Source organism: Scomber japonicus, chromosome 24 (assembly GCF_027409825.1).
Source record: "Scomber japonicus isolate fScoJap1 chromosome 24, fScoJap1.pri, whole genome shotgun sequence".
NCBI classification, from domain to species: Eukaryota; Metazoa; Chordata; class Actinopteri; order Scombriformes; family Scombridae; genus Scomber; species Scomber japonicus.
Window position 1 is genome coordinate 2,033,779 of NC_070601.1, and position 72,089 is coordinate 2,105,867.

At 38.5% G+C, this 72,089-nt stretch overlaps 4 protein-coding genes and 2 long non-coding RNA genes across 6 annotated transcripts in view; 2 read left to right on the plus strand and 4 right to left on the minus strand.

The window, feature by feature from the left end:
- Positions 1–2,219: 2,219 nt before the first annotated feature.
- LOC128354614 (tyrosyl-DNA phosphodiesterase 2-like) lies at positions 2,220–8,084 on the minus strand. The gene is made up of 6 exons (XM_053314834.1): positions 8,029–8,084; positions 6,115–6,297; positions 5,111–5,205; positions 4,057–4,175; positions 3,321–3,491; positions 2,220–2,504 (listed from the first exon to the last, which is right to left on the minus strand). The coding sequence occupies exons 1-6, from the start codon at positions 8,082–8,084 to the stop codon at positions 2,220–2,222; spliced, it is 909 nt and encodes a 302-aa protein (XP_053170809.1).
- A 2,135-nt stretch (positions 8,085–10,219) lies between these two features.
- Positions 10,220–10,787, minus strand: LOC128354538 (uncharacterized). The gene is made up of 3 exons (XR_008321081.1): positions 10,771–10,787; positions 10,519–10,679; positions 10,220–10,267 (listed from the first exon to the last, which is right to left on the minus strand). It is a non-coding gene; the product is annotated as an uncharacterized LOC128354538 (long non-coding RNA).
- Positions 10,788–18,998: 8,211 nt separating this feature from the next.
- Positions 18,999–19,900, minus strand: LOC128354536 (uncharacterized). The gene is made up of 3 exons (XR_008321079.1): positions 19,848–19,900; positions 19,471–19,563; positions 18,999–19,132 (listed from the first exon to the last, which is right to left on the minus strand). It is a non-coding gene; the product is annotated as an uncharacterized LOC128354536 (long non-coding RNA).
- An 11,703-nt stretch (positions 19,901–31,603) lies between these two features.
- Positions 31,604–34,243, minus strand: LOC128354528 (growth/differentiation factor 8-like). The gene is made up of 3 exons (XM_053314751.1): positions 33,916–34,243; positions 32,788–33,158; positions 31,604–32,039 (listed from the first exon to the last, which is right to left on the minus strand). Exons 1-3 carry the CDS (start codon positions 34,241–34,243, stop codon positions 31,659–31,661), a joined length of 1,080 nt encoding a protein of 359 aa, XP_053170726.1. The 3' UTR covers positions 31,604–31,658.
- Positions 34,244–47,257: 13,014 nt separating this feature from the next.
- Positions 47,258–62,094, plus strand: LOC128354615 (uncharacterized). The gene is given in 19 exon segments (XM_053314835.1): positions 47,258–47,346; positions 47,440–47,562; positions 47,683–47,796; positions 48,054–48,129; positions 49,390–49,636; positions 49,789–51,559; positions 51,652–51,966; positions 52,016–52,189; positions 52,523–52,569; positions 52,879–53,425; positions 56,259–56,348; positions 56,442–56,564; positions 57,808–57,886; positions 58,046–58,274; positions 58,424–60,224; positions 60,317–60,490; positions 60,681–60,854; positions 61,188–61,234; positions 61,544–62,094. Coding segments are annotated over 19 exon segments (6,771 nt in total).
- A 1,817-nt stretch (positions 62,095–63,911) lies between these two features.
- The window catches only part of LOC128354618 (protein Shroom2-like), a 33,384-nt gene continuing 25,206 nt past the window's right edge, over positions 63,912–72,089 (plus strand). The window contains exons 1-2 of the mRNA XM_053314842.1: positions 63,912–64,106; positions 65,842–65,990. Of these exons, the coding sequence (XP_053170817.1) occupies positions 63,912–64,106; positions 65,842–65,990 (344 nt within the window). The remainder of the gene's footprint in view (positions 64,107–65,841; positions 65,991–72,089) is intronic.

Genomic DNA, 72,089 nt, shown 5'->3' on the forward strand with positions numbered 1-72,089 from the left:
CAACCCAAAATTATTTCGATCAATGAATCAGCATCGATAAATAGTTTTAAAACACTAATAAAGTAAGTGCCTGTGAATAGTGAAATGAAACCAATTACACCATTAACTAAGGCTGGATTATAAACTGGAAGCCCCAAACGGGAGGTAAATCAGACTTAGACTGCTGAAAACTATGTGATGGGAACAAGAAAGAAAGTCTGTTTTCTGTATTGTGAGTGAAGCAAAGTTGAAGAGACTTACAAGATTTATCAAAAGTTGAATATTTTTCGAAATGCAAAACTTCCACTCCCTGGCACGACCCCATGGTGATCGCCGCCTTCTTGACCTTTCGTTCTGTAAAAAAGGAGTCATAAAGGTTTACAATGGTGCTCTCTGTGAGCAATCACTGTCAAAGACATCAAGTCAGTTGTTAAACTCTGAAGACGCTGTGCCAGATCAATATCCAGTTTAACAACTTGCATTTTTAAAACCGTTGATTCGCTATCAATTGAAAGGGCCATGTGCTGTTCTTTTCTGGCGGTTTGCTGCTGTGTCATTGCGTCAGTCGATGACACGTGAGGGCATCCGCCATTTTGGGCAGCCACGTATGCACGTACGCAGAATACGTTGCAACGTACGTGCATGTGTTGCTGCCCAAAATGGCGGATGCTCTCACGTGTCATCGACTGAGGCAATGACACAGCAGAAAACCCCCAGAAAAATAACAGGATATCGGTCATTCAATTGATGAGTTAAAGGCACACTGAAATCTAAAATCTAAATCTCTTCCAATTAAGAATAAAAAAAACTGTGGTTGTTCCTCTGGAAGAGTCTTTGTTTAAAAACTTGCTCGACTGGAACATCGTCTTCAGTCAGCAACATGACTGGATGTGACTGGAATCTATATCTATAAATAACCCTGTTAACATTGTATTAAAGGGACTAAAAACCTAGGTAAGAACATCTCTGTTCTGCTTGAGCACCCAGCGGCAAAGACAAACTCTTATCACATTAACAGGAAGAAACTTTAAGCAGCATCGGGCTCTTCGGCCTAGTCATTGACCACGTGGCTGATGTGCTGAAGTAATCTAAGCTCTAATTTAAGTAAAACTAAGTTCACCCTCACTAAACATAAACAATTTAACAAATAACATAGTTTTAATAATTATGTAACAAATCCATAATTTACTACTCTGGGCTGAAGAAGAGCACCTACCTCGCATGATGTCCGAACGATCTGCTTCAGGAAGTCGCAACTTTTATACCTGCAGACTCCACCCTCTGCTTGCGTCATTGTGGTCAACAGGTAGTTTTCTCATACCATACTACCAACTATGTTTTGATTATAATGTAAATGTCTTCCTTTTGTCTCCTGGTTTAAACTTGCAGCTTTTCTGACACTTGTGTATTTCCTCATTTATGTATATATATGTATACTTGGGGAAAACTTGATCATCATTTTAATTCAAAATATTTCATGATCACAGCCAGACATGTTTTAATCATAAAATACTCATTTGTCATTTCTAAAACATCTACAGGTACATTTTTCATTATTTTAATTTCGGCATGCAGCAGTTAAATCATTGGATGTATACAAGACTAGAGCTCATTACATAGACTGTATAGAAGAAGTGGACGTTACATCTGTGACGTCACCCATTGGTTTGTGGACTGCTGCTCGGAAGCCAATAGCTTCGGATCTAGCCAGCACCATCTCGAAAATTCCAGGTGCATGCTGGGAAATTATGCAATCAACCTGTCAATCAGGACGTAGCCACGCCCTAATGCATACCCTGCTTTATCGTCACATATAAAATCAGGGAGGCCAAAATGTCCCAAATGAACATCATACTGCATTGAAGAAGTCTTTAAACTAGCGATTGAGACCATAAACACATTTTGAAAACGTTTACTGAGGTTAGAAATCAAGTGAGAAGTTGGTGAATTCTCCATTGACTTGTATAGAGACGGTCGCCCCCTGGTGGCCTTTTGATAGAACGCAGTTCTAAGTTACTTCCTGGTTGGCTTCATTTCAGAGGACAGGAGCTCCCCGCCTGGCTCTTTATCATGCAGGTATAAGATCATGACACAAAAATGCAAAAACAACTGGATGAAGTCAGCAGAGTCTATTTTACTGTGATTACTGCAGTGTGAACATGCAGCACATCAAAGCACACTTTGAACACACTCCGATTTCTCTCACAGCTTTACACAAATATATAAAAGAGAGAAACAGATCAGCAGACAGCAGAGAAGGTGCAGTATATCCCCCAGTGATCGCTGGTGTAACGGCCACAGTCGAGCATCTCCATCCCCGTTAAGGACATGTGGTCGGGGATCAGCTGCATGGCTCCGTCGCTGCTCGCCTGGCGCAGGTAGAGCCGGTCGAAACGGAGGCGACACTTGAACCGGATCCCTTTGTTGGTGTTGGTCTGGGTGTCCCATGTGTAGCGGCAGGCCTCCTGCTCGCCCAGCTGCTCCCACACATCACTCACACTGCTGGGAAGGCCCACTTTGGCCACCTGGGGCAAGAAAAGGCAGAAATGGGAGGAGAGGTCAGCTATGATGTATCGGTATATGAGTCAGTGATAAATAAATGTTAGCAAGATGATCAATTCAAAAATATGTTAGTAGTTTTAAAAGCAGCATCAGGTTTGTTAAAATGTACATTTAGTATTTTTGTTGGTTTTCTCCATTTTTTGCATGCATTGAAAATGTCAAATGGTGTAACCACAAAAGAATAATAAATGGTTCCTGATCTTCTCCATGGTTACCAGATGATGATGCCAAACTAGTTGATATGGTGTTAGGTAGGAAGGAAGGAAGGAAGGAAGGAAGAAAGGAAGGAAGGAAGGAAGGAAGGAAGGAAGGATGTAAGATCATGCCAAACTAGTTGATGTGGTGTTAGGTAGGAAGGAAGGAAGGAAGGACGGAAGGAAGATCATGCCAAACTAGTTGATATGGTGTTAGGTAGGAAGGAAGGAAGGAAGGAAGGAAGGAAGGCAGGAAGGAAGGAAGGAAGGAAGGATGTAAGATCATGCCAAACTAGTTGATATGGTGTTTTATTGATTATTGTTTACTGTTTTTATGGTTACACCACTTGGACACTGGGTTGCATCACATCATTGAACCATAATAAGCAACATTTTTACATGTTAACTTTATTATTTCTATGGTTTAATTAAGATAAGATATTTTTTTATTAGTCCCACAATCTGGAAATTTGCAATTAGATGAATACAAAGAAAGAAATGACAGTAAAATGACGGAGAGAGACTTCATGCATTCACACGGACAGCTACTTCCTGCTGAAGATTTGGGATGAAAAACAGACAAACCTCATAATCCCTCAGGTTGGTGTCTCCTCCAAACAACACAATGACATCATCAGGCGCGTCTCTCATCCTCTTCATCACCAGCCGCAGCTGTCTCATCCGCTCCACTGAGTTATCCTTACAGCTCTCCAGGTGAGACGTCATCAGGTGAAGCTTCTGGCCTTTGAACAGCACCTGGTTGGGAAAGAGACGCATGTGTGAGATGCTCCTTTTGTGTGTTTGTGTGTGTGTGTGTGTGTGTGTGTGTGTGTGTGTGTATGTGTGTGTGTGTGACCAACCTGAGTGATAAGCAGGTTACGCAGCATCCGAGAAGCCGGATATGAGACTATTTCACTGTCCAGGAGTGTGATTCATGACAAAACAAAATAAAATTAAATAATAAAATAAAATTTAAAAAAAATTAAATTAGATTAAAAAATAAAATTAAATAATAAAATTAAATAAAACAAAATAATAAAATTAAATAAAATAAAAAATAAATTAGATTTAAAATAAAACAAAATAAAAAAATTTAATAAAACAAAATAATAAAATAAAAAAAATAAAAATAAATTAGATTAAAAAATAAAACAAAATAATGAAATAAATAAAATAAAATACTATATACAGTATATACAAGTAAATCTGCAATATTTAAATGTGCAATATGCAGAAGTGTGTGTGTGTGTGTGTGTGTGTGTGTGTGTGTGTGTGTGTGTGTGTGTGTGTGTGTGTGTGTGTGTGTGTGTGTGTGACCAACCTGAGCGGTAAGCAGGTTACGCAGCATCCGAGAAGCCGGATATGAGACTATCTCAGTGTCCAGGAGTGTGATTCGTGACTTCTTCAGCATCATTCCAGTGAAGTAATGCTCCTTACCAGCTGATCAGGGACAGCAACCATTAATAAAGGCTTTTAATTAAATGTTTAAACCTTTTTATAAAGAGTGACTACTTTAAGATCCTGAGAGACACACTGTCAACCTTTCATTCATTTAGAATATTTTAGGATGATTTGGGTTCGCTGAAAACTTTACAGTCACATCTCTGCTCATACTGGGCACCTATTTAACCCTCCTGTTGTCCTCGAGTCAAGGGAGGAAGGGAGGGAGGAAGGAAGGAAAGGAGGGAGAGAGGAAGGAGGGAAAGGAGGGAGGAGGAAAGAAGGGAGGAAAGGAAAGGAAAGAAGGAAGGGAGGAAGAAGGAAGGAAAGGAGGGAGGGAGGAAGGAAGGAAAGGAGGGAGGGTGGAAGGAGGGAAAGGAGGAAGGAAAGAAGGAAGAAGGAAGGAAAGGAGGGAAGGAAGGAAGGAGGAGGAAAGAAGGAAGGAGGGACGGAGGAAGGAAGGAAGGAAGGAAGGAAGAAAGAGAGAAGGAAGGAGGAAGGAAGAAGGAAAGGAGGGAGGAAGGAGGGAGGGAGGAAAGAAAGAGAGATGGGGAATTAAGGAAAGGAGGGAAGGAAAGGAGGGAGGAAAGAAAGAGAGAAGGAGGGAAGGAAAGAAAGCAGGGAAGGAGGAAGGAAAGAAGGAAGAAGGAAGGAAAGGAGGGAGGAAGGAAGGAGGAAGGAAAGGAGGGAGGAAGGAGGGAAGGAAGAAGGAGAAAGAAGGAAGGAAAGGAGGCAGGAAGGAAGGAAGGAAGGAAGGAGGAAGGAAAAGAAGGAAGGAAAGGAGAGAAAGAGGAAGGAAGGAAGGAACAGTCAAAACACACGGGGTCAATTTGACCCGGTAGGACGACAGGAGGGTTAAAGGTTGACCTAAAGCTGATATCGGGGGTCTTTTAATCGTCAGTATGAACTTTGAGGAATGATTCTGTTTCACGAACCTTCGATGAACTCGTAGTCGACAGCGAAGCGTTTCTTTAGGAATCGAACGTACGGCTGGATGAGCTCCTGGAGAAGCACGACGTCAGGAGAGTGTCTGAAAACAGTCCAGAGAATAATGTGGGTGAGTTTAACTGAACCTCTACATTAACATCACAGTCATTACTGATTAATAATCTATAAGATATAAATGTGTCTTTTTTTATTCCACTTTGAGAGAAACTTCAAATTGATATGAAAAAAGCAGCGTAAAGGTGAAAGTGATAAAATATAATAAAATAAAATAAAAATGGAATTAGATTAAAAAATAAACTAAAATAATCAAATAAAATAGAAATTAAATTAGATCAAATAATAAAACAAAATAATAAAATAAAATAAAATTAGATAAAAAATAAAACAAAATAAAATAAAATAAAATGATAAAATAAAAATTAAATTAGGTTAAAAAATAAAACAAAATAAAATAAAATAATAAAATAAAATTAGATTAAAAAATTAAACAAAATAAAACAATAAAATAAAATAAAAATAAAAATAAAAATAAAAATAAAAATAAAAATAAAAATGAAATGAAACAAAATAAAAATTGAATTAGATTAAAAAATAAAACAAAATAATAAAATAAAATTAAAAATAAACTAGATTAAAAAATAAAACAAAATAAAATAAAATACTATATACAGTAAATTAAATCTCTCTGTAAATAAATCTGCAATATTTAAATGTGCAATATGCAGAAGTTCCTGAGATTGAGCTCTTATGAACACTAATAAAGCGATTACATCACCCTTGGTACCATAAAGCAGAGTCTCTCTTTCCTAAAATCAGTATCCTGTTATTTGGGTCACTCACAAATCAGAGGAAACGAAACTGAAACTTAATTCCCACGACCGCACAGCAGTGAGTGAGAGCTAAAGCATGAAGCACAGCTGCAGCACTGAGTTATAACAGAGACATTATAATAAGCCTTAGAAGGACTTTGGTTATAAGAGCAGACGTTTACGATGTTAAGCAGGAGCAGAGTCCTCTCGCTCTCTCTGGCTGCATCTCTCCATCCAGTCCGTCCACGTTAAAGCTGATCAGCTTCAGGTGGTCCACAACATCCTCCTCTGGCTGCTGATGTGTAGATTCTGCTGAGTCATCACTGACCTGAGAGGAAGCCCGACTTTCCCCTCCAACATGTGCACTAAAGAAATTCAGCAGTAGATATATTTGAAGGTAATCAGCTGTAGATTACAACATTAAAATGCACCATATGTGTCAGATAGGAGCATTTACCTGCTTACTGGACAGCTCTCCTCTCTTCCTCTTCCTGGTGATTCCTCTGCAGCACACACTCCCTCCATGTTAGTGTAAGTCAGTTTTCAAGCTTTAAGGACAACTAAGTAGACGGAAATATACCTATCACCCTTCCAAAGTTTGTGATATGATTCATAAGGAGGTGTGACCCTTCCAAAGTTTGTGATATGATTCATAAGGAGGTGTGACCCTTCAGTTTGGACACTCCTCCAGACCCAAACATCACATGACTGCACATGATTAAATATCATGCACAACCTCAATGATAAATAATCACTCTCACAATGTTTTCTGACTCATTTGAAGTACAGTAACCACATTTATTATTATTATTATTTTTAAGTAGGCTAATACCAGTGACTTAAACCTCTTTTTAATGCTGCATTCATCTCAATCATTGGCCTATTTTTACACTCACTGCAGTATAAAAGTAGAATTTGACACTATACTGTTTCTGTTTTGACATTTGACAGCTGTAAAAACTCCAAATGTAGTTTCTTTTACTCTGAAACTTTACCTAAAGTGGCCTAAATTTGAACCTGTATTGACATTTATTTTAGTTAAATGAATAGTTAATAGTTTTAATATGGTAATAGGTGGAGAGAGAGAAATAAAGAGATGTAACATACAGAATGAGTTTAACCCCTCACATACTGTTCTGATCTGGTCAATTTTGAGCCATTTTAACAGCTTGTAAAAACAATCCAAATGCCTTTTATTTTGAAATTTGATGACTTTTCCTAAAGTGGCCCAAAATGCACAAAAATTCAAATATTTTAAATATTATACGTTTGTATAATAGATGCTACAAATGTTTGTCCATTGAGGCTGTTTTGGGTTTAATGTGAGCCGTATTTATTGACATGTGTTTTAATGAAATGAATAGTTAATAGTTTTATTAAAGTCTGTGTAAAGTAAGAATAAATATGTGTTCTGAGTTTGACATACCACAGAAAAGTGTGTTAACCACCCTGCCAAATTTGAATGATTAAAAAAAACGCCACCTGAAATGTGAACTTTAACAGCTGTAGTCTCGGAAAGGCATCATTTCTGTTAAAAGTATTTAAAGCCATCTTTAAAACCTGTTTTTTATTCTTTCTCCTATACCAAAGTAGATGCTCTTCCTCTTTTCCGCATCTTTTGCTGCAGCGCTGCTTACTGTCAGACAGGAAGTGCAGGTGGAGAGTTTGTCCACCAGATGGCGCCAAAGACAAAAAACAACAGAGGAGAATATCTTTACAAGAGTGAATAAATCTGGGTGTAAATATGACTGGAAATGGTTAATATAGACAAAATCTTTTAGAGGAATCACCACAAATCTTAAAAGGCTTTTTTCCCACCGTTATTAATTTTTGTTTTACATTTTCCTTGTATGTGCTGCATGAGTGAGACTTTATTTTTGAAAGTTTCTTTTAATTCATTACTTTTTTACAAGGTCACAGCTTGTGGTCCTCTTTCAGTCTAATTGTTGTTGTTTTTTGTCCCATTCTTCTGCAAAATTACAGCAACCAAACCTAATAAATAAGTTTCATATTCTATGGAAATTAAAAACTGTTTCCAAGGGTGAAAAAGTACAGAAAGTGATCATGAATGAAGCAGCAGCAGCCGCTCCTCATACCTTAAACCCACGATAGCCACACCTTCATGACGTGCTGATGACTGAGCCACTGTCATTTTTATTCATATTTTATTACAAAAAATACAATATTTAAAAATACAAATAAGTCAATAAAAAGTATTCAAAACCACAAGTGTTGAGATGTGTAAAGATGATAAATAATACATGACAGAAACACATTTTAACTTTAAAATATGTCATTACATGTTTTAACTTTTGTAAAAAGGAGGTTCAATAAAAGGTGGACTATCAAAAGGAAGGCCATGAAACTTGACTTCACTCTTAACACAAGATTTATTTCAATAATCAGGATTGTATTGGTACAACAGTAAAATATAAGGGGGGGGGGGATAAAGATTATACATTGAATTTGCACTGTATACACCTTCATCTATTCACCACCTCCTTCAAATAATGTCCACAGAAACATTAAAGCTTGAATTTAAATCTTACTTTGGTCAATCATAACATTTAGCTCTTCTCCAAGCAGTGACCTCTGTTTACTGTGTTCAAATAAATCACAAAACAACCTGTTAACCATGTTGGTTAATGATAAAACACAAGATACAATTAAAATGATAATAAAATAAAGTAGTTTATATCGGCTCAAACTATGTAACTCAGGGCTAAAGTATTGGAACAAGGAAGGAAAGGCGAATTCAACTTCTCAAAAATAAAATACCCTTGGCAGGAACACAGAAAAAGAACAATACAGTACAAGACAAACGATTAGCAACATTTACAAGCAATTAATAAAACATCATACAACCACATACTCTTCTCAACTAAAGCAACACTTTTGTGATTAACCTAAACCTTCAGAAACATAACATTTCAATTATTCTAGTAATATGTGTTGAGGAGGTTCGAGGATTGAGGTGACACTCCATTTATGTATTGTACAGTTTGCCACAAGCTTGACCGCAAACCAGATAAAACAAATACATCATCAGGATTATTATTGTTGGTAGAATCACACTCCTGAAAGAACCTGATTATGTTTGATACATGACTGGATTATCAGAGAAATGTACAGAAATATTAATATTAATAAACCACACCTAAAGAAATATAAAGAATGTAAATTCAAGTCAAAGATTTGATTTATATCAGACCACAAAAATATAGAATATTTACTGCATCAGAATAAATACAACATTTTGTTACTTCTTAGTTGTATCTGAAATAGAAGAAGATGGCGATGGTGATGACGAACAAGATGCACCCAACCGGAACCACTACATATACTGCTAATATGATGTTGAGTATTGTCTGATCCCCTACAAAAAAAGAATGAATAAAACATTAAACAACAAATAGTTAATAAGGACACTGTATTGTATTCTAATGTCTTTAGCTGATCTTTGATAATGCACTCCGAGGAACCCCAATACACAAAAATAATGAACTCAAAGCTCATCATTTAGTCATTTAATGTCTGTTAGAACATGTTTTGTAACTCCTATGAGGACATTGAGTACATTGTCATGTTTAGGAAAAACATTCAACTTCATTTCACCGAATATTTCCATTATCTGGAACAGCTGTCAATCAAAGTCATGTAGTCGTTGTCGTCAGTCACATGTCTTCATTGGCTTTGGAGACATGTACTGCCTAATCCTAAGCACCGATTGGCTGGTGTGTGGTGTCGTCAGAAGCAGGAGAGGCTCACGGTCGTAAACATAGACATATATACGTAGACGCCGCATTGACTGCTGCTGCCGATTGGAGCAACGTGCCTACACGGCGGCCATCTTGGTACAGGGCCACTCGCTCCTGTAGCGCATTATGTCTATAGAGAAATGACGTCTTTGCACTATTAAAAAGTGATCAATTGTCATCATATATTCACACCGGTTGTTTGTTACAAATGTCAGATAGATAGACAGACAGACAGATACATACTTTAGCTGAGTGGCTAGCCGAGACAATTGCTAATACTATTCCGGCTGTGAGCAACTATATAATTCGTGAGTGGTCTTGACTGAATCAGGGCAATCTAAGCTTTCTAACAATGTACGGCATGAATATATATGTTTAAGGGTTGGTGTTTAAAACATTCAGAAGAACTTGTCGCTACCTCCCAACTTCCGACCCGTCCCGTAGGCGGAACAGCGTGCGTTACAGCAGATATTTGCTGATATAATAACTCACTTATGATGGGGTTTAAGACTTCTTCACTGCTGCTGGAGCTGACTGGGTTTTTAAGTTCACAGCTGAACCACCACTCCTTATCTTTCTAGAAAGGAGAAAAACAGTATTAGCTGAAAGCTCATGAACCAAACATACAGATTTTAAGGAGCTGATTTAATTTATAGTTAAAGCTAAACTGTCTAAATAAACTAAGCAGCACAGTCTGGATTCTGTCTCAGCTGATCACCAACTGATGTCTGAATATGTGAATCAATTTAAAGACTAGACTCTGGTTTATTGTTGCAACAGCATTTATCTGTTAGTGATGAGACTCAAACATCATTATCATGAGTATACCTTTGTTATTTTGTGCTCATTGGTTGAATTCCACCTCTTTTCACCTGCTGTCCACCAGTAGGTGACTGGTTCAGCATCTGTGGTGCTGCCATGACAGGTGAGGTTACAGTAGGTCATCTCAGGATCACATGATACAGAGAGGGAGGGTTTAGGGACAGGAGCTGATAGAAAATGAAACAAAAAGACACCTCCTTTAATTTACGGCTGTTTTAATAAATTAAACTAAACTTCAAACACATTTCCTCCACTTACAGATAACCAGGAGTTCAGTCTTGCTGGTTTCTTTGTTGTTGATCTCTGCTCTGTAAATGCCGCTGTCGTTTCGAGTCAGTCCTGTGATCGTCATCTCTCCAGTTGAAATGTCCAGTGAACCACGATCTGTGAAAATAAACAAGTTTATCTTCTAAATGAGGATTTATAGTCATTTTACAGTATGTTGTTAACTAGAGCCACTTATTACCAGTGTTGGTCACTTAAGAGTGGGCAGCTGGAGAAATATGCACTTTAAACACTAAAAATTGTTTGTAAAACAACTGATTTACATGCAGTTTTGATTTCCCACGAAAATATCAAGTGAATTTTAACCCCAATTCCATTAGTTTACTCACTGATAATTATGTAATTAAGTTATTTAAATAGGTTTTACAAAGATAATGAATGAATCTAAAGGCTTTTTATACCTAAACACATGAAAGTGATACCTTATTTTACAGTATTTTTTGATTAAGGTGAAAATTCTGAGTTAGCATTAATTTGTCAAATGTAATGGGTTATACTCCTTAAAAAACAGATTCTTGCAAAGAACACATTTAAAACCCCTGTATTGTAATTCAATCCATTATTTTAGCCACACTCTGTGATAAACCTATTAAATACTGTAAAATAACCCCTTCAAATAAAATTAATTTACAACTGCAAATATTTAGACCCCCTTGAGTTAAAATCTCTCTTTGAGCTCTGTCTACCAAACTCCTTGATTTAGATTAAATTTGTACCTTTGAATTGTCGGTAGGAGTAAGTCTTGCTTCCATTCCACTCCATGGCAACACCATTACCGTACATCCATATTATGCTGGTGATGGGATTCTCCACAGAGTCTGGTGTGAGAACAACTTTGTCACCTATTTTCTTGTAGAGTGATTCTTCTGCACAATAAAAATAAAACAAGTGAATACAAATTTCTGTTTAAAATTGAGATTAAATGAAAAATGCCTTTTGAATCCTTTGGGATCACATCCACATTCATACTGTGCACCTATTTCATTTAAAAAAAATGCAATTTCTTTGTATTGTTATGATCAGTATATTCGCTGCAACAAGTTACACAATGGATAGAGAAAAGCATATATACATAATAAATAGACAAATGTGTGAATGAATGAATAAGTTTAATAGATGATATATATAGGGCTAAATGAATAAACAATGTTGCTGTGGTTGTTTATTCCACTGGTTCCCAACCTGTAGAGGTCAGACCTTCAAAGGGAAAGAAAATAACTTTAAAAAATAAACCTTAATGTGGTGCTGTTGTGTTTGTTATAATATTCTCTGGCCTCATATGTGCTTTTCAGTTTAATATTGTATAAATGTATCTCTCTGAACTTCTAACACTTCTATAAATGAAACCATCTGAAAGGAAAAACCTCCTGTTGTCTTAAGACAGACTAGAAATGTGAACTCTTCTTTTAACATGTGCTTACCACTACATTACTGAGTGTTATGAAATTATATTAGATGTTTTTTTTTTAACTTTATTGCCTTAAATGCATATTAACAGGCAATCAATATCACAAAGGAATACAAAAAGAAAAAAGAAAGAAAACATCTTGAGGTTGGGTCTCATCTGTCACATAGAGGTAGCACTGTAAAGGGTATAGCACATATTTAGTTCCTTACTCCAAAAAGGTATATTTTAGCTAATAGCTAATAATAAATAAAATTAAAAAAAAATAATAATAGTAAGTGAATAGAGTACATGTGTATATGAGTCCTAAGCCAGATAGTCAGTAACTGGGGTCCACCTTCTCGTAAAAACAGGTACTTTTAGCTGTAATTGGGCAGTCATATATTCCATCATGTAGACATGTTTTACTTTCTGTAACCACTGTGTGATCATGGGAGGGTCAGGCTTCATCCAGTTGATAGTAATCAATTTTCTTGCAATCATCAACAAAATACGTAGTAAATAACATTGTTCTGTGGTAAACAGGTGATCAGGAAACACATCTAATAAAAATAACAAAGAGTCCATAGGAAGGTCCACTGTCAAGATTTTTTCCAGTTCTTCTTTAACATTTTTCCAAAATGTTTGTAATTTCGGGCAGTCCCAAAATATATGAGTATGATCGCCGACCATACCACAGTTCCTCCAGCATTTGTTGCTGGGGTTGTTCTTGGAAACAAAAGTTATTAGTGGTGTCCTGAAGAACCTAGTTTTGACCTTCCAGTCAAATTCTTTGTATAGTTGGCTTCCAATCCCCTTGTGGCATCTGGAACATATGTTTTCCCAAGAGTCATCATCTATTACTACATTCAGCTCCAGTTCCCATTGTTGCTTGATGTGTAGTGTACTGTCTGACATATCCATCATTAATTTTTTGTACATGTGGGATATTAGTTTTGTTTTTTTTAGAACGGTGTTCAGACAAATGTATCAAATAGCTTTCTATATTTGTAGGTTCCTTTCGTATATTTTCCCAATCTGTATTTTTTGTGACATAATGTCTGATTTGTAAATATCTATATAGTTCACTTGAGGGCAAGTCAAATTTGTCTCTAAGCTGTGAAAAGGATTTAAATATCTGTCCATCCAGAAGTTGATTTATTATTATCAGACCAGTCTCCGCCCATCTTTTATAAGCCCTGTCATACATAGATGGTAAAAACTCTATATTCTCTGCTATAGGCATAGCCCGTGACAGTGTTACAGCTCCCTTAAGTTGTTTTTGAATTAAATTCCAGACCTTCAATGTGTGTACAATCCATAAATTATTGATTTTAAGTTTTTTCTGAGATTGAAGGCTATATATTAGATGTTTAAATACACATTTTATTAATGGAGAACATAATGTGCCCCAAGCACCTCAAGTAATTTCCAACACTGACTTTAATCTAATTTTAGTGACAAATATCTCTTTAAAACCTCTTATGACTCCTCATCCCATCATAAATCCTTACATCGAGTTTATAAAACTGTTCAAGGCCAAATATTCACAGTTAAAGACTTCAAATGAACATTTCCGTTTATCACTGAAGCCTCTAAATGTGGTTATGTTGTAACGGAGACTAGACTTATCCTAAGGCGTAACTACAAAATTCAAATTGAAAGCTTAAAAAACAACAAAGCTTAGAGATATAGCATGATATTATATGTTTTCTCAACATATCAGTTTAAAAACAGTTTAAATTATTCAAAACTTACCGCTGGCTCTCACTGCGGTCCAAAAAAGAAAGTAAAATATCCACATTTTTTCTGTTCTCATTTAGTTTTCAATAGAAGTAAGACACGTAAATGTGATTCTGTTGATATTTTAAAATATTTTCGAGTATACAGATATTTATTAATGTTTTCACAGAGTGAAAAGTAGTAAAGTACGCTGCTGACCGCTTCTGCTGAGAGTAATGAAGGAAGTGAGTGTGAAGGTTAAAGCAGGGTCGCATCTAATCTGCGGTTACAGTCAAGACAGGAAGCGCTTCACCTAATGAGCTGTGGTCACATTTTAGTCTCATATTTTATTATAGCCTATATGCTTGTCTCTCTGTAAGTTACTGCCATAAAAGGACACGCTTCAATTCCTCATCACAGCGGTGTTTCTCAGATAGATTAAACAAACAACATGTATCATGTTAGTGAACTTTAGTTTGATGATAATTAGACAGAATCAGATTACTTCTGTTAAACTTCTCACAGAATAGACAATGAAATGTGAAATCAAAGAAAAGAAAAACTAAATGTATTGGTGTGTGTTTTTTTCTGGCCTCATATTTGCTTTTCAGTGTAATATTGTATAATTGTATCTCTCTGGACTTCTAAACACTTCTATAAATGAAACCATCTGAAAAGAAAAAACACCTGACTATTGTTTTAAGACAGACTATAAATGTGAATTCATCTTTTTAACATGTGCTTACCACTACATTACTGTGTTAATATGACATTCACATATTTTATTAATGTAACATAGGAGAACATAAAGTGACTAAACACCTCCGGTAATTTCCAACACTGACTTTAATCTAACTCTAGGGACAAATATCCCTTTAAAACCTGGTATGACTCCTCATCACATCACTATTCCTTAAACTGAATTAAAATAGAATAGAATAGAATAAAATTGTTCACAGTCAAATATTCACAGTTTATCACTGAAGCCTATAAATGTCATCATGTTGTAACGGAAACTAGACTTATCCTAAGGTGTAACTACAAAATTCAAATTGAAAGCTTAAAAAATAACAAAGCTTAGAGACAGGGGCGCCGCTAGGGATTTTGGGCCCCATGAAAAGAATCTTTACAGGGCCCCCTAACACAGCGGCGAAATTTTTTGATGCTATTTTACATTATGCATTTTAATGGTATTTCTGACAATCATTACCAGAAGAGGATCCTGGACCTGGCTCTGTAGAGTGTACATGACATACATTAATTAGTGCCATGGGTGCTCAGCTCCGAGGCACTCCATTCCAGTAATTAGTGCCACGGGTGCTCAGTCCCGAGGCAACTATTATTCTTCTCCGCCGTTTTTCGGCGCGTAACTCCTCCCACAGCTTTGAGAAAACCCCGACAATATATACATCAAAACGTGCGGCTCAATCGGGGGAGAGGTGCTATGACTTTTGGTGTTGAAATACCAGGAGATTTCTCCATTGGAAATGAATGAGAAATTTTTGAAAAACCCCCAAAATTTCAACTTTTTTCACCTTTTTTCAGAGTCACGTAGCTCGCTCATACGTGGACGTAGAAACGTGATTCAAACTTTAAAACGGAGGAAAACTTGTGCTCTCTGTAAAAATACCAAACTATTTTAACATAACATGTAAACTTTTCAAACTATGAGCAGTCAAACGAGGAGTGGAAATCACTTTTTCTTCAAAGTTAAAGTGGAAGCGGCAGTTAGTTAGAATGTGAGAAGCAGTAAAAAATAACCTTAATTTTTATTTTTAACTCGAGCTCACGGCCAAACCGTAAAAAGGAGACAAATAATTTTTTGTCAAAATGTAGACATAGGTGTTGGGATTCATAAAATGTGACTTTGACAGGCGGGGTCTGCACAAAATTTAAACAAGGGGGCCGAGACCGGCAGCAATACCTGTCTCACTCCCCACTGACTCTAATGTAATCGTCTTTATGTTTCAAAAGAATCTCACTCTGTCTTCACACTGAGCTTACTCGCTCATTTTAAGGAATATCTGAATAAAATACTCTTCTCCAAGCAGTGACCTCTGTTTACTGTGCTCAAATAAATCACAAAACAATCTGTTAAACATCTCGAGGATACATGATAAAGCAAAATCATTTTTAAAAGGCATTTAAATGATAACAAAGAAAATAGTTTTGGTTCAGACTGTGTAACTCAGGGCTAAAGTATTGGAACAAGGAAGGGAAAGCTAATTAAACTTCACTACTTTTAATTTTAACATTATTCAACATTAACCCTTGGTGTAACCTCTAACGATGTAACCTTCAAAAAGATATAAAAACAATAAAGTACAAAAGAAACAATTAAAAAGAAGTAAATTATCAACATTTATAAGCAATTAATCATATATAAAACAGCATCATACAAAAAATATATCAGTAATATTTCTCATGATGCCTACACATTCAGACCTCATTGATTCAACTTTCTCACACCAGCTATCCTCAATTTAAAACACAGTACAAACAAAACTTGAGGAACCTTCAGAAGCATCTCCATTATCCTGGTAAGAGAAGTTTAGCTGGGTGGCATCAGAGGATCAGTAGTATTGTACAGTTTGCCACAAGTTTAAAAGCAAGGCAGATAAAGCATGGTAGCATTTCAAAGGTTGAGCTGATCCATGTTCTCTCTTTATCTGCTGCTGCTTGTGAGCGTGACCTCAGTAACATGAATAACATTAAAGTGGACTGTCGGGTAGGGCTGGACGATTAATTGAATTTTAATCGCGATATCGATTTTGGCCTCCCCCGATTATAAAAACGTCATAATCGACATAAAACGATTATTGTTCCGCCCGGCGCAGCGCAAAATATTTTAAAGATGATCACATGTTTCATAAAATTAAAATCTGCAAGGTTCTCAGTCACTGTAGCAGTCAGATAAACATAGGAGTAAAAAGTTCAATACTTTTTAATACTAATGGAAACACCAATTTCTGTCGTGTTCTGATTTGAAGAAAGCAATGTAGTCGATAATTGAGAGTTCAAAAGACTATGTGTTTATTTGACAAAACAAAGGACTATACGCAGCTGCGGACTTGTTCTACTTCGCTCGAGAGTTCTGCAGAAGAACTCCTTACTTTGCAATTTTAGTTCCTTGCAGTTTAGGGTGATGCTATGTGCCATTATCTCATTGGTTCACACTTGTTGCTAGTGTCTTACTCGTGGGACTTTCCATATCATATGTGTAGGCTACGTGACATTTCTTTAATTTAGTTGATGACTATGGTCTGGAGCTGTCAAAATAGACAGTGTATTTAGTTTCAGCTTCTCCTTTGACCACCCACAGGAACTATAAATCCTACAGAGGAACAGAAGTGATGCATAAAAATACTGTCTCGCATTGTTTACTTACTTCCTCCATATCATCAGCAGATACATGTTCTCACTTCTCTATTTTTGGGTTGAACTAGAGGTCTTAAACTAATGGTGAACTTCTCGAGTTTTTATTTAAGTCCTGGTTGTTTTAGACACACAATACACTCCGTTTGACTTAGGGAAAGATCAAGGTTTGCATCTCTCTCGCGAGATCTTACGCAAATGTAGGGTTACCGCCCAGACACAAAAGCGCTTCACCACACCGACCACGGACTTTGGTCAAACCTGGCGCAGCGTGGACAATGAAATGTGAACTGTAACAACTTTACAAAGTCTCAGAAAGGCATCATTTCAGTATTTAAAGCCATCTTTAAAACCTGTTTTTTATTCTTTCTCCTATACCAAAGTAGATGCACTTCCTCTTTTCCGCATCTTTTGCTGCAGCGCTGCTTACTGTCAGACAGAAGGTGCAGGTGGAGAGTTTGTCCACCAGATGGCGCCAAAGACAAAAAACAACAGAGGAGAATATTTTTCCAAGAGTGAATAAATCTGGGTGTAAATATGACTGGAAATGGTTAAAATAGTCAAAATCTTTTAGAGGAATCACCACAAATCTTAAAAGGCTTTTTTCCCACCATTATGAATTTTAGTTTATTTACTTTTTCCTTGTATGTGCCGCATGAGTGAGACTTTATTTTGCCTGCAGGGTTGAAAGCTCAATTTCTTTTAATTCATCAATATTTTTTTACAAGATCATCGCTTGTGATCCTCTTTCAGTCTAATTGTTGTTGTTTTTTGTCCCGTTTCTTACAGCAACCCAACCTAATAAATAAGTTTCATATTCTCTGGAAATTAAAAACTGTTTCCAAGGGTGAAAAAGTACAGAAAGTGATCATGAATGAAGCAGCAGCAGCCGCTCCTCATACCTTAAACCCACGATAGCCACACCTTCATGACGTGCTGATGACTGAGCCACTGTCACTTTTATTCATATTTTATTACAAAAAATACAATATTTAAAAATACAAATAAGTCAATAAAAAGCATTCAAAACCACATTTATCATCCCCACTATAAGTTTTGAGATGTGTAAAGATGATAATACATGACAGAAACACATTTTAACTTTAAAATATCTCATTACATGTTTTAACTTCAATAAAAGGTGGACTATCAAAAGGAAGGCCATGAGACTTGACTTCACTCTTAACACAAGATTTTTCCAATAATCGGGATTGTATTGGTACAAGAGTAAATTATGGGGGGGGGGGGGGGGGGGGGGGTTATGTTGATGTTGAACATTATTCAACATTAACTGTTGGTGTAACCTCTAATGATGTAATCTTCAAAAATAAAATACCTTTGGCAGGAACACAGAAAAAGAACAATACAGTACAAGACAAACAAAGTTAAAATTCGATTAGCAAAATTTACAAGCAATTAATAAAACATCATACAACCACGTACTCTTCTCAACTAAAGCAACACTTTTGTGATTAACCTAAACCTTCAGAAACATAACATTTCAATTATCCTGATACTATGTGTTGAGGAGGTTCGAGGTTTGAGGTGAAACTCCATTTATGTATTGTACAGTTTGCCACAAGCTTGACAGCAAACCAGATAAAATAGGGACATTTTTCAAAGCCATCATATTTACATGAAACGTTGCTGGAGTGCCAACAGGATCTAGCTTGTATGGCAGCTAAAAAGGCTGCAGACACTACTTCTCCTGCTCCTCCTCCTCTTCCTCAGTGCATGAAGCGCATTAAAACAGACTGTCGAAGTAGCCTTTCAGTTGAAATACTTTGGAGACTGCTGGGTAGTACATTAGCATTTAGGATCCATCATCATATCTTCTCTTCTTTGACATAAATACTGTAAAAGTGTACAAACAAATTAAAGAATATCACTGCAACACACATATCTAACCTTAATATACGTTGCAGGAGCTCAGCAGCATCAACATAAACTAGGAATAGGTGTGTAACAAATATTAACTGAAACTTCCTGTCAGCATGAAAATACATCATCAGGATTATTATTGTTGGTAGAATCACACTCTTGATTATTAAATGTACAAAAATATTAATACACCACACCTAAAGAAAATACAAAGAATGTAAATTCAAGTTAAATATTTGATTTATATCAGACCACAAAAATAAAGAATATTTACTGCAACAACATAAATACAATATTTTGTCATTTCTTACCTTTCCTGCATTTGTATATGAAGTATCCAGTGATGCCCACAACCAGAATCCCTCCAACTACTACTTTTAAGATGAACATCCATGTCAACTTGCCTACAAAAAAAGAATGAATAAAAGATTAAAACAGCAAATAGTTAATAAGGACTCTGTATTGTATTGTAATATCTTTAGCTGATCTTTGATAATGCACTCTGAGGAAACCCAATACAGAAACATAATGAACTCAAAGCTCATCATTTAGTCATTTAATGTCTGTTAGAACATGTTTTGTAACTCCTATGAGGACATTGAGTACATTGTCATGTTTAGGAAAAACATTAAGATGCATTAATACATTAAATGTGTTACAGCAGATATTTGTTGGTGTCATAACTCACTTTTCATAGAGTTTCTTTCTATGAAGGGGTTGAGGACTTCACTGCTGTTGGAGCTGACTGGGTTTTCAAGTATACAGCTGAACCATTCCTCCTTATCATCCTAGAAAGGAGAAAACAATATTAGCTGAAAGCTCATAAACCAAACATACAAAGGGTTAGGGTCTGGTATGTCCAGATTAACAACAGTACTGTGGCTACTTAGTCAGTCAGTCATCAGCTTTTTCATATATATGTAATCTACTATTTAGCTTGACAGTAAGATTGAATTATCTGGTATAAATTATAGTATACTACTATAGTGTGCTTAACAGTTCAAGAAAATACCTACACAGTACGGAGACAATAACTCAAACGACATGCAGCTTTGTGGGTTCAGGTTGAAAGCCTGAAAAGACCCTCATAATAACTGACAAACTAAACATCATATGCATTCACTCAGATTAGGAAAAGAACATTTACATTTCTGACTAAAAATGTTATGAAATTGAGATGAAATTATCTAAACATCTTGTATTTTTCACAGAGAATAAAAGCAACGGCAGACACAAACCTTCTGTCTACAAGATGTAGGTATTTCACAATTCTACAGCTGTTTGCGAGACTGTTTTGCTCTGAGACGTGAGACTGGGTTGTTAATTGCAGCTAACTGCCTCATCAAGGTTTGAAAGTGGCACAAAAATAGTAATAATTTATATCCAATAAATACAGGCATTAATTTAATGTAGTGTTTTATTACTATTTCCATGACAACTGTGGAAATATTTAAAATTTTAGATTTCCATGAACTGAATTTTTCACTTCACCACTAGTGTAAAATGTTTTGGCCCTGTTCATCATTAACCAATCACATTGAAACTCATGTTAAATAGTAGTCAGAACACACCCTGATTCATCCCAAATAAAGTTCTGCTGTCCGAGTAGAATATTCTTGACATTTACTTAATTGCATCTTACAGCAAAAGCCATGGTCCAAAGCATCAAGGTGATCTTATTGTTTTCATTTTTTTCACATCACAAAAACCTGGTATCTTAACAGGAGTATGTAAACTTTTTATATCCACTGTAGTTAAAGCTCATTTCAGAAATATTCTGGATTCGGCCTCAGCTGGTCACCAACTGATGTCTGAATATGTGAATCAGTTTAAAGACTAGACTCTGGTTTATTGTTGCAACAGGATTTATCTGTTAGTGATGAGACTCACAAACATCATTATCATGAGTATACCGTTGTTATTTTGAGCTGCTTGGTTGAATTCCACCTCTTTTCATCTGCTGTCCACCAGTAGGTGACTGGTTCAGCATCTGTGGTGCTGCCATCACAGGAGTAGACACAGTAGGTTTTCTCACAGGATACAGAGATGGTGGGTTTAGGGACAGGAGCTGATAGAAAATGAAACAAGACACCTCCTTTGAATTTCAGTTTTAATAAATTAAACCAAACTTCAAACACATTTCCTCCACTTACAGATAACCAGGAGTTGAGTCTTGCTTGTGACTCTATTGTTGATCTCTGCTGTGTAGATGCCGCTGTCGTCTCGAGTCAGTCCTGTGATCGTCATCACTCCAGTTAAAATGTTCAGTGAACCACGATCTGTAAAAATATACAAGTTTATCTTCTAAATGAGGATTTATAGTCATCTTACAGTATGTTGTCAGCTAGAGCCACTTATTTCCAGTTGGTCACTTAAGAGTGGGCAGCTGGAGAAATATGCACTTTAAACACTAAACATGTTTGTAGAACAGCTGATTTTCATACAAAAGCCTTCTTTTCATTTCCCACTGAAAACTTAACTTTAAACCCATTTCCATAAATTACTGATTGATAATTATGTAATTAATGTTTTTAATTCAGGTTTTTCTGGAAGGGGGAATGAATACATCGTTGGATTGCAACATATTCTGATATTTGGGGACTATCTGTATAATTTAAGGGCTTTTTGATCAAAACACATGAAAGTGATATGTTATTTTACAGTATACCTTTGAAGGGCCTTAATATTTTAATTCAGGTGAAAATTCAGAGTTAGCATTAATTGTATTTGTCAAATGTAATGGATTATACTCCTTTAAAAAAATCAATCCATGCAGAAAACACAATTAAAACCTGATTTAAATGTATCAGAAACTTCAAATGAATGTGCAAAATCATTGATTTCCTGTTAACCAAACACCTTGAATTAATTCAATTTGTACCTTTGAATTGTTTGTAGGGTAAAGTCTCATCTCCATACCACTGCATGGCAATATTAAGTCCATGTTTCCACACTATTCTGTAGTTGGACCTCGCCACAGAGTCTGGTGTGAAAACAACATTCTCACCTATTTTCCTGTAGAGCGGTTCTTCTGCAAAATAAAATAAAAACAAGTGAATACAAATTTCTTCGAGATTAAATTAAAAATGCCCTCGAGATCATATCCCATGTCATACTGTGGGTATTTAACAATAATTGGAAAACCGTTGGTTTATTAAGAAAATCTTACCCAGTAATATTTTCTTACATAAAGTCCCAATGTCCTCAAATCAGTACTTCCTGATTAGTCGTGTCACAACTTGTTGCTGTTGTTAGTTGTAGTCATATTTTACAGCATATCAAACTACAAAGATTATTAAGAATATATAAACAAGTTTCAACCATAAAATCTGCTTTTGATTGATTTGGCCAAGATGCCTGACATCCCAGTTCTACCGTGATTAATGTATTGTGTTTTTAATACCACTAGGTGGCACAAAAAGCATGTATGAAAAAGGACAACAGGTCAAACAAACAGAATGAAGTATAAGGTCCAGCAAACCCAAAATGTAATATCCCCATATGAGGAATCGAGGTCGCAGGAAGTTAAGACAGACTAGAAATGTGAACTTGTCTTAACATATGCTAACCACTTACTGTGTGTTGTGACATTTTATTAAAGTAGATCCTAACTGATATCATAACTGACAGATTTTTAGAGTATACATTATTTAATTGTTCCAGTAATAATAATAATATACATTTGCATGTGTGTCCTCTCCCATGTTGTTAAGAGTATAAAAACTGAAAAAATGTGACAGCAAAATATCCCTTTAAGGCACAGAAAAAAAATGTTAAATGTGAAATTAATGTAACTCATTACAATCATGTGATTAATCTCAATTAGATATTTTAATGAATGGCAACCGTAGTTTAGATAGATAGATAGATAGATAGATAGATAGATAGATAGATAGATAGATAGTAACTTTATTGATCCCTTGGGGAGGTTCCCCTCAGGAAATTTAAGTTCCAGTGCAACACCACAATTTAAATATACAATTTATTAATGCAAATATAATGGACATAAAGTGACCAAGCGCCTCGAGTAATTTTCAACACTGACTTTAGTTCAATTTTAGGGACAAATATTCCTTTAAAACTTGCTATGATTTCTCATCACATCATTGTTCCTTAAACTGAGTTTATAAAACTGTTCACAGCCAAATATTCAAATGAACATGTCCTGTTGTCATTGACACCTCTAAATAATGGTCATGTTGTCATGGAAACTAGACTCATCCTACGTGATGGTGTGGCAGGGCCGGCCCGTGGCATAGGCAGCATAGGCAAATGCTAAGGGCGCCGTCCATCCAGGGGGCGCCACAAATGGGGGAAGAACAAAAATGTAACTTCCACTATTCTTAAAACTACTTGGTATCATGTCTTAATATGAAGATAATAAGCCCACATTAATTTAACTGCATAGCAAAGCCTGTTAAATAGGAATACTAATAATAATAATGATGACACGTTACTTTCCTAAGACGCCACCCCCCCCCCCCCCACTGACTGTACCTGCTACCTGGGGGAGGATGGTCGTTTTTTAACGTGACCCCAAGGCAAACTCGACAACAACATGTCAAAACGCCCTAAACTGTCTGGTGCCCAGGGGAGGAAAAAAAGAAAAGAAGAGGAGGAAAACGAGAGAAAGACAGAGGTAACGTTACAATAAAGATGATGTCATGACATCATTTGTGTGTTGCAGAACGACGATAACGACGTTAACCATTAGCATAACATGGTTTGTTGTTGTGTTATGTTATGTTATGTTATGGAAGAGCCTAAGTTGTTATGGAAAATAGTAATGTAACTACTCCCACCTTACTTCCCAGCAAGCACATTTTGGTTGTAAAGACGTCTAAAAGACGTGTATCTATGGTAACCGGTGAAAAGACGTGTATCTATGGTAACCGGTGAAAAGACGTTGAAAATTGGTTGAAAAGTGAACGTTTTTTTACCTGCTATATGGAGACGTTTATTCAACTTTCACATAGAAAACATATTCACCGGGAATTGCTGTATAGAAAATTCCCAGCTTATTTAGTTTGCAGACATAGCCTATATAGTTTCATATTTATGATATTTAAATCCTTTGAAATTATGTTTTGTTTAGACGTCATTTCACCTCCTCTCTCATTTATAGAAAACACGTCAAAACAATCAATACAATCTCTGTAGAGAGCTACAACTGAGCTAATTATCAACCGACATCAAACTAATATGTGTTTTGTGACACGTTGATGTTGTAACCGTTTTCAGACGGTTGAAAAGACGTTGAAAGACGTTCAGACCTCATATCAACCTGTTTTTAACCGGAAATCAAACGTTGAAATTAGGGTTTGTGCTCGCTGGGTTTCCTCAGGGAAATGTGTAAATATTAGATCTATTCAGCATTTTTATTAACATCTGGTTAGCTAAGGTTTTCTTAGCTTGTAATAGTCAATCAAAATGCTATTCCTTTTCCATCCTTTTATTATAGTTGTAAGCCGAGCTGTATGTTGTGTTACAGTTCATATTGTCTAAAGTGTGTTTATAGTGTTAAACTTTACATCAGTGTTAAAGTGCACATCATTCATGTTATAGCATAACTTATCATTCCCACATTCTATATTATACTGCAGTTTACTACTTCTTTGCATTCTGTTAATCAGCATTTTGTTGTAATTACAATAAAATTGAATCTTATATAGTTTGCATATCAGAAAAAGTACATTGTATATTATACATGTACAGTATAGTGAACATCATGCATGTATCTCTTAGTTTTTTCATTTATATTATTTCATTTCATTTTATTCTTGAAATCATATTATATATCATATCATATTTATTATTAGACTGGTGTCACATACTCCTCTTCTCTCTTCAGATGCACTGTTGAGGTTTCTCAGTCCCACTCCTGCTAATCTTGGGCCACCTACAGCATCAAGCGCTCCTCCTGTTGCCTCCACCTCAGCAGCACCACCCAGAAGTGATGCAGCAGCATGTCACTTGTTTACACTTTTTATTTTGTGGGTATTTAAATCTTATACTTTATGTAAGCTATTTATATTATATTTCATATATTCATTTCATATTTTTTTGTATTTCTTCCTAATTTGTTCTAAGTATTTTGATTGGGCAATTGCTTTCTTTAAATAAAAGAATGTCCAAGATAAAGCTATTCAGTTTCTTGTGAGTATGTACACCATCAGTGGAATTTACTTCGATGCAAGGGGGGCGCCACCTAAAATCTTGCCTAGGCCGCCACATTGGTTAGGGCCGGGTCTGTGGTGTGGTTACAAAATTCAAAGTGAAACCTAAAAAAGCATTCACAGAAATATATGACATTATAAAAATATATAACATAATATAATTTTTGTCAACATATCAGTTTAAAAACAGCTTAAATGATCCAAAACTTACTGCTGGCTCTCACTGCGGTCCAAAACAGAAAGCAAAATATCCACATTTTTGTCTCATTTAGTCTTCAATAGAATTAAAACACGTGAACTCACGATTATTCTGTTGATATTTCAAAATATTTTGAGTATACAGAGATTTATTAATGTATTCACTGAGTGAAAAGTAGTAAAGTACGCTGCTGACCGCTTCTGCTGAGAGTAAAGAGGGAAGTGAGTGTGAAGGTCAAAGCAGGGTCGCATATAATCTGCAGTTACAGTCAGGACAGGAAGCGCTTCACCTGATGAGCTGTGGTCACATTTTAGTCTCATATTTTATTATAGCCTATATGCTTGTCTCTCTGTAAGTTACTGCCATAAAAGGACACGCTTCATTTCCTCATCACAGCGGTGTTTCTCAGATAGATGAAACAAACGACATGTATCATGTTAGTGAACTTTAGTTTGATGATAATTAGACAGAATCAGATTACTTCTGTTAAACTTTCACAGCATAGACAATGAAATGGGAAATGAAAGAAAAGAAAAACTAAATGTATTGGTGTGTTGGTTATAATTTTCTCTGGACCCATACGTATGTGCTTTTCAGTTTAATATTGTATAATTTACCTCTGGAGGACCTGGCTCTAACACTTCTATAAATGAAACCATCTGAAAAGAAAAACCTCCTGAGTGTTTCAAGACAGACTAGAAATGTGAACTCTTCTTTTTAACACATACTTATCACTACATCACGGTGTGTTATGAAATTATATTACATGTTTAAATATACATTTTATAAAACTAGTGACCAAACGCCTCAAGTTATTTCCAACACTGACTTTAGTCTAATTTTAGGGACCAATATCTCTTTAAAACCTCTTATGACCTCTCATCACATCATTAATCCTTAAACTGAATTCATAAAACTGTTCACAGCCAAATATTCACAGTTAAAGACTTCAAATGTACATTTCCTGTTGTCATTAACACCCCCAAATGTGGTCATGTTATAACGGAGAATAGACTTATCCTACGTGACAGTGTGGTTACAAAATTCAAAGTGAAACCTAAAAAAAAACCCCAAGAGTCTTCAAGAGAAGTAAGACACGTAGGTACAACCCTAAATTCACGATGATTCTGATTATATTTTAATATATATATACATACATACATATATATACATATATATATATATATATATATATATATATATATATATATATATATATATATGATACACAGAAATCTTGAAACACAGTTTGTAAAATGCTTTTTACACCTTTTTTAGAAATACATTTGATGACCTATTTAATGTGTTTGGAAGAAAATGTCTGAATTGACTTCACACGGTCTTCAAGATAGTAGTTTAAAAACAAAATGTAGAATATGTTCACCCTTACATTTGATTTGGGGTCAAATTTAACTCTAACTTACATTTGACAGCTGTAAAATCACCCTAAACGTTCTTTTGCCCTGGAATTTGATGACTTAAAGTGATGTAAAGTGGCTCAAAATGCACACAAATGAAAATGTCTTAACCCTTACATAATGTGCAGGGTCTAATTTAACCCATTTTTACTTTTGTAGAGCTGTAAAATCACCCTAAATGTTCTTTTATTCTGAAATTTGACGACCTAAAGTGACCCAATATCCACTAAAAATTTAAAATATTATATTTACTTCTGGGTCAGATTATCTCCCTATCTATGTCCATGTGTTTTAGTGAAATGAATAGTTAATAGTTTTAATAAGATAGTAGTTATGAGGATTTCTTTTTATGATGTAGCAGTGAAGACTGAAGGCTCTAATGGTTATACAATAAACCCCACACTTCCATAAAGTTCTGCTCATTTTACCTTTACATATAAAATAACATTTCAATCATTATTGGTTTAATCACATTTATTGATCAGTCAGAACGACTATTAATGCAGCGGAACCTTTGAGGTGTGCTTTTGTTTCACGTCGGTGTTTAGAGGGTGAAACCACCAACAGGAAGCTAGCGGAGGAGCAGCGCCTCTTTTATCAAAACGTTTGTACTGTTTATGACATTAATTCACTTTTATTCGTGTTTTAAAGCATCTTTAAATGTGTCATAAACTGCTGTGGTGCAACAATGACTCAGACACGTTTAATTACGTCACAAAAAGGCGACAAATTAAACTTTAAGTGTCGATGGCAGCTTTATTTTGTTCACTAAAGCTGCGGCGGTGTGAAAGTAAAAGTGAATATTTTAACATTAAAGTCAATTATTATGTGAATTAAATTAAAGCCGAAGTGAAGAGTAGTTCCTAATGATGCAGTAAAACCTTTAACTAATAATCTATCTCTTAAATATATTTAGTGATACAGTCGCGAAGTTAAATTCATATAAAAGTGAATGGAGTTTGGTTAAATATCGGTCAAAGCAGCGCGTTTCTATGGAGCCATACTCCCTAAAAAGTGGGTGTTTGTGTAATAAATGAAGGTAATTTTATTAGTTAAATGCAGCCGAATTCAATAGTATAACCTACTTTTAAATATACATTTCAATTAATATCCTATACTTTTAGTCATTTTTATTTATAAGCAGGTAAATCATTAAATTGACGGATTTATAAATGAAGTTTGGTTTGATATGAATATCTTTGGTGTCTGGCTTCACAATAATCTCAGTTTTAAGCATCATATTAACACACTTTATTGGTCAACTGAGAGTAATACCTTATTTTATATATATATGTATATAGATATATATATAGATATATATATAAACACTAGATATCTCAGTATTAGAGTATAATTATCACCTTTCTGACAATACCAACAAAAACTGAAAACATATAAGCTTCATAAAAGCAGAATTTATGGCAGAGCTGTTCCTAATGAAGAGCACAGTGACATTTTCTAACCTCTAACAATAATTTCATCCTCACTTATGTAGAGACAAACTTAATAACTTTCTCTTGAGCCATCAGAAATGCAAATACAAAAGTCTATACATATCTATTTCTTTCACACATCGTCACATTTCTTACGGCAACATTTAACATTCATATCAGTTATTTGGTCGTTATTTTGAGACTTAAAGTCTTATGTCAGCGATGTCAAACTCATTTTCAATCAAGGGCCACATACAGCGCAATTTGATCTCATGTGGGCCGGATCATTAAAAAGGTGGAAGGAAGGAATGAGAAGAAGACAGGAAGGAAGGGAGGGAGGGAGGGAGGGAGGGAGGGAGGAAGGAAGGACAGAATGAAGGAAGGAAGGAAGGATGGAAGAAAGGGAGGAAGGACAGAAGGATGGAAGAAAGGGAGGAAGGACAGAAGGAAGAAAGGGAGGAAGGAGGGAAGAAAAGAGGGAAAGAATGAAGAAAGGAAGGAAGGAAGGACAGAATGAAGGAAGGAAGGATGGAAGAAAGGGAGGAAGGAAAGATGGAAGGAAGGAGGGAAGAAAAGAGGGAAAGAATGAAGAAAGGAAGGAAGGACAGAATGAAGGAAGGAAGGATGGAAGAAAGGGAGGAAGGACAGAAGGATGGAAGAAAGGGAGGAAGGACAGAATGAAGGAAGGGAGGAAGGACAGAAGGAAGGAAAGTCAGAAGGAAGAAAGGGAGGAAGGAAAGATGGAAGGAAGGAGGGAAGAAAAGAGGGAAAGAATGAAGAAAGGACAGAATGAAGGAAGGAAGGAAGGATGGAAGAAAGGGAGGAAGGACAGAAGGAAGGAAGGAAGGATGGAAGAAAGGGAGGAAGGACAGAAGGATGGAAGAAAGGGAGGAAGGACAGAAGGAAGGAAGGGAGGAAGGACAGAATGAAGGAAGGAAGGATGGAAGAAAGGGAGGAAGGACAGAAGGAAGGAAAGTCAGAAGGAAGAAAGGGAGGAAGGAAAGATGGAAGGAAGGAGGGAAGAAAAGAGGGAAAGCATGAAGAAAGGAAGGAAGGGAGAAAGGAAGGAAGGAAGGAAGGACAGAATGAAGGAAGGAAGGAAGGATGGAAGAAAGGGAGGAAGGACAGAAGGATGGAAGAAAGGGAGGAAGGACATAAGGAAGGAAAGTCAGAAGGAAGAAAGGGAGGGAGGAGGGAAGACAGGAAGGAAAGATGGATGGAGAGAAGGAAAGAAGGAAGGAAAAGAACACAGGAAGGAAAGTGGGCCGGATTGGACTCCTCGGCGGGCTGGTTCTGGCCCACGGGCCGCATGTTTGACACCCCTGCCTTATGTAGTGAGATAAATCTGCTTGGGTTCATTTCTATGATGAACATAACGTGACTTGAGCACGAGATGGGCATTTTAACAGCATGACCTCAAAAAACTGTTAACTACAGTTCATTGCAGAGCCACAAACATAAAACGTTTTGTTCCAACAGCAGAACAAAGACTTTTAGGTCAGAAACCCCCGTGAAGCACAGCAACAGTCAGGACATCTGCACTCGGCTTCAAATCCACACGAAACCTCCCTCTGAGATCACAGTTTCTACTCTCACATTGTCATTTCTCATCCAGCGGCTGCAGGGTCAAAAGGATCCAAAACTTTCCCCCTCCGTTTGACACTATATTATCCGTCCGTGATGACTTTTTAGATCTGGACAAAGGTTGGTTCTTTTTTGAAATTCTTGTTCTGTGGGAGAAATGCTAGGGTTAAAGTTCCTCCGCTGAGTTATCCTCATAAATTACTGGAGTGTCTTTCTTTCCTTGATCACAGCGAGGAGTTTGCAAACAAGCACAGGGACACGGGAGGGGCGACACGTTGGCTCGGACTCACTCGATTCATGTTTTTTAAAATAAAGGAACATGTGGAAGACATCCTGCGGCGGTTTGTTCTGGTCAGGGCTCAAATCAGGACACATTTTCATAAGACGGGAGGACAGGAAGCAGCAGGAGTCATCCAAGTGTTTTTGTTGTATTTTCTGTGTCCATCCAATATATATCATCCAAGTAACAAATGATCATTTAAGTTGAACAGAAATATCCAGATTAGATCAAATCTCCTTAAAATGCTTCGGTGATCATGCAGGAAATGCAGGTTTGTTTTAAATGTGACTGACCTGTTTACAATTTGGGTTAAAATCAGTTTATAACATGGTTACGGGTAGATATGAAAGCAGAACCTGCAGGCAATGGGGCAAATTCTTCTGGCTTCCATTTGTAGTCTGAGTTGTATTGACCAATTACAATTGAGCAGACTTTGGTTGCATGCAGGCTGAAATGCCTTATTGGAACACATCGGCCATCGTCTGAGAATGATTTCTGCTTTTTAAAAATGTATCTGCATATATTTGTTTATACAGATGAGCTGAAATGTTGTCTGGACTGTTTCTAGTTGCTAAGGAGGAAGATATCCATTATCCACATAATCGCTGGCTGCACCGGAAGCCCTGAAATAATGGCCGTTGTCCTCAGAGGTTAAATTGTCACCAGATAGATAGCTGATGGGTTCAAAGACTGTGTTAATAAAGCATGAATGGCCTCACATAAAACTAAAATCAGTAAGTCAAGGCAGCTATAATTAATACTTGAACAGTAAGAATGGAAAGAATTTAAGTTCATTTGTAGGAATGAGGCTGCAGGGAGAACTCTACCAAACATTTTAGCATCTTTCAGAGCATTGTTTCCAGATGCAGTAGGCAGCTGTTGTCAAAGAAAAAGCTAAAACCCCAACTGCACACTACCTTCAAAGGTGGCGACTACAGTGGGTGGACAGAGTAGACCATTTATCATCTAGATAGCCAAATATTCTTCTCAAGAGTTGGTGGACCAATGATAGAGCTACTATTACAGGGACACAAGACTATAAATCAATCAAAGTTGAGCTTTTTGTGATGTGCATATTATCACATAGTGAGATATATAACGGTGCTAACAGTAAACTACACCTGATTCATCAGTTTCAGCAGCATTTCTAAAGTTTAGATTAGTGCAGAGTTTCTGTTGTGTTTTTGTTACATGTTGTTTTTGGTTTTTGGACAGAAATATAAAGTAAGAAACTTTTAGAGCCCTTTCCTTGAAAATAGCCTTCTGCAAAACCCATTTATCAGCTTCTTTCCACAAACTACTGTATCTAAGTTTGACTTTTTTTTTTGCAACATTTCCAAATGTTTCAATGACATTTGCTGAAATCAACGACGTGATGATGACACCTATAGTCCTGCAGGATGTTTCCCTCACGAGCAGCCGCAGTGGTCGACCACCATGGACGGGATCTTTCCGTAGATGATCTGCTCCTTTCTGTTGAAGTAGAGCATGTTGATGGGCGACATCTTAGTGGGCGTGCAGCAGGGCCCCGCGGAGCCTCGTGGGTTGGCTTTGTTCACCAGGTGTGCATGAGGGTACTGCTGCAGGTGCATGAACTCACACTCCCCTGAGCAGTAGTTGGCCCGGTAGCGTTTGGGTGCGATGATCCAGTCCCAGCCGAACTCCTCGAAGTCGACAGTGAGCGGGTAGCGGCAGCATCGTGTCTCCGCAGACTCTTCGTCACAGTTGAGGCCTGAATCACGGCGGGATCTCTTTGGACTGTCGAGGATCTTTACTTCGATGAAAGGTTGCTGGAAAGAAATAAAACATTTGCTAACAAAGACAGCAGACAAACCGAAAGCTGGGCTTAAAATAGATCTTTTTGTCAGATACAACTAAATATTTGGGGTTTGGGGAAAGTGACAAGTAAACAAGTTGTCCCTGTTTATAATGCAAAGCTGCAGTTTAGCAATAAGAGGATCTTTTAAACAATGTGTTTTGGTAAAATGGAAACAACTGAAAGTTTAAGTCTTGGTAATGATGAGCGATGACAATCATTGTTTCCCCAAATTTACCATGTATCTAAAATTCTATGTCTGCAGTTCTCGCACAACACCAAGTCTCCGTTATCCAAATGTTTTCATGTTTCGGTCAAAGGTCTAAAATTCAAAATACAGAAAGTACAAGTGACCAACAGTGTCTGATTTCAGATTTTCTCTCAGTATCATATAAAAAGGTGAAGGAAAAAAAGTTTCATCATAAAAAATAGCCCATTTTTTTGAGTTTGACATCAACTAGGGGTAATCATCTTCAAATCCATGGTCAAAAGCTCCAGAGCAAATAAGTGAACCTTGAGTTTGAGTCTCTTACAATGAATGAAAATTGACTCTGTGATTGGGTGAAATTATAATATTTCAGTGTAGGATATACTTAGTTATGTTGGTGAAGGTTTTATATTGAGAAAAAGAAGACTCTATTTAACAGTGCTCCTCAGCAATGAAGTTTCAACAACATGAGATTCTGTCAATCTGAGATCTTCACTAAATATCTGAGTCTCACCAGTCCTTCCTCTCCAGGCTCTGCTGAGGTCACAGCCAGATCTTCTCCTCTGGAGTTGAAGGCGTTGATCTCGATCCCGTAGGTGGTCTCCGGTTGTCTCAGCCAGGTCTGCAGCAGAGACTTGATGTCGATGCTCTGCCAGGAGCCGGCGCCGGCGTCAGTGTCGATCTTCAGGGAGCGGACTCTGACACGGGTGTTGTTTCCCTCCTCACCCGGTTTGAGGCGGGAGATGTGCAGGAAGACGCTGGTGACCACGTCTGCCGGTCGCAGGTGAACCCACAGCTGAGCGCTCAGGATGTTCTTCGGCTGGATCTTTGGACTGAGGCTGAAGAGACAGAAGGAGGACAGCTCGTCCTGGGAGACCGGGTTGGCTGCAGGAAACCAATCAGATAAAATGTTAAATTAAACTTTTAGATTTCTCAAAACTGGACAGCTAGGTGTGAAATTTGCTGGAGATCTTCACTGTCAGCTGAATACTCTTTTACAAAACATCTTGACACATATTCATAGAATTTGACAATTTGTTGATGCTGTTGATGGTCTATAGAGATGAATCCTACTGTTCTTACTGCAGAGACCACAATACCTATAATTTAATGGCCAGATTGTCAGATAATCTACTTTTTTTTTTGCACCATCCTCAGGAAAGTGAAATATTTCATCATCTACAGATTGCGAGGTTAGTTGGTGCTTATTTGAGGGAATATATGGATTCTGATTGTCTTGTCTTGTGCAAGTATTTGCTGTTTTGTGGTCTGATTGTGTCATTTACTCCTACTGAACTGCACAGTTTACATAAAGAACCCACCTCCATCTATTTTAATGGCCAGGGTGCAGACAACCCTGTTAAATCCAACACAGTGTCTGATTTAAAGTCATTCAATTAATTACAGAATAAAAGACTACTTGATGGACATGCAGTCAGTCTTTTGGATTGAAATCTCACTGATAAATTATTTGAAAGATGATTATATTTATTATTATGCATTATTTTGCAGATATTTCATCGTTTCCTGCTTTAAAACCAACTTTACGCGCAGCTTTTACGCACGAACAACATTCTCATAAAGGTGAATAATAAAAATGGTAAAAAAGTAAAGTAAAAGTTTTGTTGGTTTGTTTATTTACGCTTGGTGGCCATGGTGATGATGGTCTCCGTCGTGGCGTGGTCCTCGTCCTCCACCCGCGGGTCGTACTGGTCCAGGAGCTGCGTCAGAGGAGGCGCCTTGGGGAGCAGCTGGCGGATCATGTCCCGGCTGATGTTGGGCGCCTGCTCCAGTCTCAGGATGCTGAGGATCTGGGACTTGATGCTGTGGAGCCTCATCTGTTTGCTGTGCTCTCGGAAGTCGCAGGCCGAGCACTGTTCTCCACTCTCCGCCAGCAGCTTGGAGGACTGGTTCAGCTCCATGGAAAAGCCGACAGAGAAGAAGACGACCAGGCAGAGTAAGAGGAGCATCCTGGAGAGAAGAAGAGGTCAGTGCCGTGACGCTGACTGATATGAGTCTGTCCTCTGGCTTCAGCTCTTTATGATTGGCTGCCAGGAGGATCCTTTTTTTAATCTGAGAGGAGATTTAAAGAGGTAGCAAGATATTCAGATCTTATCATCAGTATTTTTAACACTTTGTAGCTTGATAGTTGTTCATAGTTTCATCATCTACAAAAGAAAAAGGCTCCATGAGATGTATTTTAGGTTTTTCAACTGATTTAAAGATTTTATTCTTAATAGAACAAAGACAAAAGTCATTATAAATGTTATTTATTTTATATTATAATGACACTTTTAAACAGTAGAGAGAAATATTGATATTTTTTCGGGATTTCCAAAGCTTTCTTATTCTTTTTGAAGGAATAAACTGTGGTTATTGTGTGGCAGTGGTTTATTCATCTGATCTGAAATGAACCTTGAATACTTAACTTTTATTTTCATTGTGCTTTCAGTAAAGTTTTCAACAACAAACACAACAAAAAGTGAAATATAAAGCCAGATTATCCAAAAAAAAGTTCAAGAAGTTCAATCTATAATTTGCAAGATAAAGCTCAAAAGTTTCAGGAACCAAAATATCTTCTCTATATAGAAAAAAAGATAAATGTTGCCACCAGATGGCAGCACAACCTCTGTTTAGAGTTCAGAGTAGTATGAATTCCCACGCTCTGGAGATTCTCTGAAGGCACCATCACCTACTGACCTGTCTCTACACACAGCAATGACCCACTTTTTTTCCTTCCTTTCTTTCTAAATACAACTTTAAAGGTATAATCACTGAGCTCAGTGTTAACATCAAGAGCTAAGTTTAACACTGGACAATTACATTTAAGTTTTTCATGTGTTCTGATGCAGTTATGCTTCATCTGCAGCAGTAATATCAGTAAAACGAGATGTAAAGTTAGTCTGTATTATCAATTATGATGCTTGTACTTTTTAATCACACAAATGAATCAAACAAAAACAGCTTTAAGGATTGTTTTACCTTTAATTTTACTTGTAAAAAGCTTAAAAAACAACATTAATCTAAATAAAAACCCTTCTTATTTCCTAGTTGAAGGATTTATGAAGAGTATTTTGGTACTTTTAAATTAGTTGATTCAATTAGCTTCTTATAAAACTGAATTAAGATCCATGAATTATGTCAAAGGATACCATTAAAGATTATTTGAATGGATTGTAGTTAAATTGAATGGCATTTTTTTTAAAAACCCAGTAAATCCTTAAAACACCTTTTAAAACCATGAAGAAAAAAGACAATGATTAACTTAGTCCTTTATCATAGGGTAGGTAAGGGTAAGGTAAAAATATGTCATCAATGGTGAAATTAGGGACATTTAGTGGATAGTATGATGTATGTTGGTTGGTATTGTGACGTGCTCCTCCCACTGCCACCAGTAGCAGCAGCAGTAGTAGCAGCAGGGGGAAACTGGTTTAACTCTCTGTTTATCAGCCGCTCTGAAGGTTGTAGAAACGTTAAATGAACCTGCAGGGAGTCCAGAGAGGAGCTGCAACACAGAGCAGAGGGTAAAAGATTAGAAACACATGTTATCTCAGTCCTGTATAGAGGCTCTGCAGTCTTTAGAAACGTGGTTAGATACAATTAATCTAATGTAAGATGAGCTGTTGTAATTGATTGCTGATTGTTAATTGATAATCAAAGCTTTAGGAAATCATATTTAATCTATAGTAACACAACCGTGTAGAAAAATGGTAGCGATGTTGTAGAGTTATCATCATTTCATAGTATTTTATAAAAGAAAGACCTGCTGCTTTTGTGAGATTACAATTTTTACTTGTAAGATTGAATTTTTGTATAGTTTTACAACCAAAAACATATAAAAAATACATCCATGTTGTATAATCACTGGCATTGGCTCTTGGAATTTCAATGTAAAATGAATTTCTTGGTGTGTTGAAAGATTGACTGTTTTTTTATTGTGAATTACAGAATTTATTTGTACATTCATGGCTGAAATTAACTTTAAAATAGGCCAACAATCACTCACAATACACAGTACACAGAGTTTTTTGACATATTCTATGCAGATGTATTCAGTGTTTTATTATTTGTACTTAGTGACGGTTGCTATGAAACGTATCACCTCAGTTTACACTTTCCCTGAACTTGCTGGTCTTGATTTTAGTGTTGTTGGATAAACAGAAGCTTCAATGTAAACAGTCCGTAGTGTTTAACTGATGAGAAAGTGAAACCTGAAACTATTCCCGGTGCTTTCCACAGTCAGTCATGAAACTCATCATCTAACGCTGCTGAAGAGGAAATGGGATGCAGCGGGTCCAGATGCGGTTCGGACAAACCGAAGCAGCAGAAGACACCGAAGCAGCAGCAGACTGTCATCGACGAAGAAGGAGTAGATGAGACGGAGGCGTTTCTTGAAGACGTGAAGGAGACTAAAAGTTTTATTTCAGAGGAGACGCCGGCTGATGAAAGCTGGTCGGACCTTCCACCTGTCAGCAAACCCATCCTGGATTTCGCCCAGAAGATGTCGGAGGATATTGTCGCTCAGGCTCTGCAGCTCTGCTGGAAAGTACAGATTCAGTACATGGAGCTTCCTTTCATTGACAGTGACTGTGATTACGTTATATGAGCTCAAAGCTTCTACTTGAAGGGAAGTTGAAAATGTCACATCCTGCCTTTAATGCCAGAGGAATGTCGCTCCTCTTCACCCAGTCAAGTGCTTTTTCGTTAAGGTTTGAGCTCATTTCACAACACGTGTGAGTCTGTTGCAACCAGGAGTCACCAGGAGGAGTTTTGCAATAAATCTAAAGTTTTCTAAACCCAACAGAGTTCATTGTGCAGCATTGTTATTGAAGAATTACAGAAAAGAAAACAGTCTTCATTCCTGATGTGTCTGCTTATGATCTACCTCAAGACATTAAATCAGTTTCTTGTCATCAGAACATCAGATAACAGTAATATTAGAGCTTCTTTACTTTAATATTTGTCATTTTCTGATTTATTCTGGGAAATCAGGTACAGTAAACCAGTGGTTCCTGCACAAAATGTTAGTTATAAGAGTGTTGTGACAATATTAATATGATAATTCTGCTAATTATTTATGTTTTCAGCGCTTTGTTGTGACTTACCGACTTACTTCAAGTATTCATGCAAAACAAGGAGAAAAAGATTCATAGTTGACATACTCCATACAGTACTAAACATATGCAGGTGTCACATTCATATGCTCACATGAACACTGAAACATGTTGACTGATTCATAGCAGTTAATTGTTGCTGAACGTCCACCAAAAATGAAAAAACAGTGTTTGGAACAAGAGTTTTTGTTGATTACAGCTCACACTGTGCAGTCTCTCTCGGTCTGAAGCAACAGGACTGATCATTTTCACTCTGCCTCAGTGAGAAAATTATACGTGTGGGACACCTGCTCGACAGGACGACCTTGTCATTCGACATGTTTACTGTGCAGGTTCAAGAGTTTCTGTGGACATGAAAACATAACTGGAGGCCAGCCGGGGTTATGTCAATGTTTCTCTGCTCTGTTTTGGCAGCAGAAGAGAGAAAAAGTTCAACAGACAGGAATATACAAGACTGTCATATTGGAGGAGAAGCTCATTGAAAATGGTACAATACTAAAAATTCAATATAAGCACTCAAAGTCATTGTTTGATGTCTATAAACTGCTGTATTTTCTTTTGAATCCTTATTTTTTAAAGGAAAGTGGGAAATTGGACCAAAATTGCATATAAGGATCTGTAAAAGTAACCTGAAATAAGTCAATATTGGATAGGAAATACAAAATTAAACATCCTGTCTGAGTGACCTAAAACTATAAATAATTGACTTCATAGTTAATTTGACATCTTAAAAGATAAAAAACTAAATATTCCAATTGACAAATGTACATATGAATGAAGACAAATGAAATACGTTCTACTACGATCTGACAATATTAAACAATATATCTGATTTATCAATGACCCAAAATCTTCCTGTGTGATCAGTTCAGATTTAATAAAAGAAATCAATAAGTGATCTAGATATTTGGCCTTTTACCTGGATTCACCTCATCAGTGGATTTGATGAAAGACGTCAGTGTGTCTTGTGAAACCTGGAGCTAGACCGCCATCTGCTGGACTGACTGCGAACTGCATGTCTTATTTTACACTAATGGCGCTTTTCCACTACACAGTTCCAGCACGACTCGGCTCGGCTCGACTCGACTTGGCTCGATTCGACTCGGGTTTTTTGCGTTTCCACTAGGGATAGTACCTGGTACCTGGTACTTTTTTAGTACCTGCTCTGCTGAGGATCCAAGCGAGCCGAGCCGATACTAAATGTGACGTCAATAGACTTCCGGCCATTGATTGGTCAGAAGAGTTGTCGCTACATACACAACATGAATTCATTTCACAGCTTTAGTTCATGTTTTCAGACTATTTTATTTCATATAAGAGCAGAAATACAGCTTTAAGTATTTTTATGGCACATGTGTGGCACCCATGCCGATACAGTACAGTATATTTTCCATTATGTTTTAAGCAGTTTGGTTCTCTGAAGGCATCTTGTTGACTCTGGTTGACTTTCAACAGGTTGATATGTTGGCTTCATTCATTAAACAGAAACAACCAAGCTGCTTTAATTGGAAAACAAATACTGATACTCTACTAACAATGGGTCCAGTATGAGTAAATGGCAAAAGGTAGAGAGTAAAGCAGCAGGATGAGCTTCACAACACGTCTGCTGCTCCGTGTGTCTGCCTCCTGGAAGACAAAATAAGACAAAACAAGACAAATTAGTGCCTTATATAAGTATTTCCTACCTTTTTGGCTTGTTGCCTTTTAAACTAAATCATTTGTGACCCATCACTGCAGGTTATGCAAGTGTGAGGAGATTTTTTAGAGGCCTAAAGAGATAAAAGGTGAATGGTAATTATTAGTTATTTAAATTTCTTTATGTTTTTATCTTTTAATAATCTAGTGATCCCTTACTTAGGTTGGGGACCACTTCCTTACACCACCTGACATACCTGTTACATACCTGTTCCTGAGTATGAACAGGCACTTTTCTTCTTCACAACATTCAACTATACATCCATCAATACATCTGTCATCTCACCAACATATACTTCCACCACTTAGGCCCAGTGTGCAGGATTTAGTAACGTCTAGTTCCAACATCTCACCTTTCTACCAGCGTCCTCCTCGTCCACGCCCACGTCCATGGCCGCGCCCCCCATGCCTGTGGCCACCGTCACCTTCGCCGTCGCTGCCCCGGCGTGGGCTGCCCCTGTTCCCGTGGCGGTCATGGTCACGGTCAGGGCTGCGTCTTCCGGGACTGCCCTCATCATCTCCACGGCGATCCCCTCCATGGCGATCTCTTCCATGGTGATCTCCTCCATGACGATCATCTCCGTGGCGATCTCCTCCATGCCGATCATCTCCATGGCGATCTCCTCCATGTCGATCCCCTCCATGCCGATCATCTCCATGGCGATCCCCTCCATGCCAATCATCTCCATGGCGATCTCCTCCACGCCGATCATCTCCATAGTTATCTCTTTCATGGTGATCCCCTCCATGGCGATCATCTCCATGGCGATCCCCTCCATGCCGATCATCGCCACGGTGCCCACCCTCAGGCCTGTGGTCCCCACCATGACCCCCATGAGACCCCCGGTCCCCTTGCTGGGGCCCCAGGTCGTAGCCTGAGGGATGGTTGTCTGCACCAGCACCAATCAGAAGACAGAGACAAATAAAAAGAGTTCATCCTGGAACATTTTCATTATTTTCTTCAAATTTGAGAGTAAAAATAAGAAGATATGAACTGGGCGTCTTACCTGAACTGGAGCTGAACATCTTTTGTCGGTGACGATTGTCTTTGTGACAAGTGATTATTTAATGATGCAGTTCTATTTCAATGAGAACAGGGAGGTGCCTCTTTACATTACAGTTGAACCAGTTCATCGAGACACACGGGAAATCACAGACTTGATAAATGACAACAGAATTAAGCAGTTTCGTATTTGGTAAAAACTTAATATCTAGGAAATATCAACATCACTGTTCTTCATTCTGTCTTTAGCATTTTTGAATTCATCTTTTTAACTTTGGCAAAGGCTTTCAGATGCTTTTCAGTCATGTGAGCATCCGATTTTTTAGTTTAACTTTAAAAATTAGAGTCAGTTGGTTGTTTAACTTTGTTCTTTCTACAGGAAAAAAACCCAAACATTTCTCTAGATTCTGACACTTTGACAAGAAGGTCAGCAAATCACTTCAAAAGCTGCTGTTTAAAGTTACACTAAAATCAAGTAGAAAATGCTGCAAAATATTACAATCAATAGAGAATACATAATATATACAATGCAATCGTCTCTACAAGCAACATTTAAATTGATTAAACATTTATAACTCTGTAAAATACCTTCAAAACTTCAAGAAAAACCCTACTTACAGTACATGAAACGCACATCAGACGACAACAGTCACCTTATGACAGTGTAGAGAAGATGCACTATAATTAATAAGCACCATCTTGCACAGCTGCATTCTTGTCTCATCACGTCAATATAAATGGAGGGTGGAGTGAGAGGTGTTGTCTTTAATTGGAGACATTTTATTTATATCACAGTAACAAGCCATGCCTTTCTTCTGTCTGGTTCCAGTTTCTCTTTTGGTCACATAAAACCCTAGATGTGGATTTTATCGTTTATTAATGGGACACCCTGAGTATAACAATGTTTGGACACTTTATTTATGTTTAAAATGATCTAAAAACTTACTCTGCTAAGCTCTAAAAAGATAATTTTGTTCATAAAACAGATAAATTCAATGGGAAAAAGCCTTTGGGGTTAGGGTTGTCACATGAAAGTGAGACTATATCACATTTCAAACATGAGCTAACACAATCTTCCTCTTGGAAATGAAAAGAATTGAATGAATTCATAAGCAATAAAATTCCTAAATATAGCTCAACACTCTCAGCAGTACTGATATTACTGAGTCAGTTTGCTATCAAATCTCGAAGGGAATTAAGAGAAACAATATCATTATCATGGATTTAACAGACTATAGTGTTGATGGAAGCAAACCAGGAGGACAAAAACATTTAAGCATATAAGCGAGTTGGAACTAAACTAGTTAATCAACTGTCTTTCTTTATTCTCTGCACTGGTTCCACCCACAATAACCTGCTGCCACAGAGTACCATGCTGTGGCCTAAAGAGAGACAAAATAAGGACAGACATAGACATGACTGACTGAACTGGTCCTGTTTTATCAGGCTTGTCACTGTTTAAGGAGTGCTCCAACATCCTGAGTTTAACAGTAGTGACGATGAGCAGCAGTTTATAAATGATTGACTATTGATTGATTCTCTTATGAATGTAACCTTGTTTTAGGCAGTTAGTCCCAGTGTGATGGATATAACAGTGTTTCTTCTAGAGAGAGCTGCTGGACAGACAGAAAATATCTGGGTATAACCTGAGTAAGTAACACTCTACTTGAATTCTCATCAGTCTCTGGTGTTTCATCTTCATTAGAAACTAAATGTGTGTTCTGATATATTAATCTCCAGAAGATAATCACAGATTATAACAATGTTGTCACTGGTAGATCTTTCGTCTTGGCTTTGAAAACATGAAAAACTAATATATAGTTCAATGTAACATGTTTTATCTTGAAGATGTTATCATTATGCTTGCACAGGCATGAACTGTATGCTTCTTAGGTCCAGTAGAAATTATGATTAATATTCTAGGATTTTCAAAAATATTGGCATCGATCAAATAGACCAACTAATGACATAAAACTTCTTATTTCTTTCTAGTCTGTGGTTTCTAATGAGCTGGTGGTTCTTAACAACATGGGAAGGTATTGTTGTCAGCACTCACAGTTTATTATGTCCCCCCCCCCCCCAACACAGTAATTCTTATAGTTATTTAACTATAATAATGTTATCCAGTGGTTTAAAAAGAGACTTTGACATCTAATAACACTACTATTATACCGCTCTGTTTGGGAAAAAATATATAATAGTTTGATTATGTGTGTTTGTGCCTAAGTATTGATTAGGAGAGATCAGACGGCAGTACACCCAAATGTGTGTACGTGACGATTGACAAGTCAAAGCAAGGCATACTGGTTTTAAAAGAGGATCACCTTTCCTCAGGACAAGAGTAAGTTGTTTATGTAATATCATATTCCATTCATGTTTTCATTTTTATTTTTCCAGTGATGATTTGTTCAATGTAAATGCAATAAATCTTCATTTCTGGCAACATTATTCTCTCGTTTACAGTGTCTTATTCTCCTCTGACTTTCATATTTAGTTACGACATATGTGGTGTTTAATATTTTAACATTGGGCCATGTACTTACTGTAATTTAACAAATTCTAGACTAAAGTATTTTAGTAGTGTATTCATCATCTGTGTGTGTGTGTGTTGTGTGTTTGTGTGTAATTGTCTGTCTCACAGGATCAGACCACACCCTCCTGCACTCAGACGTGTGCCTCCAAAGCGTCAAAAGTCAAAGCGTGTGTCTGATCTATTTTAAAGAAGCCGGCATTTCCTCTTACCACAAGTAAGCTCAAATCAGACACATTCAACTCCACAGATTTGATGACTTATCCTGCATTTGTAGATATACATACATTCATGGAGTTTTGCATCTGTAAAATGGTTAATATGCATGCTGAGTTTGTCATGACAGGCACTTAAACCGCTTCCCCTCATCAGTGTTGGGGACACGCATGTTTGACATCCCTGCTAAAGGTTAATTTAATCAATGGAAGTATTAACCACCTAGGTTAATACTTCCATTGATTAAATTAACCTTTAAGGCAAAGACTTTGACTTTTATTGATTATACTGTGTTGCCTTTTTTCATGGTTTCAGATGCCTGTGAACTTGTAATGGACCTAGAAGCAGCACACAGAAACCTCTTCCTGTCTGATAACAACAGAAAAGTGACAGCAGTGAGAATGGAAGAGCCATACCTTGATCATCCACAGAGATTCAACCAGTGGAGACAGATGCTGTGTAAAGATGGTCTGACTGGTCACTGTTACTGGAGGTGGAGAGGAAAGGAGAAGCTTACATAGCAGTGAGTTACAGGGGTGGATTTAGATATGAGAGACATAGGCAACAAAAACAAAAACAAAAAAACATGATAGGTTTCCATCGGTCATCGGCATGTCATGATATAATGCCACTGTGTGGGTCAGTTATCCTTATAGGTGTTTGCTCCGTAGTTTACAGACACAGTGTCTCTTTTTTCTGGTTTATGTGTGACATAATTGAGAATAATATAAAACCAACCTGCTCACCACCACAGGTCTTGACTCTTGGTTGACACTGTTGGAGGATGGATGGGTAATATTGGTTTGTAGGTATGTTAGCAATATGGGATAATTTTTGATAACCTGATTTTTTATATATGATTTACACTCACCGGCCACTTCTTTAGGGACACCTGTGCAACATAATACAATCCAATACAACAACTCTGCTATAAATTCTGCTCTTATGCAGTTTATACATTTTTAGCTTTTGTTAACATTGTCAGAAAAGGTGATAATTCTACTTTATGTTTATAACTGAAGTCATACTAAGTTGAAAAGTGTGCCTAATATTTTGCCCTTTATGTTAGTGGAGTAGACAAAATATTAGGAACACCTGTCAATATAATGTACCCTAATATGCCACCATCACTCATTATAGAATGTATTGGATTGAAATAGATTGCATAGGTGTACCTAATAAAAAGGTTGTTGAGTGTACTATCTACTATAGGATATGTATAACCTATATTATTTCTATTTATAGGTCAAGATGCTGCACTTTGTATTTTGATGTGCAGGTGTTACTCCTACACTGCTTTTAATCCATTACACAGTGTCATCAACAGCTGTAGAGCTATATATAATGCAATAAAACTGCCTTGAAATTAACACTTTTTGAAGATGCAATTCTTTCATCTGTGCCTGTGTTTAAGAATTATGTTTGAATTATGCAATCAAAACACGACAAAGTAGAAATACAACAATGTAAAAATACTCCATTACAATAAAGTAATGGTACAGTAAAATTTCCAGTAAAATGTATTAAAGTATCAAAAGTAAACGTTCCCATTATGCCAAATGGCTCCTTTAATAATTATTATTCTTAGCTGATGTGTTTGTAGTTGATAAAGGTAAAGTGTTTGACGTATTAAGCTGCAAGAACTCTAGCCTTAAAAAGTAATTTATGTCTGCAGTTGAGTCCTAAAAATCTTATTTTGCAGTGCAGTGAGAAGATTTTAACCTGTTTGAATTTAAATAAACTTGCTTGAAAATGTTCTAGAAACAAAAACCACTGGAAATATGAAAGATTTTTTTGTATGATTAATTTCTTAAAAGAAGCTGATTTTCATTTAGAAAAATACAGAAGGAATGAAAAGAAAGAGCATTGTTAGGAGAGTGTGCAGTTTACGTGGAGCACCTGAAGGCAACAAACAACCAGGTGACGCTGCTCGGCGCCACCAGGCGGTGCTGTGACGTCAGGCGTAAAGGTATCAGTGTAATGTAGTGTTGTAGTGACTCAATGGGGCCACTGGAAAGCAGTAGATACTTCGATTATTTCTCTGTAAATCCACACAAGTAAGTTTAGAAAGATCATACACCCTAAGGCTTTATTTAATCAATTTAGTCTGTGCCTGTGTTTCGATTAGAGTACATTTGAATGAACTAATACAAGTCCACACAAATCTAAAGTAATATGCTATGTTAAATTACTACATCATAATAAAAAAGAAAGAAAGAAAGAAAGAAAGAAAGAAAGAAAGAAAGAAATACCCAAACAAACAATAACAAAGTAGATTATTCCGTGGAGCACCTGAAGGCAACAAACATTCAGGTGACGCTACTCGTCGCCACCAGGGGGCACTGTGACGTCAGACATAGGTAACTGAGGGAGGGGATGATGATGACGTCAATGAGGAGCTGTGTTGTGTTGTGTTGTGTTGTGACGGTAGAAACATCTCAGAGAGACAGAAGGAGGTTCAGCTGCATTTGGGAGCAGAGAAAGAGGCTGATTTTTACACAACTTTGGAGCCTAATTTCATATATTTGGCAGGATGGTTAACAACATACTTTTCTGTGGTATGTCAAACTCAGAACACATATTTATTCTTACTTTACACAGACTTTAAACAGTGAGGTGGTTTTAAAAGTCATTATTTCGAACAGAAATATCATTCTTTATTATTATCAGAGATTATTTCTATTTGATCTGTGATGTGTTCTGTAATAGAGGAGAAAGGGCAATTATTGATGTGAAGAAATAACTTTACAAATGTCAGCAAATATGTTTTATACCTCTCAATTAATCTCATGAATCTCAAAGTGTGCTGTTACACATAATAACTCATCATGTGAAGAGAAGCTAAACTTTAGTTAAACACTGAGAAACCATCAATACAACAATAAATACACGAAAAACTAAATCAGTCAAAAACATTCACAGACTGTTGTCATGTGTCTTCCTATCTGTCCCGCCTCCTCTACAGGTGGAGCTTATTCCAGTGAACAGCTCACCTGTGGTAAACACATTTCTGACAAACGTCAAGAGTCTTCAGTTTGGACTGTTCACTGTAAGTTTGCTTCGTTTCATACTTTAACTTTCTCTTTAGTAACTGATGGATAACAGACTCTTTTTAAATGTTGTTTATTGGTGTCAAATTTACTGAAAATTAATGAAGTCTCCTTTCAAATCAAATGTGTCAGTGAGTGTAATTTCTCCTCCATGTATACACAGTACACAGTGTACGCATTGATCCTAAAAAGTGATTCCTGTCAGACACATATCAGTGTAATGTAGTGTTATAGTGACTCAATGTGGGTAGTAAATACTCTCATTATGTATCTATGATTCCATATCAGTAAGTTTAGAAACATCAATATCAATGTTAACGTCAGTATTTACAGCAGTTGAATATGTAATGTAGTCTCTCATCAAACTGAAAGCAATGCAATCAATGAAAAGTCATACGACATATTTAAACCTCATATTAGATACCTTTTTAAATGTACTGATTATTTATCAATTATTATTCTTAAAGATGATCATCAGCACATTTAAAAGTGTTTGTCCAGTGAACATATCGAAGACAAACAAGGTGTAAAGGAGTCAAGTGTTATAACATCAAAGCTAAAGATATTTTACAGACGATTAATTGATCTGATTAGTTTCATTTCATGTTTGTCAGTGTGACTCTACTCTGTAAGCAGTGATTCATGAACTCCAGCTTTCAAACATTCAAACAGCCGTTCAATGAGGAAGCATCTCATGTTTTTAATATAATCTTTACCGTAACTGAAATATTGTCCAACCAGTCTGACCAGTCTGCATACTACATACTTGGACTGTTAACTGTAAGTTTGTTTTGTTTAATACTTTAACTTTTTCTTTGGTAACTTCAGGGTTTGTTTCTTTCTGTCAGATGTTTGTAGTTGATGTTTGTATAGTATTATATGGTTTTGGGTTTTTTTTTCTTTTCCATGTATTTAATTTACAAGATCCTTCCATTCGGAGTTAATTAGGTCATTATATTTTAATCAGTTCCTTGAAATATGTTTCATGATTACTACCCTTATTAAAAGGAACAAGTGAGAATGTTTCCTCTTGATTTCCTTTGGTATTTTTCAAAGTAATTGGAATAGTGGGTTTTTATTTTGAGAAATACCTATTTAAAATAATAGAAACAACTTATACGTTTACATGACCAAAATATATGACTGTAGTTTGTCCTATGTTTACTGTTATCTTTCCAATATTTTTGAGTCAAATTTCTTTATACTTTGAATTTGGATTGTTTTTAAATATTGAATTATAATCTTCCATGTAAACTCCCTTTAATAGTTCAAGTTACTTTGCCGCTCTTAACTTCACTGCAGCTTCATGACGCCATCTAGTGGACTGATAGTAGAAGCTTTCTCTGTGTGACTGATGTGGATGTGACTTCTGCAGCATGGATCAGAGTGAGGACAGAGAGGAGGGAGCCCCTCCCTCTAAACCCTCTCTGTGTGAGGAACATGACAGCCAGACCGAAGCTCAGAGGTGAGATGAGGGTCTCTAACTGTCCGTCACTGTCCGTCACTGTTCACCATTATCATTATTCACACTCAAAGCTCTGTGCGTGTTATGTTGAAGCACAAGGAGGCAGCGCAGACCTGAACCTGGACCTGAACCTGAACCCAGTTGTGTGTCCCTCAAGAGTGACCGGTCCACGGGTGCTGTTATTGACTTTAAACAAAGACATTCATCTGATCAAATGTGAGTTCTTGGTATCTGGTAATTTTAAAGTGTTTCTTTAATCAATTAGTTTCTTATCCAGAGAAAATCTTACTGAATATGTGAGCTCAAATAACTTCATCAGTGCTGGTTTTCTTCCAGGATCCAGCAGAGACCAGACTCCCCTGGACCTGAACCCAGCTGTATGTCCTTCAAGAGCGACAACTCAAAGGGCGCTGTTATTGATTTAAAACAGACACATTCATTTGACAACATGTGAGTTCTTGGTAATGTTAAAGTAATAATAATAATAAATACCTTTTAAAAACAAAGTTTAGGAAGTGCTTTGACAGACAAAGGGGAAGCAGTACAATACAAAGCAAGACACACAACACAGAGAGCAGTAACCAGACTGACATTAACCAGATGAAGGTAGAGGACAATGAAATACAGTGTTTCTTTAATCAATTAGGTAGAGAATCTTACCATATATGTGAGCTCAAATAACTTCATCAGTGCTGGTTTTCTTCCAGGATCCAGCAGAGACCAGACTCCCCTGGACCTGAACCCAGTTGTTTGTCCTTCAAGAGCGACAACTCAAAGGGCGCTGTTATTGATTTAAAACAGAGACATTCATCTGATCAAAAGTAAGTTGTTTTCAGTACTAAAATCAGGACTATACAAGCTTAAATCTAAAACAGGATAAATAGTTGTTGGTTGAATCATTTGAGACATTTTTTTGGTTGATATTTCAAATGTAAATAAGACACAGAACTCAGAAGTAATCTTTGTGACTGAAACATTTTAGCACACTTACCTCAGGGAGTCTTGAGGACATTTCACTTCCAGCAGTAAACTGAATTTACATACAGATGACTTTTGTTTTCATGTTGTTGTCAGTGGGTGTAGAGGGCTGCTTCTCTCCAGCATCAGCACCATAGCTGCTGTTTGAAACTTTCATTATGTTTCACCAATTAATCAAAGCTTGATAAGCACAGTTTCAGGAGCAGGAACACACACCAATTACACCCCTTCCGGCTCCTATATAAACAGACCTAACAGCTTCCCCCTTGTTCACTCTCGCTTTGGAGTTTCCCTCCCCCTCGCCCTCTCTTCTGTTCTCTCCTCTCTCACAGGTTCCTAGGGGTTCGTCACTGCCCGGGCGCAGCGGCGGATCCTTCGTCTGATCTCCCCACACACAATTCATTCAAATTCTGTCAATAAATCTGTTAAAATGTATTTCGTTGGTGATGTTTTAAAGTTTTAATCTGTAAAGGTTCCCTGAGCAGCAGCAGTGTATTTCAGCAGCACTAAGTCAAACACAATCACACTGGGAGCTGTCCAGTGAAACCAGTCTGATACAACCATAAACTGGCTCTAGCTGCCTTGCTCCAAGGCACTTCAGCATTGTGCAGTGAGTGATGGAGAGCTTGGGACTAAACCAAACTGACTCTGAGCTGAAAGCTACAAACAGACGAAGCTGTTGATTCTTAGTGGGATCAGCACCACTACAGGGAGTCATCTGATTCTCTGTTCAAGTATCACTTGATGGACCTTTAGCTTGTGTTTGTCTCTGTGTGGACAGACATAATGTGAGCTCATTCTTCATGATTCCTCCACAGAGTGGACCAGGAGAGCTCAGAGGTTCCCAGTGGTCAGTCTGCCCAGCAGCATCAAACAGACCTGGACTCCATATTTATGGTCTGTACATGTACAACAACTACTTTTACATCTATTCTGTTCACAATCATCTCCATGCTGCACTTTGTAGACCAGTGGATTGTCAGTGTGTCCAACATCGATCTGATGTTTTCTTCATGATTTTGGTTTGATTGTCATTCATATATTATTGTGTTCCAGCTGCTGGAGGAAAACATCAGCAGGTTTATGAAGAACGAGCTGAAGAAGATGCAGAAGGTTCTGAGTCCAGATTACACAGAATGCTCAGAGAGTCAAAGGGAGGATGAGGAGATGTTGGACGGTGAGGAGGAAGAGCAGAGGAGGAGCAGTAGAGATGCATTGCTGAAGATCACACTGCACTTCCTGAGGAGAATGAAACAGGAGGATCTGGCTGACTGTCTGGAGATCAGTAAGAAGATATCGATAAAGAATTCAAATTATGGATAAAAGAGCCATGTGGAGGAAAATATGTTAATATATATATTCTTTAGGGGAATTAAACTATCATATTCCATTTATTAATCAATTATTGATCTAATTTCTAATGTGTTCATTTAGGAACTCGTGCTGACAGGTGTCAGTGTAAACTCAAGTCTAGCCTGCAGCAGAAGTTCCAGTGTCTGTTTGAGGGGATCACTAAAGCAGGAAACCCAACCCTTCTGAATCAGATCTACACACCGCTCTACATCACAGAGGGAGGGACTGCAGAGGTCAATGATGAACATGAGGTCAGACAGATTGAAACTGCTTTCAGGAAACCAGCCAGACCAGAAACTCCAATCAGACATAAAGATATCTTCAAAGCCTTACCTGGAAGAGATGAACCAATCAGAACAGTGATGACAAAGGGAGTGGCTGGCATTGGGAAAACAGTCTTAACACAGAAGTTCACTCTGGACTGGGCTGAAGACAAAGCCAACCAGGACATACACTTCACATTTCCATTCACTTTCAGAGAGCTGAATGTGCTGAAAGAGAAAAAGTACAGCTTGGTGGAACTTGTTCATCACTTCTTTCCTGAAACCAAAGAAGCAGGAATCTGCAGGTTTGAAGAGTTCCAGGTTGTGTTCATCTTCGACGGTCTGGATGAGTGTCGACTTCCTCTGGACTTCCACAACAATGAGATCCTGACTGATGTTACAGAGTCCACCTCAGTGGATGTGCTGCTGACAAACCTCATCAGTGGGAAACTGCTTCCCTCCGCTCGCCTCTGGATAACCACACGACCTGCAGCAGCCAATCAGATCCCTCCTGAGTGTGTTGGCATGGTGACAGAGGTCAGAGGGTTCACTGACCCACAGAAGAAGGAGTACTTCAGGAAGAGATTCAGGGAAAAGAAGCAGGCCAGCACCATCATCTCTCACATCAAGACATCACGAAGCCTACACATCATGTGCCACATCCCAGTCTTCTGCTGGGTCACTGCTACAGTTCTGGAGGACAAATTGAAAAGCAGAGAGAGAGGAGAGCTCCCCAAGACCCTGACTGAGATGTACATTCACTTCCTGGTGGTTCAGTCCAAACTGAAGAACATCAAGTATGACGGAGGAGCTGAGACAGATCCACACTGGAGTCCAGAGAGCAGGAAGATGATTGAGTCTCTGGGAAAACTGGCTTTTGAGCAGCTGCAGAAAGGCAACCTGATCTTCTATGAATCAGACCTGACAGAGTGTGGCATCGATATCAGAGCAGCCTCAGTGTGCTCAGGAGTGTTCACACAGATCTTTAAAGAGGAGAGAGGTCTGTACCGGGACAAGGTGTTCTGCTTCGTCCATCTGAGTGTTCAGGAGTTTCTGGCTGCTCTTCATGTCCATCTGACATTCATCAACTCTGGAGTCAATCTGCTAGCAGGAGAACAAACAACCTCCCAGAAGTCTGTAACTAAAGCCGAATCTGCAAAGACACGTTTCTACCAGAGTGCTGTGAACGAGGCCTTAAAGTGTCGAAATGGACACCTGGACATGTTCCTTCGCTTCCTCCTGGGTCTTTCACTGAAGACCAATCAGATTCTCCTTCAAGGCCTGCTGACACAAACAGGAAGTAGCTCCCAAACCAATCAGGACACAGTTGAGTACATCAAGAAGAAGATCAGTAAGAATCTGTCTGCAGAGAGAAGCATCAATCTGTTCCACTGTCTGAATGAACTGAATGATCGTTCTTTGGAGGACGAGATCCAACAGTATCTGAAATCAGGAAGTCTGTCCACAGATGGACTGTCTCCTGCTCAGTGGTCAGCTCTGGTCTTCATCTTACTGTCATCAGAAAAAGATCTGGATGTGTTTGACCTGAAGAAATACTCTGCTTCAGAGGAGGCTCTTCTGAGGCTGCTGCCAGTGGTCAAAGCCTCCAACAAAGCTCTGTAAGTATCCAGATAACTGACAAGAGTCAATTTGGTATAGCATTATCTTAAATATTCAACAAGTTATTGTTATTTTCTCATTATTATTTCAGGCTGGGTGGCTGTAACCTCTCAAAGAGAAGCTGTGCAGCTCTGTCCTCAGTTCTCAGCTCCGAGTCCTCTAGTCTGAGAGAGCTGGACCTGAGTAACAACAACCTGAAAGATTCAGGAGTGAAGGAGCTTTCTGCTGGACTGAAGAGTCCACACTGTACACTGAAAACTCTCAGGTCAGTATATCTGTTTGTGCTGAAAACAGGACAATTTAAATTCAACTTCACATTGGGTGATATTGGAGAGTAAAGACCACTTGCATTACTTTCCTTTGGTACCCATCTCCAGCCCATAGATTTAACTTTCATGCATCTGCTGTTTGACCTCATATTACCAGGATTAACCTTCATGGAACTGTCTTTATAGCCTTTCAGGATGTCTGATCACAGAGGAAGGCTGTTCTTCTCTGGCTTCAGCCCTGAGTTACAACCCCTCCCATCTGAGAGAGCTGGACCTGAGATACAATCATCCAGGAGACTCAGGAAAGAAACTACTGTCTGTGGTTCTGGAGGATCCATACTGGAGACTGGACATACTCAGGTATCAAGACTTGCTGTCAAACTGAAAAATTATGGAAGATGTAGGCTTTTTCGGTATTAATTTCAACCTTTGTTAGAGTGCAGTTATTCCTAAAAATGAGAGAGTTATCCATACCAGATTGAGTTTTTGTTCCATGATATCAATAAAACTAAGGATGTCGTAGGCTTTTGATATTAGTTAATTTTTGATAGCTCCTCCACCTTACTTATGAATAGTTTAGACACACCACTGCATCATTAGAGTACAAACAAGAAAACAAGCCAAGACAAGCAATATACGCATGATTCAAGAAATATGCTATTCTACTGCCTGATTGTGTATATCCTCCTCCAGGATGGACAATGGTGGAGTCTCCAGGCTGAAACCAGGTCTGCAGAAGTGTAAGTGTCTTTTTGATTTTGATTCATGAAAATGAAGCAAAATTAACAGTAATGAAGGAGTGCCACAATGATTTTAACACAGCAGATTCTTTCCATTTGGGTAATATCTCTGGACTAATAGAACTGTCAGAATTATGAAATGTTGGGTAATCCTGGCAGAGGTGTAATTGTGTTAGAACAACACCACTGGCATGAAAAGTGATTTTATGATAATAAAAGTGGTGTATAATAGTTTCATTGATTAAATGAAGCCTTGGGGCAAAGACTTTGATTAAAATATTTGTATTTATTATATTGGCATGGTTTCAGATGCCTGTGAACTTGTAATGGACCCAGAAACAGCACACAGAAACCTCTTCCTGTCTGACGACAACAGAAAAGTGATAGCAGTGAGACAGCAGGAGTCACATCCTGATCATCCACAGAGATTCACCCACTGGAGACAGCTGCTGTGTAAAGAAGGTCTGACTGGTCGCTGTTACTGGGAGGTGAAGAGGAGAGGAGAAGCTCACATAGCAGTGACATACAAAGGAATCAGAAAGGGGGGTGACAACAAAATCTGTTTTCTTGGAGGGAATTCTCTGTCCTGGAGTCTGAAATGCTCTGATGATGGGTACTCTGCCATTCACAATGACAAAGAGACACATGTACATCCTCCCTACTCTCTGTCTAACAGACTTGCAGTGTATCTCGACTGTCCTGCAGGCACTCTGTCTTTCTACGGATTCTCATCTGGTGCACTGGTCCACCTCCACACCTTTTACGCCACATTCACTGAGCCTGTATACCCTGCGTTTGGGTTCAGGTCTGATGATAAGTTTGGGTGTTTTGGTGCCTCAGTGTCTCTGTGTGAGCTGTGAGTGGCAGCTGTGTAGAGCAGCACATCATTTACAGGCTGGTTACAGACATAAAAACAGATAAAAAATAACAATTTCATACGAAAGCATCAACAATACTCTGTACAGCACGATTCCATAGTCTTCTAATGTTTTAATGTTTTTAAATGCAGTTATTAAAGAACATGTCTTTTACATCTTGTCTGTAGTCATATGCTGTTAATGTAACATTCAGATAACAGTCATTGTGAGTGTGTGTGTGTGTGTTTTTTTTTTAGTACACTTACTTTAGATCATCAGGTTGGTACTGAGATGTGCCTGGAAGGATGTCAGGTGAAAATATTTTTTAACTCAGCAAATCCCTCCAGGTGAAGGTGCAACACATTGTGTAAATATGTTTAAATACTCATTCCTGTAATCTGATGTGATTTATAGGTTTGATAGAGGTATAATCATATGCTGCCTGTATAGTGATGCAGTATCATAGATGGCTGTATGGTCTTGTGTAATCTAATAAAAATACCTTGAAATGAACCCTTTTTGAAGATCTCATTTTTTTTAGTCTGTGCCTGTGTTCGGATAAGAGTCCTTCTGAATGAACAAACACAAGTCCACATAAATCTAAAGTAATAATACAACTATGTTAAATTACTACATTATAATAAAAAAGAAAGAAAGGAGGAAAGAAAGACCCCAGCAAACAATAATAAAGAAGATTATTCCGTGGAGCACTTGAAGGCAACTAATATTCAGGTGACGCTACTCTTCGCCACCAGGGGGCACTGTGACATCAGACGTAGGTAACTGAGGGAGGGGATGATGATGATGTCAATGAGGAGCTGTGTTGTGTTGTGACGGCAGAAACATCTCAGAGAGACAGAAGGAGGTTCAGCTGCATTTGGGAGCAGAGAAAGAGGCTGATTTTTACACAACTTTGGAGCCTAATTTCATATATTTGGCAGGGTGGTTAACAACATACTTTTCTGTGGTATGTCAAACTCAGAACACATATTTATGCTTACTTTACACAGACTTTAAACAGTGAGGTGGTTTTAAAAGTCATTATTTCGAACAGAAATATCATTCTTTATTATTATCAGAGATTATTTCTATTTGATCTGTGATGTGTTCTGTAATAGAGGAGAAAGGGCAATTATTGATGTGAAGAAATAACTTTACAAATGTCAGCAAATATGTTTTATACCTCTCAATTAATCTCATGAATCTCAATGTGTGCTGTTACACATAATAACTCATCATGTGAAGAGAAGCTAAACTTTAGTTAAACACTGAGAAACCATCAATACAACAATAAATACACGAAAAACTAAATCAGTCAAAAACATTCACAGACTGTTATCATGTGTCTTCCTATCTATCCCGCCTCCTCTACAGGTGGAGCTTATTCCAGTGAACAGCTCACCTGTGGTAAACACATTTCTGACAAACGTCAAGAGTCTTCAGTTTGGACTGTTCACTGTAAGTTTGCTTCGTTTCATACTTTAACTTTCTCTTTAGTAACTGATGGATAACAGACTCTTTTTAAATGTTGTTTATTGGTGTCAAATTTACTGAAAATTAATGAAGTCTCCTTTCAAATTCACTAAATGTGTGCCAGTGAGTGTAATTTCTCCTCCATGTATACACACTGTACATATTGATCCTAAAAGGTGATTCCTGTCAGACACATATCAGTGTAATGTAGTGTTGTAGTGACTCAATGTGGGTAGTAAATACTCTCATTATGTATCTATGATTCCATATCAGTAAGTTTAGAAACATCAATATCACTGTTAACGTCAGTATTTACAGCAGTTGAATATGTAATGTAGTCTCTCATCAAACTGAAAGAATGCAATCAATGAAAAGTCATACGACATATTTAAACCACATATTAGATACCTTTTTAAATGTACTGATTATTTATCAATGATTATTCTTAAAGATGATCATCAGCACATTTAAAAGTGTTTGTCCAGTGAACATATCGAAGACAAACAAGGTGTAAAGGAGTCAAGTGTTATAACATCAAAGCTAAAGATATTTTACAGTCGATTAATTGATCTGATTAGTTTCATTTAATGTTTGTCAGTGTGACTCTACTCTGTAAGCAGTGATTCATGAACTCCAGCTTTCAAACATTCAAACAGCCGTTCAATGAGGAAGCATCTCATGTTTTTAATATAATCTTTACCGTAACTGAAATATTGTCCAACCAGTCTGACCAGTCTGCATACTACATACTTGGACGGTTAACTGTAAGTTTGTTTTGTTTAATACTTTACCTTTTTCTTTGGTAACTTCAGGGTTTGTTTCTTTCTGTCAGATGTTTGTAGTTGATGTTTGTATAGTATTGTATGGTTTTGGGTTTTTTTTTCTTTTCCATGTATTTAATTTACAAGATCCTTCCATTCGGAGTTAATTAGGTCATTATATTTTAATCAGTTCCTTGAAATATGTTTCATGATTACTACCCTTATTAAAAGGAACAAGTGAGAATGTTTCCTCTTGATTTCCTTTGGTATTTTTCAAAGTAATTGGAATAGTGGGTTTTTATTTTGAGAAATACCTATTTAAAATAATGGTAACAACTTATACGTTTACATGACCAAAATATATGACTGTAGTTTGTCATATGTTTACTGTTATCTTTCCAATATTTTTGAGTCAAATTTCTTTATACTTTGAATTTGGATTGTTTTTAAATATTGAATTATAATCTTCCATGTAAACTCCCTTTAATAGTTCAAGTTACTTTGCCACTCTTAACTTCACTGCAGCTTCATGACGCCATCTAGTGGACTGATAGTAGAAGCTTTCTCTGTGTGACTGATGTGGATGTGACTTCTGCAGCATGGATCAGAGTGAGGACAGAGAGGAGGGAGCCCCTCCCTCTAAACCCTCTCTGTGTGAGGAACATGACAGCCAGACCAAAGCTCAGAGGTGAGATGAGGGTCTCTAACTGTCCGTCACTGTCCGTCACTGTTCACCATTATCATTATTCACACTCAAAGCTCTGTGCGTGTTATGTTTAAGCACAAGGAGGCAGCACAGACCTGAACCTGGACCTGAACCTGAACCCAGCTGTGTGTCCCTCAAGAGCGACCGGTCCACGGGTGCTGTTATTGACTTTAAACAAAGACATTCATCTGATCAAATGTGAGTTCTTGGTATCTGGTAATTTTAAAGTGTTTCTTTAATCAATTAGTTTCTTATCCAGAGAAAATCTTACTGAATATATGAGCTCAAATAACTTCATCAGTGCTGGTTTTCTTCCAGGATCCATCAGAGACCAGACTCTCCTGGACCTGAACCCAGTTGTTTGTCCTTCAAGAGCGACAACTCAAAGGGCGCTATTATTAATTTAAAACAGAGACATTCATCTGATCAAAAGTAAGTTGTTTTCAGTACTAAAATCAGGACTATACAAGCTTAAATCTAAAAGAGGATAAATAGTTGTTGGTCGAATCATTTGAGACATTTTTTTGGTTGATATTTCAAATGTAAATAAGACACAGAACTCAGAAGTAATCTTTGTGACTGAAACATTTTAGCACACTTACCTCAGGGAGTCTTGAGGACATTTCACTTCCAGCAGTAAACTGAATTTATATACAGATGACTTTTGTTTTCATGTTGTTGTCAGTGGGTGTAGAGGGCTGCTTCTCTCCAGCATCAGCACCATAGCTGCTGTTTGAAACTTTCATTATGTTTCACCAATTAATCGAAGCTTGATAAGCACAGTTTCAGGAGCGGGAACACACACCAATTACACCCCTTCCGGCTCCTATATAAACAGACCTAAAACCTTCCCCCTCGTTCACTCTCGCTTTGGAGTTTCCCTCCCCCTCGCCCTCTCTTCTGTTCGTCTCTCCTCTCTCACAGGTTCCTAGGGGTTCGTCACTGCCCGGGCGCAGTGGCGGATCCTTCGTCTGATCTCCCCACACCGCATCAAGAATCACTCCGCATCAAGAATACACAATTCATTCAAATTCTGTCAATAAATCTGTTAAAATGTATCTCGTTGGTGATGTTTTAAAGTTTTAATCTGTAAAGGTTCCCTGAGCAGCAGCAGTGTATTTCAGCAGCACTAAGTCAAACACAATCACACTGGGAGCTGTCCAGTGAAACCAGTCTGATACAACCATAAACTGGCTCTAGCTGCCTTGCTCCAAGGCACTTCAGCATTGTGCAGTGAGTGATGGAGAGCTTGGGACTAAACCAAACTGACTCTGAGCTAAAAGCTACAAACAGATGAAGCTGTTGATTCTTAGTGGGATCAGCACCACTACAGGGAGTCATCTGATTCTCTGTTCAAGTATCACTTGATGGACCTTTAGCTTGTGTTTGTCTCTGTGTGGACAGACATAATGTGAGCTCATTCTTCATGATTCCTCCACAGAGTGGACCAGGAGAGCTCAGAGGTTCCCAGTGGTCAGTCTGCCCAGCAGCATCAAACAGACCTGGACTCCATATTTATGGTCAGTACATATACAACAACTACTTTTACATCTATTCTGTTCACAATCATCTCCATGCTGCACTTTGTAGACCAGTGGATTGTCAGTGTGTCCAACATGGATCTGATGTTTTCTTCATGATTTTGGTTTGATTGTCATTCATTTATTATTCTGTTCCAGCTGCTGGAGGAAAACATCAGCAGGTTTATGAAGAACGAGCTGAAGAAGATGCAGAAGGTCCTGAGTCCAGATTACCCAAAATGCTCAGAGAGTCAGAGGGAGGATGAGGAGATGTTGGACGGTGAGGAGGAAGAGCAGAGGAGGAGCAGTAGAGATGCATTGCTGAAGATCACACTGCACTTCCTGAGGAGAATGAAACAGGAGGATCTGGCTGACTGTCTGGAGATCAGTAAGAAGATATCTATAAAGAATTCAAATTATGGATAAAAGAGCCATGTGGAGGAAAATATGTTAATATATATATTCTTTAGGGGAATTAAACTATCATATTCCATTTATTAATCAATTATTGATCTAATTTCTAATGTGTTCATTTAGGAACTCGTGCTGACAGGTGTCAGTGTAAACTCAAGTCTAACCTGCAGCAGAAGTTCCAGTGTCTGTTTGAGGGGATCACTAAAGCAGGAAACCCAACCCTTCTGAATCAGATCTACACACCGCTCTACATCACAGAGGGAGGGACTGCAGAGGTCAATGATGAACATGAGGTCAGACAGATTGAAACTGCTTTCAGGAAACCAGCCAGACCAGAAACTCCAATCAGACATAAAGACATCTTCAAAGCCTTACCTGGAAGAGATGAACCAATCAGAACAGTGATGACAAAGGGAGTGGCTGGCATTGGGAAAACAGTCTTAACACAGAAGTTCACTCTGGACTGGGCTGAAGACAAAGCCAACCAGGACATACACTTCACATTTCCATTCACTTTCAGAGAGCTGAATGTGGTGAAAGAGAAAAAGTACAGCTTTGTGGAACTTGTTCATCACTTCTTTCCTGAAACCAAAGAAGCAGGAATCTGCAGGTTTGAAGAGTTCCAGGTTGTGTTCATCTTCGACGGTCTGGATGAGTGTCGACTTCCTCTGGACTTCCACAACAATGAGATCCTGACTGATGTTACAGAATCCACCTCAGTGGATGTGCTGCTGACAAACCTCATCAGTGGGAAACTGCTTCCCTCTGCTCGCCTCTGGATAACCACACGACCTGCAGCAGCCAATCAGATCCCTCCTGAGTGTGTTGGCATGGTGACAGAGGTTAGAGGGTTCACTGACCCACAGAAGAAGGAGTACTTCAGGAAGAGATTCAGGGAAAAGAAGCAGGCCAGCACCATCATCTGTCACATCAAGACATCACGAAGCCTCCACATCATGTGCCACATCCCAGTCTTCTGTTGGATCACTGCTACAGTCCTGGAGGACAAATTGAAAAGCAGAGAGAGAGGAGAGCTGCCCAAGACCCTGACTGAGATGTACATTCACTTCCTGGTGGTTCAGTCCAAACTGAAGAACATCAAGTATGACGGAGGAGCTGAGACAGATCCACACTGGAGTCCAGAGAGCAGGAAGATGATTGAGTCTCTGGGAAAACTGGCTTTTGAGCAGCTGCAGAAAGGCAACCTGATCTTCTATGAATCAGACCTGACAGAGTGTGGCATCGATATCAGAGCAGCCTCAGTGTATTCAGGAGTGTTCACACAGGTCTTTAAAGAGGAGAGAGGTCTGTACCGGGACAAGGTGTTCTGCTTCGTCCATCTGAGTGTTCAGGAGTTTCTGGCTGCTCTTCATGTCCATCTGACATTCATCAACTCTGGAGTCAATCTGCTAGCAGGAGAACAAACAACCTCCCAGAAGTCTGTAACTAAAGCCGGATCTGCAAAGACACGTTTCTACCAGAGTGCTGTGAACGAGGCCTTAAAGAGTCGAAATGGACACCTGGACATGTTCCTTCGCTTCCTCCTGGGTCTTTCACTGAAGACCAATCAGATTCTCCTTCAAGGCCTGCTGACACAAACAGGAAGTAGCTCCCAAACCAATCAGGACACAGTTGAGTACATCAAGAAGAAGATCAGTAAGAATCTGTCTGGAGAGAAAAGCATCAATCTGTTCCACTGTCTGAATGAACTGAATGATCGTTCTTTGGAGGACGAGATCCAACAGTGTCTGAAATCAGGAAGTCTGTCCACAGATGGACTGTCTCCTGCTCAGTGGTCAGCCCTGGTCTTCATCTTACTGTCATCAGAAAAAGATCTGGATGTGTTTGACCTGAAGAAATACTCTGCTTCAGAGGAGGCTCTTCTGAGGCTGCTGCCAGTGGTCAAAGCCTCCAACAAAGCTCTGAAAGTATCCAGATAACTGACAAGAGTCAATTTGGTATAGCATTATCTTAAATATTCAACAAGTTATTGTTATTTTCTCATTATTATTTCAGGCTGGGTGGCTGTAACCTCTCAAAGAGAAGCTGTGCAGCTCTGTCCTCAGTTCTCAGCTCCGAGTCCTCTAGTCTGAGAGAGCTGGACCTGAGTAACAACAACCTGAAAGATTCAGGAGTGAAGGAGCTTTCTGCTGGACTGAAGAGTCCACACTGTACACTGAAAACTCTCAGGTCAGTATATCTGTTTGTGCTGAAAACAGGACAATTTAAATTCAACTTAACATTGGGTGATATTGGAGAGTAAAGACCACTTGCATTACTTTCCTTTGGTACCCATCTCCAGCCCATAGATTTAACTTTCATGCATCTGCTGTTTGACCTCACATTACCAGGATTAACCTTCATGGAACTGTCTTTATAGCCTTTCAGGATGTCTGATCACAGAGGAAGGCTGTTCTTCTCTGGCTTCAGCTCTGAGTTCCAACCCCTCCCATCTGAGAGAGCTGGACCTGAGATACAATCATCCAGGAGACTCAGGAAAGAAACTACTGTCGGTGGTTCTGGAGGATCCACACTGGAGAGTGGACACACTCAGGTATCTAGACTTGCTGTCAAACTGAAAAATTATGGAAGATGTAGGCTTTTTCGGTATTAATTTCAACCTTTGTTAGAGTGCAGTTATTCCTAAAAATTAGAGAGTTATCCATACCAGACTGAGTTTTTGTTCCATGATATCAATAAAGCTAAGGATGTCATAGGCTTTTGATATTAGTTAATTTTTGATAGCTCCTCCACCTTACTTATGAATAGTTTAGACACACCACTGCATCATTACAGTACAAACAAGAAAACAAGCCAAGACAAGCAATATACGCATGATTCAAGAAATATGCTATTCTACTGCCTGATTATGTATATCCTCCTCCAGGATGGACAATGGTGGAGTCTCCAGGCTGAAACCAGGTCTGCAGAAGTGTAAGTGTCTTTTTGATTTTGATTCATGAAAATGAAGCAAAATTAACAGTAATGAAGGAGTGCCACAATGATTTTAACACAGCAGATTCTTTCCATTTGGGTAATATCTCTGGACTAATAGAACTGTCAGAATTCTGAAATGTTGGGTAATCCTGGCAGAGGTGTAATTGTGTTAGAACAACACCACTGGCATGAAAAGTGATTTTATGATAATAAAAGTGGTGTATAATAGTTTCATTGATTACATGAAGCCTTGGGGCAAAGACTTTGATTAAAATATTTGTATTTATTATATTGGCATGGTTTCAGATGCCTGTGAACTTGTAATGGACCCAGAAACAGCACACAGAAACCTCTTCCTGTCTGACGACAACAGAAAAGTGACAGCAGTGAGACAGCAGGAGTCATATCCTGATCATCCACAGAGATTCACCCACTGGAGACAGCTGCTGTGTAAAGATGGTGTGACTGGTCGCTGTTACTGGGAGGTGGAGAGGAAAGGAGAAGCTCACATAGCAGTGACATACAAAGGAATCAGAAAGAGGGGAGACAGTAAACTCTGTTTTCTTGGAGGGAATTCTCTGTCCTGGAGTCTGAAATGCTCTGATGATGGGTACTCTGCCATTCACAATAACAAAGAGACACATGTACATCCTCCCTTCCCTCCGTCTAACAGACTTGCAGTGTATCTCGACTGTCCTGCAGGCACTCTGTCTTTCTACGGATTCTCATCTGGTGCACTGGTCCGCCTCCACACCTTTTACGCCACATTCACCGAGCCTGTCTACCCTGCGTTTGGGTTCAGGTCTGATGATATGTTTGGGTATTTTCGTCCCTCAGTGTCTCTGTGTAAGCTGTGAGTGGCAAAGTCAACACCTGTGTAGAGAAGCACATCATTTACAGGCTGGTTACAGACATAAAAACAGATAAAAAATAACAATTTCATACGAAAGCATCAACAATACTCTGTACAGCACGATTCCATAGTCTTCTAATGTTTTAATGTTTTTAAATGCAGTTATTAAAGAACATGTCTTTTACATGTTGTCTGTAGTCATATGCTGTTAATGTAACATTCAGATAACAGTCATTGTGAGTGTGTGTGTGTGTGTGTGTGTGTGTGTGTGTGTGTGTGTGTGTGTGTGTGTGTGTGTGTGTGTGTGTGTGTGTTTTTAGTACACTTACTTTAGATCATCAGGTTGGTACTGAGATGTGCCTGGAAGGATGTCAGGTGAGAATATTTTTTAACTCAGCAAACCCCTCCAGGTGAAGGTGCAACACATTGTGTAAATATGTTTAAATACTCATTCCTGTAATCTGATGTGATTTATAGGTTTGATAGAGGTATAATCATATGCTGCCTGTATAGTAATGCAGTATCATAGATGGCTGTATGGTCTTGTGTAATCTAATAAAAATACCTTGAAATGAACCCTTTTTGAAGATCTCATTTTTTTTAGTCTGTGCCTGTGTTTGGATTAGAGTCCTTCTGAATGAACAAATACAAGTCCACATAAATCTAACTATCTTTAGTAATAATACAACTATGTTAAATTACTACATTATAATAAAAAAGAAAGAAAGAAAGACCCCAACAAACAATAATAAAGTAGATTATTCCGTGGAGCCCCTGAAGGCAACAAACATGCAGGTGATGCTACTCGTCGCCACCAGGGGGCACTGTGACGTCAGACGTAGGTAACTGAGGGAGGGGATGATGATGTCAATGAGGAGCTGTGTTGTGTTGTGTTGTGACGGTAGAAACATCTCAGAGAAAGACAGAAGGAGGTTTAGCTGCCATGAAACACTGCTCAGGACCCGAAAGTGCTTCAATTAATTCATTATAAAGTCAATGACGAGCAGAGCGCGAGCTACCACCTGTTGGAGCCACACCGGGAAAACATTGTTGTATTTCTTCTTCATGCGTCTTGCAGGTTATGTTTTTTTGGCTTTTGTTTGCAAAGTAACAACGTTTAAAAGTAAGTTAAATGCCTTGAAAATGCTTCTAAATAGAGTAATATTACATTATAATTAGCTACTGTAATCAATTTAGCCTATATCAAATCTGTAGTTAAATGTTACTGTCAGTACATTTGCTGACTTCACTTCAACATTTCACCAATTACTTCAACTTTTCTGTTTTTTAAGCAGGGAAATTAGCTTTTATCCTAACAAATAAACATATATATGTAAAAATAAGCCAAATGTATCCACAATATATATAAACTAACTACACTAAATCGCTTTATACAGTGTTTAAAATATCTTTTTATCTCCATTACAGCATTTAGATTCGAGCTGCAACTAACAATTGTTTTCATTATCAATTCATCTTCCAATTACTTTATCAAATAATACAAATTAATGATGTTTTGTGCTTTAAACTGTCAGAAAACAGTGAAGAGTGGCATATTTAAATCACGTGTTATGTACAACCAGCAGCCCAAAATTGATAATATTCAGTTTAATATTATATTAGACTAAAAAACATGCATATAGTATCATTAATAGCAGAAATCATGTAATGTTGAGTATTTTTGCTTAATATAAAGTTATAAAATACTTGCTTATGGTTACTCTTAAGGAGAAAAGGTCTGATTTCAATAGTTGTTAATTGTAATTAAACATCCCTGCAGGTTTAACTGATGTTAATGGAGCCCACTGAACCAGAGGCATCATGGACGTCTTGGACAACAGAGACGACCTGAGAAGACCGCAGTGGTGGAGGAGCTCGGGTCAGCAGAGGGAAAATGAGGAGGACGAGGAGCAGGATGAAGAGCAGCTGGTGGAGGTGCTGCTCCGAGGGAAAGCACCTTGGGGATTCACCCTGAGAGGAGGCACCGAGCACCGAGAGCCTCTGGTCATCACCAAGGTAACCGGGCAATAGCATCAAAAACAGTCAAATAGATTCATAATGTAAGTTAGTTGCTGCTTTGCTGAGAGAGTTTGTGATTTAAACCAACATTTAAACCATGAAAAAGATCTTAAGTCTTCTTAAAAGTGATGTTTTTGTATCAAAGATCGGATCGATTACACTCAGGTATAGCCTTTTAGATCAGATCTGAACCACCGTTTCTGACTTAACTTGAAATTTTAGATCTAAATTGAGCATACTGAAATTAGGCCACCTTTTATACAGCTTTTGAATATTAAGTACATGACTTTCTATCTTCTTTCTATCTTCTTTTATGAACCCTAAAATAAAAATATACTGGAAATCGCACAGCTTCAAAGTGACAAAGTTGTTTAGACCATGAAAATTAGGAAAGATGGTTTTCAATGTCTGATAATTCAGTGTTTCGGAGTGATTATGTATCAACATGTGGTATTTAGGTCAATCAATCAATCTTTATTTGTATAGCGCCAAATCACAACAGAGTTATCTCAAGGCCTCTTACACATAGAGCAGGTTCTAAACCGAACTCTTCAGGTTTTAACTTTAAAGAGACCCAACATTCCCACATGAGCAACAGTGGCAATAAAAAAGGTGCTGATATGATTCAGACTATTTTACTATTTGATTCATATGACAGTGAAGCAATGAGACTTTTAACACACAGCAACAAGTTCAATGTGAGATACGGACCATTGAGACTTGGAAACACCTTCGTCATCCAAACGTGTGAGCTCTGTGCTCCAACTTTTATTCTTAATTAGACTTTCGCTGCAAATTTCACAACCTTTCATCGACCTTTTAAATTACAGCAGAGTTAAACTGCTTCTTATGCTTCTCCAAGTCTCATCATCTAAATCACCACAGCTGTGTTAGAAATTACACTTCAGGTTCAAATTCTGGACTCTAATTAAAGTGTTGAGGTCAAGCTGATTGATACTGCAGCAAAACATCAATTCAAGAGTCAATAAATCTAAAAGAAGAGGCTTTAAAATGAACTCTGCTTTAATTAGAGTCTAGGTGTCAATGATTCATTGATTAGTAGAGCCAAAGAAGATGAATTGACACCTGTTTAAGTCATTTTTTAAGCAGTATTGCCAAAGATTTGATGGTTCTCGGTTCTTAAAGGTGAGAATTAGCTGTTTTTCTTGCTCTTAAATGATAGTACATTGAATATGTGCAGGTTTTAGATTCTTTATTGGACAAAATAAGACATTTAATGATGCTACTTTGTGCTCTAGGCTGATAAAAAGTTGCTGTAGCCCTGAGCAGTGTTAATAGTTCTTCCTGCAGAGCTCCTGATGATCTGCTGGTGTGAACTGCAGCTTTCGTGCAGCACTCAGGTTACAGGTGGTGCAGGGATACATTTTTAATCAGGGCTCTCGGGTTTCGGGGCTCCACAGGTGCTTCTGCTTCATGTGGATATTATGTGGATGTTGCATACTAAATAGTACTTTGCATATTATATTGACCAGCTCAGACGTGTCAGTCAAGCTATCTTCCACTTTTTTGTCTTGATATTGTTTTATTAAGATTTTCTTTTAGATTCATTTTGAGATGTAATAAACTCACCTTGCTGCAGACATTAGAACTATATTAGAAGACCAAACTGCTTAGAAATCAGTGTGTGTGTGTGTGTGTGTGTGTGTGTGTGTGTGTGTGTGTGTGTGTGTGTGTGTGTGTGTGTGTGTGTGTGTGTGTGTGTGTGTTGCAGGTTGAGGAGGGCAGCGTGGCGTCGGCGGTCCGTCTCCAGGCCGGTGATGAGATGGTTAGCGTGAACGCCGTCACCCTCGGCGGCTCCCGTCAGGAAGCCATCTGCCTGGTGAAGAGCTCCCACAAGACCCTGACCCTGGTGGTCCGAAGGTAGGAACCACGTTGACTCAACCTGTCCTTCGAGCGTGGCCGGTCTGAGCAGCTACAAACAAAGAGAAAAACAGTTGTTAGGGTTAGGGTTAGGGTTGTTGGGTATCTGGAAAAACTGATATATTTTCACGTTTTTTACCTTTCGTCTACACTAAAAACGTTTAGGTCACTGAAAATGATTATTTCTGAAAACTCCCGTCAAAGTGGAGATTTGGGAAAACTCATTTTCGTGTCACAGTATGCAATAAAAAATGCATTAACGCTGGGTGTGCAACCTTTGTTTAGGCTTTATGCAGGTTATTTATGCAGGTTTGTGCAGATGAAAATGTGTGCACGATGTTATTAATGAAAACAGGGAGGGGGGGGGGGGGGGTAATTAGTTTTTATAAATACCCAGCTACGTGTACTCATGACCTTAGTCTGCAAACATCAGCAATGTCCAAACTGTTCCATAAAGGTTCATAATGTGGCTGCAGGTTTTCATTCCTACCAATCAGAAGCTCACCAGGCTCGACTCATTGAATCATTGAATCAGCTGATCTCAGTCTTCAGACGGCTGATTGGTCGGTCGAATCACGTCGGTTGGAACAAAAACCTGCAGACACACGGTCCTTTATGGGTATGGTAGGTTGGACATGTTTGGCATACAAAAGAACTCTAGAAGAACTAAAGGGAATAAATTGGACAATAAAACAGAATTAAAATAGTTTGCATGTTAACTTATTCATAGATTAAAGAGTCTCATTAAATCAGTCTGCTTTTATTCACAGTTATTTGACATTTTTGAACACTAAAGCTGCTATAAGACCCTGATTTCTTGCACATTCACTTTGTATCATATGTTTAATGTTGTCTAAAACACACTTAGAAACACCCGAGCTTTGCCTCAGTGAAATAGAGTCAATCAGGAACTAAACAATTAATAAATAAAGATTACAAATATGATCAGTCTTCAACACATTTCTGCTCAGCTGTATTAATGATTGTGTAGTTTATCAGTTGGTGTTGTGTCAATGAACACCTGCTAATTAGGAGGTCAAAGGTCAAAGCCACTTAATGATGTCATTTGGTGACTTTTTGATGCGTTTAATCAAAATCTGAAGATGAAATTTACCGATTTTAAGCCCAGTCTGTGTAAAACTCCCATCATGCTTCTTCTTCTTGTATGAAGGGGGGAGTGTGGGGAGTGGGGGGGGGGTGAGGGGGGGTCGACTGAGCCTCACTCAGGGGGCCTCTCGCCTCTCGCTGCTTGTTTGCCCACTGAGGGTAAAAACAAAAGCGGGTATTGTTGAAGCAGTTGAGCTCCAGCCAACACTGTTATTTCAGAGTGTAGATAATGATTCCTAGATGAGAGGAGGAGGAGAGGAGGAGAGGAGAGGAGAGGAGAGGGAGAGGAGAAGAAAGTAGAGGAGGAGGAGGAGGAGGAGGAGAGGAAAGAGAGGAAGAGGAGAGGAGAGGAGATGAGAGGATAGGAAAGAGAGGAGAGGAAAGAGAGGAGAGGAGAGGAGGAGGAGAGAAGAGGAGAGAAGAGGAGGAGAGGAGAGGAAAGGAGGAGAGGAGGAAGAGGAGGAGAAGAGGAAAGAGGAAAGGAGATGAGAGGAAAGAGAGGGGAGGGGAGGGGAGGAGAGGAGGGGGAGGAGGAGGAAAGAGAGGGAGAGGAGAGGAGAGGAGGAGAAGATGAGAGGAGGAGGAGGGGAGGAAGAGGAGGGGGGAGAAGAGAGGACAGGAAAGAGAAGAGAGTAATAGAGGGGAGGAGAGGAAAGAGAGGAGAGGAGAGGAGAGGAAAGACAGGAGGAGAGAGGAGAGGAGGAGAGGAGAGGAGAGGAAAGAGAGGAGTGGAGAGGAAAGACAGGAGGAGAGAGGAGATGAGAGGATGGGAAAGAGGAGAGGAGGAGAAGAGGAGGAGAGGAGAGGAAAGATAGGAGAGGAAAGAGAGGAGAGGAGAGGAGGAGGAGAGAAGAGGAGAGAAGAGGAGGAGAGGAGAGGAAAGGAGGAGAGGAGGAAGAGGAGGAGAAGAGGAAAGAGGAAAGGAGATGAGAGGAAAGAGAGGGGAGGGGAGGGGAGGAGAGGAAGAGGAGGAGGAGGAAAGAGAGGGAGAGGAGAGGAGGAGGAGGGGAGGAAGAGGAGGGGGAGGAGAAGAGAGGAGAGGAAAGAGAAGAGAGTAATAGAGGGGAGGAGAGGAAAGAGAGGAGAGGAGGAGGAGTGAAGAGGAGAGAGAGGAGAGGAGGAGAGGGAGGAGAGAGGAGAGGGGAGGAAAGAGAGGAAGAGAGGAGAAGTGAGGAGGTGAGGGGAAAGAAAGGAGGAGGTGAGATGAGGAGATGAAAGAGAGGAGAGGATAGGATAAGAGGAGGAGAGGAGAGGGAAGGAAAGAGAGGAGGAGAGGGAAGGAAAGAGAGGAGAGTCGAGCCCCTTCTATCAGCTGGTTCAACACTGACCCACCAAAACCTCACCAGCCTCAAACCAGTGCAGCTTTTATTGTGGCGGGGCTGGGAGACAGGAAGGGTCGACCTTTAGCCCAGTGGCAATGTGATTTTAGTTTTGGGAGGTTGAAGATAGTATATTTATGGGTTAAATATAAAACAAAACACAGGTGGACAGTCATGTGATCTATAAATATATATTCAAACCTTTACTTTCAAACTATTTACACAATATACTATTAATATTTGCTTCTGCAGATAATAAACCTCTGATAGAAGAATTAGCTCCACCTGCTGGAGGCTCGTGTCATTTATGCTCAACTTTATATTAACAAAAAAGATAAAACATTTCATTCATACAGAGAAAAATTATAATTAAAATAAAATCTGGAAACTCAATCTTAATGATGTTAAATAAACTATACAGTTAAAACACATATTATCCATATTTTAACTTTATTTTTTTTAAAGTGCATTTGTGTGTTTAACTGTATGTTTATAGGACCAAATGTTCTTATATTAACTAACTCTAACCCATATTAATAAGATTAAAACAATATATTACATGAGAATATTCTTTGTTCCTCTTGTTCTGGGGAAAGTTTACTGGTTGATCATCACATTTCTAATTTGTGATGAAAAGATAAACACAGGCAGAAATAATCCCAAATATTCCAACCTAAAGAAAACTGGAAAAAATTCTTCTTTTCTGGATTTAAGGTGGCAAAAAAAGTCTGTACCCACAGTGATGCCTTCAAAGACTTTGTGTTTGTTTGACCAACAGTCCAAAAAAGCCCAAAAAATAATCAAGTTCACATTTCAGAAGCTGAAACCAAAGAAAATTTTGTATTTTTTGGTTGATTAACTGATTAATTGATGCAAAATGTAAAAAATATGTAAAATGTGTTATATATAATTAGATGAAATTGGAAAAAAGTGAAATTAAGAGACTGAAAAATGGAGAATATCAGCTAATATTGATTAGATATGTTAATCACAGTTATATTAATACAATTACTAGTCTTAATAAATTCCACTAATACACCAACACATTAAAATCTCCCTAAATCCAAACTTTTTAACTTATAAAACATTAAATGGATCATTATCCACTAAAATAAATGTGAGTTAAATTCAACCATCCATCTCACAAAGACAGTTAAACTCTATATTTATCATATTTATTGGTCTCCTCTCCTCTCATAACCTCTGTACTGTAGCTGAAACCTTTTTTACTACCTGTGTCTCTGCTGTCCTGTCAGAATTATACTCTCATCTGCTTACTGGCTAAATGGCAACAGGAGTCTTAAAGCTCGAATCCAATTACTTGTTGCAAAGCCACAGGCGTACAGGCGTGGGCTCAGCTTTGCAGGAGCCGGGCCGACTCAACTACGGGAAAGAAACCGGGGGGGGGGGTTAAAGGTGGGCTGATGTGGAGGTCTCAAAAAAAAAACTGCTGACTGATGGTGAAACATTCATCGTGAGGGTATCGGCCTCATGTTGAGAAAAGATGTTTAAAAAGTCCCTCAGATAGATTATTGAGTGGTAATAAAGCAGATTACAGTGTGAGAGGACTCCCCTGTTTGCAGGAGGAGTGGTACGGTCCATGTTGCCTAGGTGAGTTGACAGTGCTTAGTGGGATAGGCCATATCAGCAGAGCTCATTGTTTTCAGGGGCTTTGGCTACTCCAGCAGGCACAGAGTGGGCGCTCCTGTCTGTTTGGCTTCCCTCTCTCTCTCTCTCTCTCTCTCTCTCTCCCTCTCTCCCTCTCTCTGTGGACATGTTTGGTTTTTAGAAGATAAAAGAGGTTTTTTTTCACTCACTCACTCACAGGTATTTCCTCTTTTTACTTCCTTTTCTAATTGAATCATTTTGGGTTTTTTTAGGGTTAGATCAGGAAGCGGTGAATGACACTAGATGACACTTAAAGGTTCAAGCTGTACATTTAGAGAATAAAAAACTTGAGGATTTATCTGATGTTTGGGAGGAAATGGAGGTAAACAGGTGTTAAATCTCAGTGTGTGTGTGTGTGTGTGTGTGTGTGTGTGTGTGTGTGTGTGTGTGTGTGTGTCTGTGTGTGTGTGTGTAACGGAGTGAATTTACAAGGCAAATGATGTCTCTTAACCCTCCTGTTGTCCTCGAGTCGGAAGGAAAGGAGGGAGGAAGGAAGGAAGGAAGGAAGAAAAGGAGGGAGGAAGGAAGAAGGAAGGAAAGGAGGGCAGAAGGAGAGAGGAAGGAAGAAAGAAGGAGGGAAGGAGAGAGGAAGGAAAGGAGGGAGGAAGGAAGGATGGAAGGGAGGGAGAAGGAAGGAAAGAAGGGCAGAAGGACAGAGGAAGGAAATTAGGAAGGAAGGAGGGAAGGAGAGAGAGAGGAAAGAAGGAAGGAAAGAAGGAAGGAAAGGAGGAAAGAAGGAGGGAAGGAGAGAGGAAGGAAAGGAGTGAGGAAAGAAGGAAGGAGGGAAGGAAGGAAAGGAGGCAGGAGGGAGGAAGAAGGAAGCAAAGAAGGGAGAAAAGAGGGAGGAAGGAGGGAAAGGAGGGAGGAAAGAAGGAAGGAGGGAGGACAGTATTGATTCACACGACCGAAAATCTCTCTATGAGCAACAAGTTGAGGATTGTTGGATGCATTGTGTTAAAAAGCTAGAAAACCTTTTAAATCTGCATCAGAATACAGAGTGAAAGATGGTTTAACTCTGAGAATAGATGGTTATCAGCTGTTTCATAGACGTTACTTCAACAACTGGATGAATGAATGACAGGAAACAAACATAGAAGAGCTTAAATTCCCTTAAACCTGAATTTTCCTGAAGGTGAAACAGCTGCAGTGTCTTTCCATGATGCGTTCAGGTACAGTATGGACTGTAGGACAGCTGCGTTTTGGCAAAAAGGCACAAAAATCAGTTTCAGATGATCCCTCCTACCTTCCTTCCTTCCTTCTTTCCTCCCTCCCTCCTACCTTCCTTCCTTCTTTCCTCCCTCCTACCTTCCTTCCTTCCTTCTTTTGTCCGTCCTTCCTTCCCTCCTTCTTTCCTCCCTCCCTCCTACCTTCCTTCCTTCTTTCCTCCCTCCTACCTTCCTTCCTTCCTTCTTTTGTCCGTCCTTCCTTCCCTCCTTCCTTCCTTCCTTCTTTTGTCCGTCCTACCTACCTTCCTTCCTTCCTTCTCCCCCCCCTCATACCTTCCTTCCATCCTTCTTTCCTCTCTCCCTCCCACTTTCCTTCCTTCCTTCTTACCTCCCTCCCTCATACCATCCTTCCTTCTTTCCTCTCTCCCTCCTACCTTCCTTCCTTCCTTCTTTCTTTCCTCCCTCCTTCCTTCCTCCCTCTCTCCTACCTTCCTCCTTCCTCCCTTCCATCCATCCTCCTTCCTTCCTCCCTCCTTCTTCCTCCCTCCCTTCCATCCTTCTTTCCTCCTTCCCTCCCTCCTACCTTCCTTCTTTCACCCGTCCTTTCCTTCCTCCTCCCTCCTTTCCATCCTTCCTTCCTTCCTCCCTCCTTCTTCCTCCCTCCCTTCCATCCCTCCTCCTTCCTTCCTCCCTCCTTCTTCCTCCCTCGCTTCCATCCTTCCTTCCTTCCTCCCTCCTTCTTATAAGCTTATAAAACATCTATGTACTGAAATCTTCCATCAGAGTCATGTGAGACAGTCTCGTTCTTCACAGACAGCAACAGTTGGATAGTTTTAGTC

What these genes read in the sequence shown, in the direction of transcription:
- LOC128354614 (XM_053314834.1), bottom strand. Translation starts at nt 8,084, where the DNA reads ATGACAGTGGCTCAGTCATCAGCACGTCATGAAGGTGTGGCTATCGTG. An exon ending in CGACTACGAGTTCATCGAAG is followed by an intron (nt 4,176 to 5,110) that starts GTTCGTGAAACA and finishes GTCCCTGATCAG; the next exon opens with CTGGTAAGGAGCATTACTTC. An exon ending in GTAACCTGCTTACCGCTCAG is followed by an intron (nt 3,492 to 4,056) that starts GTTGGTCACACA and finishes TTTCCCAACCAG; the next exon opens with GTGCTGTTCAAAGGCCAGAA.
- LOC128354528 (XM_053314751.1), bottom strand. Translation starts at nt 34,243, where the DNA reads ATGCTCCTCTTACTCTGCCTGGTCGTCTTCTTCTCTGTCGGCTTTTCC. An exon ending in CATCACCATGGCCACCAAGC is followed by an intron (nt 33,159 to 33,915) that starts GTAAATAAACAA and finishes GGTTTCCTGCAG; the next exon opens with CCAACCCGGTCTCCCAGGAC. An exon ending in AGCCTGGAGAGGAAGGACTG is followed by an intron (nt 32,040 to 32,787) that starts GTGAGACTCAGA and finishes ATTTCTTTCCAG; the next exon opens with CAACCTTTCATCGAAGTAAA.